Source organism: Phocoena phocoena, chromosome 11, assembly GCF_963924675.1.
Source record: "Phocoena phocoena chromosome 11, mPhoPho1.1, whole genome shotgun sequence".
In the NCBI taxonomy this organism is placed as follows: domain Eukaryota; kingdom Metazoa; phylum Chordata; class Mammalia; order Artiodactyla; family Phocoenidae; genus Phocoena; species Phocoena phocoena.
In genome coordinates this window covers 63159922-63230852 of record NC_089229.1, presented here as the reverse complement: position 1 = coordinate 63230852, position 70931 = coordinate 63159922, and the positions used below count along the sequence as shown (strand labels likewise).

Below are 70931 nucleotides of genomic sequence, written 5' to 3'. Positions count from 1 at the left end.
GAACATCGCCCTCTCCGGAAAGTTTCCCTTCCGGGGCCACGGAGTGTGCGCGAGGATGGCGCGAGGGGCGGGAGGGGGTGGGGTGGGGGTGGACAGAGTCGCGGCCGGACCCTTCGGCTTGAGTGAGGCGGGAGGGAGGGGAGGCCAGCGAGGTCCGGCAGGAAGCCGCGCCGCCCTCTCCGACCCAAGGCTGCCACGAGAGCCTTACCCTCCGTATCTCTCACCCCCAGCCCAGGCTTACAGACCCCCCCACTCGCCGCCCTTTAAATCGCAAGTGGGCCAAGAACTCACCGAAATCAGGTGTTGAGCTGGGCTAGGGCAGGCCGGATCCGCCAGGTCCATGGCCGCGGCTCGGGGGAGGGGGCAGAGAAAAAGGGGGGTGCTGGGGCCGCCTCTTGATGTCAAGGCTTTAAAGGGGCCAGTGAGCCCCGCCCCTCGCCCAGACCCCGCCTCCCCCTCCCGCGCAGCCAATCCACGTTCGCCCTGGATACGCGCCCCTCCCAGCCCCCTCCAGATGTTCCCAGGACGAGAGCTAGGTCCGCCCGGCCCGAGCGCTCCGCTTCCGCCCTGGAGGAAAGGACCTCCCCTCCCCCCTATAGCGAAACAGACTTCCCAGACCTGGCCGGGTCAGGCCCGGTAAACCTCCCCAGTTCCGGGGTAGGAGAAGCCGGGCTGGGCCGAGCGGGGGTGGAATGGGGGGCATCTATAGCAGAGAAAACTAAGTAGGTGCACGCGGACCCGTGGGCATGCGCGTCTGCTTCTGTAGGGCTGGGCGTGCACGTGTGTATGTGATTGTGAGCGTCGGTGTTTGTAATTTGCCTTCCTGCATACGTGTTGGGTGTAAATCTAATGGAAGAGGCTTGAGTGCCTGCTTGGCCTTAAATGCTCCCATCTCCCTTTTCTTCCTCCCAGATCGGGTCCTTCCAGCAATATGGAAACATGGGCGCTGGGAACAGGCTCTGCGCCTCTCAGAGCACTGCTGGCCTTTTCCTCACTGGTTAAGGAGGAGGGAAGGCTGACCAGAAAAAGGATACAATCTTGCTCTCAGCCACTTGCTGTCTCAGTGGGGGCGAGTTCCTTCCCTGCTGAACTAACTGCGTGCTTGAAGGAGGAAAAGCAAACAGCCCACCTAGGCCCCAGCGGGGCCTCAGAGCTCCCTTCGATATCATTCTCATTGGTCCTTGGTTAAACAATTATTTGCCCTTGTCTGGACACCATATAATCTTCACAATCTGGCCCCTTAGTGCAGGTTCTGAAGGGGGTTCTGCAGAGAAATACAAAGGGATCCCTAGCCACAGGCTCTGCCCATTTTATTAAAATTGCTTCTATTGCGGGTATACACAGGATGTATTAAAGCACCATATTATCCAATAAATGAACGTAAAAGCTCAGGGAACATAGAGTGCTCAAATTGTCTAGAATTGACCAAGAGTGCCTCTCTGAAGGAGGCTCCTTAATTTAAAATGGGATTTGAAGGGCAGAGAGAACTTGAATAGGATCCAGGTGAAGTAAGGACACAAGGAGATTCACGTAGGAAAGAGCAAATTATCTGCATGGGACAGTGAGCAGATAACGTTGGTAGGGTGGGAAGTGGGAGAAGTTAATGGAGGAAGTTTTGTATGGAGGAGATCAGAATAAGGATATGGATTTGACAGGACAGGTGATTTTAAAAAGTCATTTTGGATTCTTGAGTATAGAGGTAGCTTGATGAAGACTGCCTGAGGATAGTGATTATTGGAGCCTAGAAGATGTCGTGGAGGTTACTCCCACCAGCTCTCTCACCTTTGCTTTAAAACAATTTTTAAAATTGATTTATCTTTTTTTTGTTTGTTTGTTTGCAGTACGCGGGTCTCTCACTGTTGTGGCCTCTCCCGTCGCGGAGCACAGGCTCCAGACGCACAGGCTCAGCGGCCATGGCTCACGGGCCCAGCCGCTCCGCGGCATGTGGAATCTTCCCGGACCAGGGCATGAAGGCGGACTCCTAACCACTGCGCCACCAGGGAAGCCTGGTTTATCCTTAACATACACGAAAATGCACAGATCTTGGGTGTTTCGTTTGGTGAATTTCAACAATAATATATACACTTATGTAACCCTCCAAACAAGATACCGAACCATCACCCCAAAGAATTCCTTCATTCCCCTGTATAGTCAATTACCCTGCACCTACCAACACCCACCCTCTGCAACTTCCTGAATTTTATCACCATGGTTTTGTCTGTTCTTGAATTTCACATAAGTGGAATCATACAGTATGTACTCTTTTGTGTCTATATTCTTTAGCTTAGTAACGTTTTTGAGATTCAGCCATGTGTAGTCTATTCTTTTATATTGCTGAGTAATAGTCCATTGTATGAATATATTGTAATTTGTTTATCCATTCTCCAATTGATGGATATTTGGGTGTTTCCAGTTTGGAGCTATCATGAATAAGGCTGCTCTAAATATTCTTGTGCAAATCTTTTTGTGAATGTGTTTTAATTTTGAAAAAGCTCACCTTATTTTTTGATTATAGCTAGTGGCATCTTTGTAATCCTGCAGCACTGATTAATTCTATTCATTCAATCATCTAACATTTATTGAATAGGAATCCGTGTCCCAGTCCTGGGCTTACAACAAAAATTAGACACAATCGTTTCCTCCAAGGGCTTAAAAGTCCAGTAAAAGTCCACTAATCTGTTGCATTCCAAAACCATGGGGTAGAAAAACCTTAAGAGTCTGCCAGGCATTTCTAACTATTTTTGGATGTTTCCAAATAAATAAATTTTGGGAAGCAAACAAACCATGTAGATTATTTTTTACTTTACATTCAGACGTTCGCCCATGTTTAATAAACACAGCTGGAACATCTGCACGTGTCAGACAAGTACCTATTCTCCTTAATTTAAAGGCTCTTGCACACTTGAAAGTTTAGACATTCAGATTTGGGCAGATTCTCTATGCTTCACAGACCTTTATCTTCACTGACAGGAGCTGAAAGAAGTATAGCTACCATTGCTCCATGCTTTCTGTCTTTGATGAGGCCCAACACACTTTAATTACCACACTTAGTGGTATTATTCACTTACTAAAAATTACACTGAAGTTCCAATGTTGGTTTTCCACCTTGTTGTATACCACTAATCATAAATTGTTCTTTACTTGAGTTATCTATGTTACAAAACAAGCTAGGCCTTTTAGGTCGCTGGTTGCTGCAAGCTGTTGGTAACAAACCAGTTTGGTGGCATGGTCTAACGGTGCAGATAGGGCTGATGAATGACTGGTAGATGGCATCTCAGAGAACCATGCCCTCACTGCTCACATCAGTACTTTGAATGGGATCCTCTGCTTCAATACTACGTGTTCCTTCATTCAGTGTTGGAGCACCTTCATTCCTCAGTTTGGCATTGTAGCCATTTGGCTACTGTGTTACATTGGTTGATGAACTGACCCCAGTTTAGAATTCCTGACATCAGGAGATGGTCAGGTTGGTAATTGACCTCTCAAAAGATTTTAATAATCTGACTATTCTCCAGGTTGGATTGACTCTGAGGGCATTCTCTTTTTTTTTTGGCCGCACCAGCAGCGTGTGGGATCTTAGTTCCCCGACTAGGGAGTCTTAACCACTGAACCACCAGGGAAGTCCTTTGAGTGCATTCTTGATGTCTTTCCTGCTCACTAAGAGGAAGAAAGGAGCTGGGAAGAGGCTATTATTTGGTCCATTTGCTGAATAGGAATAGATCTTTGCTAGTGCTGCTTACTTCTACATAGGACAACATGTTCCTTGGGTTCTGACAGCATTGCCAGTATGTGCTTTGAAACCTCATACTTGGTACAGATATAATGGATCTGCTTAGGTCCTTGAACCCCTTTCTCCTCATTTTCATTATTCGAAAATTCTTATTGAGTCTTTACTGTATCCCAGGCACTGTGCATATAGTATTAGCTACCTAATAAAGAATTCATGTGGGGTATGATAAGCAATAAGATTGAAAAGATAAGTAGTGGGATGATCATACTTTATCCTAAAAGCAATGCAGAGCCTTTGAATGGTATTAAGCAAGGGGGTGTCATGATTAGAACTACATTTTAAAAAGATCGCTGTGGTTGCAGTGTGGAGAACAGATAAGAGAGAGCAAGATTTAAGTCAGGGAGACCAGACAGAAAGTTTTTGTAGTAATTGGGAAAAATGAGAAACGATGTGCTCTGGACTAGGAAAATGATAGTGATGAAGGAGAGGAGATGACTTCAAGAAATAAATAGTATTAAAGTCAGGAGGTCTTGGGGTTGGAAGTGGAGGGAAGCAGAGTGCTAAGCCAAGACCTCTGGGCCAATCACTGAAATATCAAACACCTGAAGAAGAGCAGGTTTGGGAGATGATATACTCTTCCAAACATGTTGACAATGAAATGCCTGGGAGACGTCCAAGTGGAAATGTCTATCCAAGAGGTCAGAGCTTCCCAACTGTTGTGCCTCAGGAAGAGGTTACAGATGTGCTGCATGTTGATCTTCTCAACCCTCAGAGCAGCACAAGTTCGCTCCCACAGACAGCAATCTCAGTAAGGTGGACTGCCACGAAAACACCATCATTTTCTATGCGTGCCATGATGTGGGAAATGTTGGGAAGTACTAATATATGATGATGTTGGATAAATAATTCTGAAGCTCAGAAGAGATATCTGGACTGACATTTGTGTCATCAGAACATCAGATCATAGGTGGTAACTAAAGCCAGGGAGTATGGGACTTCCCTGTTGGCATAGTGGTTATGAATCCACCTGCCAGTGCAGGGGACACAGGTTCGAGCCCTCGTCTGGGAAGATCCCATGTGCTGTGAAGCAACTAAGCCCGTGTGCCACAACTACTGAGCCTGAGCTCTGGAGCCCGCGAGCCAAAACTACTGAGCCCAAGAGCCACAATTACTGAAGCCTATGTGCCTAGAGTCCGTGTTCTGCAACAAGAGAAGCCACCGCAATGAGAAGCCCACGCACCGCAAGGAAGACCCAACGCAGCCAAAAAAAAGAAGAAAGATTAAACAAATTTTCAGGTGTTATCTGCCATTATCATTTTCTGTGAATGTCTTTTTTTTTTTTTTTTTTTTTTTTGCAGTACGCGGGCCTCTCACTGCTGTGGCCCCTCCCGCTGCGGAGCACAGGCTCCAGACGCACAGGCTCAGCGGCCCTGGCTCATGGGCCTAGCTGCTCCGCGGCATGTGGGATCCTCCCGGACCAGGGCACGAACCCGTGTCCCCTGCATGGGCAGGTGGACTCTCAAACACTGTGCCACCAGGGAAGCCCTGTGAATGTCTTTTTCTAATAGATATATAAGAGTTGGTTGTATTATAATGAAAATTGCCCTTTGTCACATGTATTGCCAATAGTGTTCCTAGTTGGGAGTTTGTCACGTGAGTTTATTGGAATTTTTTTTTTCCTTTGCCTTAGGTAGTCAAATTTATTGATCTTTTTTTTTATGGCTTTTGTTTTTTTGTGTGTTTAGGACATACTCCAATTTTTTAAATTACCTTTTTTCTCTAGTATGCTTATGGTTTTCTTTTTACTTTAAATATTACATCCAGCAGAAACATGGATGGACCTAGGGACTGTCATACAGAGTGAAGTACGTCAGAAAGAGAAAAACAAATACCGTATAATATCACTTATATGTGGAATCTAGAAAAATGATACAGATGAACTTATTTGCAAAGCAGTAATCAAGACACAGATGTAGAGAATGGACATATGGCTTACTGGTGGGGGAAAGGGGGTGGGATGAACTGGGAAATTGGGATTGACATATATACACTACTATATATAAAATAGATAACTGGACTTCCCTGGTGGTCCAGTGGGTAAGACTCTGCGCTCCCAATGCAGGGGGCCTGGGGTTCAATCCCTGATTGGGGAACTAGATCCTGCATGCCGCAACTAAGAGTTTGCATGACACAACTAAGACCTGGCACAGCCTAAATAAATAAATATTAAAAAAAAAAAAAAAGCACAAATGCCTAAACGGGAAGGGTTTCTCTTTAAAAAATAAATAAATAAAATAGATAATAAATGAGAACCTAACTGTATAGCACAGGGAACTCTACTCAATGCTCTGTGGTGACCTAAATGGGGAAGAAATCCAAAAAAGAGGGGATATATGTATATGTATAGCTGTATAGCAGAAACTAACACAACACTGTAAAGCAACTATACTCTTAATAAAAATTAATTTTAAGATATTTTAAAATAATAAATATTCCGTCCAGAATCTATTTAAATGGCGAAGACTATTGTTATTTCTCACTGCTGCTCAGAATGACATCTCCATTCTAGACCAGCCAGTCCTTTCTGTTTTCAATGTACAAAACACACATTCCTGTGCACCGCTGCTGAGAGGTTCCTCTCTACATGGCTCATAGGGCATACTCCTGTCCCTCTTGTTATCATTGCAAAAGCTATACAGCTGTTCCTTGGAAGCCATAGGCAACTGGTTCCAAGACCCCAATTGATACCAAAATCCATGGATGCTCAAGTTCCTCATATAAAATGTACTATTTGCATATAACCTATTCCCATCCTCCCTTATACTTTAAATCATCTCTAGATTACATATAATAACTAATATAATGTAAATGCTACATAAATAGTTGTAAGTACAATGTAAATGCTATGCTGGAGGTGCACAGCAAATTCAAGTTTTGCTTTTTGGAACTTTCTGGAATTTTTTTCCCCAAATAGTTTTGATCCATGGTTGGTTAAATCTGTGGATGCAGAACCTGCAGATATGACTTTCAGAGACAGCTCAAATCCCATACGCTCCAGAAATTCTTCCATGCGCACTGTAGTCCACAAAGATTTTTCCTTTTCTGAAGCTCACATGATCACATGCTACCATGTATGAGCCTCTCCTTTTCTCCTCAACTTTAACATAGTTGCTAAAAGAATCAAGTCTAACCTTTAGAAGTCCCGGTTTGTTTAACTGATTTTTCTTTACCCTCCACAGCAGCTAAAAGCATGCTGGGTATACGGAAGGAACTTGATAAATTACTTTTTGATTTGGCATAAATGTGTAGCATTAGCCACATGTGGCTAATAAGCATCTGAAATGTGGCCAGTCCAGATTGAGATGAGCTCTAAGCATAAAATACACACTAGTTTTTGAAGATGGTATTAAAAAAAAATACATCTCATTAATAATTTTTATATTGACTGCATGTTGAAATGCTAATTTTTTAATATACTGGATTACATATCTATATATTTAAAGTATATCCAGGACCATTCTTCATTCTTGTCCCTCAGTAAGTCTCTTGTCATGTTTGGTGTTGGTTCCCAAATTAGGCTGTTTTGAGGATAGATAAAGATGATCTTTTCTTGAAGCCAAAGATATTCTTACCATCTCCAACGGCCCTCCTAGGCCATTACACAATCATTACCTTCTTGGTACCGAGACCTCATTGTTATAAGCACTATTTACACATCTTTTTTGAAACTAACAGCTACAGACTTCAAATACAACAGTTCCTCCCAACAGATCAGGTAACTGCTCAGCCAACAGAAATGTTGGAGGGAAGAGGTCAGGTTCAGATGCTGAAGGATCTCCCGAAGCTTTTACTGATCGAAGATTCCTCAGTTACCCATGTAGATGGAGCCCAGCCTATTCCTGTGGTCACAGTGGCTGTTTTCTGCCATCAGGAGTTATTTGGGACTGGTGCTGCTTGGCTTGTAGCCTAGTCTCATTGTAGTCAAAGTCCCTGTGTTAGTTTCCTGTTCCTGCTGTAACAAATCATCACAAACTTAGTGGTTTAAAACAACACAAATTTATTCTCTTACAGATCAGAAGTCTAAAATCAAGGTATTGGCAGGGCTGCATTCCTTCTGGAGGCTTCTGGAGAGAATCCATTTCCTTGCCTTTTCTAACTGCATTTCTTGGCTTGTAGCCATTCCTTACATTACTCCAACCTCTTGCTTCTGTCGTGACATCTACTGTGGTCAAATCTCCCTTTGCCTTCCTCTTATAAGGACACTTGTGATTACATTTAGGGCCAACTGTGATAATCCAGATTAATCTCTTGATCTCAAAATCTTTAATCCTTAATCAAGATCCTTAATCTATACAACTGTACACATCTACAAAGTCCGTTTTGCTATCTAAGGTAGCGTTCACAGGTTCCAGGGATTAGGATGTGGACATTTTGGAGGACCAGTATTCAGCCTGCCACAGAACCATATATATTTCTTTGCACTGCCTTGGTGAAGGGAGAGAGCACCAGCAGGGTCACAAGGTTTCAAAGTGTTCTTAAATTAAGATCTACAGAGAAGTAGGTAAATTCACATCTATAATCACTGTTATCACTCTGCGACCATCATAAACCTCATTTCCATTAGCAATGATCACTCCCTCCCTCCCAGCACTGCTTCCTTTAAAATGCTCTGTAGGCTGAAGTTGAACTACTTATTACTCCCTCATCTTAAAAAACAAATTATTTGAAATAGTAAGATGCATGTTTTCTACAGAGATGAGGTGTTTTTCTCATAAGTCTTTGATCTAACAGGCATGGTTGTGGTCTGTAGCACGCTTAGAATGTAACAGCACTTTAACAATCCATATTCTGCAAATTACCATCATATCCTTTAGCACATTTGGGCACAGGAAAAGGAAGGTCTTGTTATTTCAGTTGTACAGATGAGTAAACTGAGGCTCAGAAAGGTTAAATGAATTGAATAGGGTGGTCATACAATGAGTTACTGGCAGATCCTGGTTCCAAACCTGATGTTCTTTTCACTGCTCTGTTCCCAGGCCAAACTCAATCCCAGAAGGCTGAGGATGATCTAACTGATCTTGGGATCTTAATACATCCTAGAGTTGGCCTTGAAATCCCTACCTCCTGAACATGAAACCCACTTTTTTTTTTTTTTTTTTTTTTTGCGGTACGTGGGCCTCTCACTGCTGTGGCCTCTGTTGCGGAGCACAGGCTCTGGACGCGCAGGCTCAGCGGCCATGGCTCACGGGCACAGCCGCTCCGCGGCATGTGGGATCTTCCCGACTGGGGCACGAATCCATGTCCCCTGCACCGGCAGGCGGACTCTCAACCACTGCGCCACCAGGGAAGCCCGAAACCCACTTTTTTGAGGTCCTACCCAGAAGTCAAAGCTAGGGGCAGATTGGGAATTCAGGGGAAGGTCAGGGTTGCTGGCAAGTCAAGGGTACAGTAAGAGGGTAGTTAGGACTTATGGAGACGTAAGAGTGTCTATGTTTGCTGTATGTGCCTATTTAACTGGTAGGCAGCAGCAGGGGTGCTACTACGTACTCAACATAGAATTAGGCCTGATTTCTGCGAGGGGAATTCTAAGAACATCAGGGATAGCTAAGAGTGGCCTGGCTGGGTCTCTTATTCCCAGGTCTGAACACATAATTTGAGGAAGCACAGTAACACCAAAGCCCATGCTCTTTTACACTGGCTCTCTGGAGTCTCTTCTCAGTCTTGATTTCCATGACATTTCAAGGCATAGTAGCCAAGGCCCAGTCTCTGCAGCCACACTGCCTAGGTAAGCCCAGCTCTGCCACTTAACAAGGTATGTGACCTTGGGAGAGTCACTTAACCTGTGTGTGCTTCAGTTCCAACAACTGCAAAATGAGGATGATAATAGTATCTACCCCAATAGGGTTAAGGATTTTAAAAGTTATGTTGGGGCTTCCCTGGTGGGGGGCTGCATTGGGTCTTCGTTGTTGCGCACGAGCTTTCTCTAGTTGTGGCGAGCGGGGGCTACTCTTTGTTGCAGTGCGCGGGCTTCTCAATGCAGTGGCTTCTCTTGTGGAGCACGGGCTCTAGGCACATGGGCTTCAGTAGTTGTGGTGCGGGGGCTCAGTAGTTGTGGCTCGCGGGCTCTAGAGCACAGGCTCAGTAGTTGTGCCACAAGGGCTTAGTTGCTCTGCAGCATGTAGGATCTTCCTGGACCAGGGCTTGAACCCTTGTCCCCTGCATTGACAGGCAGATTCTTAACCACTGTGCCCAGTATCCTGGGCAGTCTTTTGCCCAATCATATATCTCCCTTTTCTTCTCAGTACTTGAATTCGGGTGCATTTCTTTTTTGTTCACTCATATACTCATTCAACAAGTAATTCTCAGCTGCCTGCCATGTGTCAGACATTGAGCTAGGCTTAGGTATACAAAACTAAGTTGGGCTTGAGGAGCTCAGTCTCCTGGTGGTGGGGAAGAGGCACAGAAACAATTATAATATGATGAGGTAAACACTGTGATAGAGGCATCTACACAAAATCCTCACTAGAATATAGTAACAAATACAAACTGCTATAGGAGTTGGGGAAGATTTTTGAGAAAATGTAATATCTGAGCCACATTGCAAAGTGGGAGAGGTGGGGGAGAGAGAAGGGAAGGGAAGCAGGAGTTTGTGCTAAGAAGTTCAATGTGGCTGATGTGTAGAGGAAAGGCATGAAGACTAGCACTGTACCATACAACTTTCTGCAACAATGGACATTTCCTATATCTGTGCTGTCCAATAAGATAGTCACTAGTCACATAGGGCTACTGAACACCTGAAATGTGGCTAGTAGGACTGAGGAGCTGAATTTTAAATTTTATTTCATTTTCCTTAATTTAAATTTAAATAGCAAGCAGCTACCTTATTGAACAATATTGGTTTAGGCACTGGATAAAGGACAGGACTCTAGGCACTAGGAAACCACTGAGGGTTTTTAAGCATACTACTAGCATAGCTAAATATTTGAGAAAGGGAACACTAGCAGCAAGACAATGGATTGGAGGGTAGAGGACTTAATATAGAAACCTTTGGTAGGCATCAGCCACGTGGATGAAATAAGTGAAACTTACATGTTATTGGTAGAATTCACTGGACTTTGTGACTATTTCAATGTGGGAAGTAAAAATGAGGAGAATTAACTGAAGTTTGTAGCTTGAGCAATGGGTGGATGCCAACAATTGAGACAGGATTAGGTTTGGAATGAGGGTAATGAGTTTGCTTTTGGGGTACGTTGAATTTGAGGTGCCAAAGAACTATCTAGGGGAATATGACTACAAAACAGGAAAAATGTTAATCTGGAATTGTGAAGGTGGGGCTTATAACTATTGGAGGTTATTAGCATATAGGTAGTTGTTAAAGGTATGGGAGTGGAGGAACCCACCCCAGGAAAAATATGTAGAAGAGGACTGGATGGATGCTAAGGAACCCTAAGCATCAAAGTGTGGTCTGTTTCGACTTGCATCATAATCATATGGCACGCCTGTTAAAAAGATTCCTCATTGTGAATGTATTTAATGCCACAGAATATACGTTTAAAAACAGTTAAGGGCTTCCCTGGGGGCGCAGTGGTTGAGAGGCTGCCTGCCGATGCAGGGGACACGGGCTCGTGCCCCAGTCCGGGAAGATCCCACATGCCGCGGAGCAGCTGGGCCTGTGAGCCATGGCCGCTGAGCCTGCGCGTCCGGAGCCTGCGCTCCGCAACGGGAGAGGCCACAACAGTGAGAGGCCCGCGTACCACAAACAAACAAACAAAACAGTTAAAATTGTACATTTTATGTTACATATATTTTTCCTCAATAAAAATTGCAAAAAACCCCAAATCAAACCAAACCAGAATCCTGAGCCCCATTTCTGACCTGAATCACAGTTTCTAGAGATGAATCCAGGACTCCCCAGGTAATGCTTATGCAAATTAAAATGTGAACCAATTGCTTAAGGTGTAGAGAGAAACTAAAAGATTGGAAGAGAATAATGGCAGAGAATGGCAGAGAATTAAAGGGAGCGTGATTCAATAAGGAAGGAGTCAATAGTGTTGAATGGTTTCATGGCCCAGGAGGAAGACTGAAAAGAGGCCTCAAAATATGGCATTCAGGTGGCCACTGATGAATGGGAGATGAGGAAGCAGAGGTGGTGGCATGTATTCTTTCAAGGGCTTTGCTCATATATGGTGGTGAAGAGATGGAGATTGCATAAGGCTGAGAGGGAGATAGGACACAGGAAAAGTTGGTGGTTTTGAAGGTGAGAGAGAACTGAGCATGTTGGTAGGTGGACAGGAATGTTCAATGAGGCCAAGGAGACACCAAGGGGATCCTTAATAAAATACAGCTTGGGAGAGGTAGTAGAGGTTGGAATCTGGAACTTAGGCAGAGGTGATTTGGGTAAAAGCTCACTGGGTAAGTTTAGAAGTGAAAACAAGGGAAGATGAAGGGGTTCAAGACTGAGGGCAAGAAAAGACTTCCTGACACAGTAAACAAAAATGGCACTAGTTGGTGGTTAGGTCACCTGCTTAGATGAATGGAGAATGGAGCAGGAATAGAGTCAAGAGCCTGCCTGCAGAAGGGTAAAAGTCTGGAAGAGTCACTAGGATAAAAGTGATCAGGAGCAGCAATATAAAAAGACTGAGAAGTAGTATTAGAGCCTAATTGAGACTGGAAATGGCACCAACCATACAATTATCCTGCACAAAATAGAAAAATTGGTTTTCCTAAATGAAGGTTTTGGTTCCATCCTCCTATTATTTAGGAACTGCTCTGGCTTCTGCTCTCTCTGCATAAAGTTCAAATTCCTTAGTAGGAACTTTTACTAACTTCTTCAAAAAGTCCAACCTCTCATTGGTGGTTCAGACTCTCTTGTTCCCTGTTCTTCCTTCTATAACATCAACTCAGAAAATAATAGGATCTTAGAGATTGTGAAGCTCATCAATCCAATCTCCCTTCTTAGCTAGGTATGTTTTGTTTTTCCATCTTCTCTCCACCAAATCTTCTCTATCTTTCACTTTCCCTTGAAGTGGACTCATGGGTGTTTTAAAAATCAACACCTGCCAGACATCAGTGACACCTATCCCACAGCACTGACGCTGTAGGCATCCAATTGTAGGCTGCATTTTGTGTAGGCTTCTCTGCACGTATTCCCACCCCCAACTGGTGTATGCCCCCCACCTCCATACTGGTGTGCTTTGACAGAGGACACTGACAAAAAAAGTCCTGAATTAACTTACTCGCTGGCATGTTTTCTGTTTTGAGCTTGGGTGAGGTTCCTTTTCTTGAGTTGAAACCTCCATGGGTAGAGTGGTTAAAGGCAGAAATTTCTTTCCTACTCCAGATTCACAGGGCATTCTCAACCATACTCAAGTCACTTTTATTATATATAAAATATAATTGTATATATTCTATACAATCCCACTTCATTCATTTCATTTGTACTGGTTGGATTTTGAGTTCATAATTTAATCTTTTAAACATCTTTTAAATGCTAGTCGATGCATCTTGGTTAGTACTGTATCTGTAACTGCTGTGCTCAGCCTGGGCATGTTGGAAACTTGACCTGCTCTGGAAAGATGTTCTTCCTACCAAAGCTTCTCCTTTAGCCAGGCCAATGACTTTTCATTCCAGATTGTATTGTGAGGTTTTGTCTCATAGACAGGATGAGTAAGTCTAGAAGAAGCCTGAAGAAGGCAGATCAGATTTAAGGAGCCCAGGGAAGGGACATTCTAAGGCTAACCTGGTCTAAGTCTTCCTAAATAACCACCAAAAGCAGCCCCTTGCATATCCCAGAACCAGGGTCACTTTCTCTAGGTCATTCCAGATAGGACAGATCATTGCCTCACAGGTATATTCTCCTCAGGGATCATCCCCCCAAATGAGGAAGATACTGATTCTTTTAATTGCATGTCCTGGACATTTAAAAAGCTTCTGCCAAGTTTTAAAGCTGCCTAACTATCAGGAGTTAAGGAGAATGAACTTAATTCTTTGTATAAACCCCTTTCAATATCTCTATCCTCCCTCCCATCTCATTGTCTCCAGAATCTTATTCTGTTCCTTTCTTTCCCTTCTTCTATCAGTGATTCAGGGATCGGATGAGTCTCTGTGGCTTGCTTTGCCCTGAAGAGCAGAAGGCTTCGGTCCCAACTGGTGTTGCCGAAGCAGCATACTAATTCCATGCCGTGGTCCTGGGTCAAGATCTGCACAATCTGATTAGCCATATCACCTCGGATAGCTAGGGAGCGGAAGTGGTCAAAATCATGGAGGCCCAGCTTCCGGAGACGCCTTGCAGCTGCCCGATAACACTTCCAGGGCTGTGGTTCCACAAGGAGGTAGCAGCACAGGGAAGAAAGGTGGGCCAGGAACTCCCAAAGGCCTTGGTCCCCATGGTTCAGATGAATCCACATGGTTATCGACATGCAGAAGCCAATATCAAAAACTGAGCATCCAAACTGGCTTAAGAAAGAGCTCAAGAGAACTTTCCGGGTCCTGTGATTCATGAAGTCCAGGGTGATAAAGGTCAAGCCATCAGGAAAAGGGCATTCTTTTTCAGCTCGTTCCACCAGGACTGGATCTATGTCGCAGCAGAGGAGATGGAGCTCTCTTGAGGCATCTGAGCAGGTCTCCCCATCATGTAGGGAAAGGAAATGTTTGTATAGAGCCACACTCAGATCCTAGAGGAATCCAAAAGAGCTTTGTCATTGCAGCTCTCAACCAGGGAATGGAAGAGAAACCTATATCTCTTATCCTCCCATTGAGACTGCCACTTATTCCTGGCTTTATAGGATATAAGGTTGTTAAACTATAGCCTAAGCAGGGTGCCCCCCGAAAGTTTTCCACAAAGCAGGCTCTCAGCGCCCTCCAGGAGTCTCAGGCTGTAATGCATTATCTCCATACTTTCCTGACACTGATGGGCTGTGTGGTTGAAAGTTACAGCCCAATGGATGCAGCAAAGGAGTCCAGAGCAGTATTTTCCAGCTTAAGTAATACGCTGGTAAACTCACTATCTTTTTCTTTTTTTGAGTATCTCAGACCCCAGGGAGGAGGAAAAGATTTCAGGGGCATAACCAGTGCTCCTTGCCAGGAAGGTGAGGAACAGAGCAAGCACCACCTTATAAAAATCTACTTCTCAGACCTGCGGTTGGGAAAGTCTGCATTCCAAAGTCTTCATTCAGCCTTCACTCTACACCTTCAATTTTGCTACATGTGTTATGTTTCACCACCCCCTTCTGAGACTTATTCTGCTTTTACATCCATTACCTGCTGACCTCCTTCTAGCCAAATCCAATGACTTGTGATTTTCACCATCTTAGCACCTTTTTGACTCCTAAACAAGTCACTATTTCCTTTCTCTAACTTTGACTTCTATAACCATTATAACTAACTCAAATTCATGTTCTAATCTGTTTTTTTAAGGCATTTTTCTATTCACTACCTCATTTGCTCTGTGCAACAATCCTGTGAGGAAAATATTTATGCCCTTTGTGCAGGTGAAGAAAGTGTGGCTGGAAACAATCCAGATATCCAATAATAGTAGCATGGATTAAGATGGTATACCAGATAGCAATTAAAAAGGAAGGAATTCAGCTCAGTGCAGCAACATGGATGACTCACACAAATACATAATGCCGAGTAAAACAGCAAGACACAAAAGAAAATACATGGCAAGCTTCCATTTATATGAAGTTAGAAAATGGACAAAATTAAACTACACTGTTTACGGATACAAAAATAGCAAGCTATAAAGAAAAGAAAGGAAACAATAATAGTAAAAGTTGGGCTCTCTGGGTGGAGAGGGGCGTTTATGAGCAGGGAAAGGCATATGGGAGACTTCTTGGGGTGCTGACAATGTTTTATTCTTGATATAGACAGTAGTCATAAAGATGTCTGCTTTATAATAATTCATAAAGTGTGAATTTATGTTTTGTGCACTTTATGTGTGGCATAGTTCACAAAAAACCTGTATTTTAAAAATTATGGTTCAGAGGCTAGTGACTTGTCCAATGTCACATGGTTACTACATGGCAGGATTTAGGCAACATTAAGTTCTTTCCTCCATACCAGGCTTCTCATACTTCAATAGGCATACACATCACCTAGGGATCTTATTAAAATAAAGATGTTGATTTAGTAGATCTGGGTTGGGGGCAGAGATCTGTATTTCTAATAAACTTCCAAGTCATGCTGATGCTGTAGCTCAAGGACCACATTTTGAGTAGGAAGATTATGCTGCTTAAAAATTTCTCCCCATCTTTCTATTTATTTCTCTGCTGTCTTCCTCCTCCTATCTGATCTTGGGTGTGCCCCATGTTTGACCAGTCATTTCATCACATCAGTCCCTCCTCTACCACATCTCTTAATCCTCTCCATCCTCAATTCCCCAATCCTAGAGACCCCTGGAAGCTTAAAAAAGAAAACACAGACTCAAGGGCTCAATCCCCAAGATCCTGATTCAGTAGGTCTAGAATACAGCCTAGGAGTTTCTAAAATCTAAAATTCTAAAAACAAAGCACCCCCCAAATTATCACACATCTATATTACGAAGCTGCTAAAAAAGACTGTAGTGACGTGAGTGATCTCCAAATTATTAAATGAAAAGCAAGGTGCAAAAGAGTGTGCTATTATTTGTAAGGTGTATACTCAAGAAATTATAAACAGCAGTTGCCATCGTGTAGGAGAAGAGGATTTAGGGTCAGGAGTAGAGACTTGCTTTTTACTATATGCCCCTTTGGATTTTGAATTTTTTTTTTTTTTTTTTTTTTTTGGTCTTATCAAGTGCAAGCATCTTTTCTTAAGTGCAAAATAAAAAACTCCCTAAAGGTACAGCCAGGTTTGGGAACCACTGCCCTAGTTAACTGCAACTATGTCCTGGCCCCTAAGGTACACATATACTACTTTCAACTTTAAGATCTCCTGTAGTTTCCTAATGCCTTTCATGAAATCCCAAGTCTTAAACCAAGTCTCTTTACCCCTTTGATCTGCTATATCAACACAGTAGAGAAATGTTTGCAAGGGACAGCCAGACACCCACCCATCTGCTCATTCCAGTTTTTTAGCCTGTGTCCAAATGTCTCCCTCTCAGCCCTCAGCCCTCTACCAAATTCTCTTCTGCCTAAGGCCAGAAACACGATAAAATCTCCTCATCCCCTCCCACTCCTGGTCTGGAATGGAGTGAGGGTACTAACTTTTTGAAGCATTTGTAATCATGGGGTCAGAATGCCTGCTCCTCTAGGATATCCTAGTGGCTACGAATAGGTGTCAGAAAGACATTTCGCTATTTTGCTTGTGGTTTGACTATAATCATTCTTACGCCTAAAAATACTTCGTGGTAAGAAAATGTGGCAATGCCTTCCTCCCACAGAATACTTTATTTTTCTTTCTCGATCTTCTTCGCTGTACTCAGCCAACTGATTGCTTTTAAAATAAATATCCACTTGGCTCCAGAGTCCATTCTGCACCGTTTCACACTAATCTTAATTCCAGGCATGATTCTGTCACCCTTGGCTCCCAGTAAACCAATCCCAGCCCCACGCTCCCAAACTTGGGTCTCGGGAAGTCCCCTCTCCCCCAGCCAGGTCGCCAGCCACGCTGGACAGGAGGCAAGCGCTGGAAGCCCAGGCACAGTGGCCCTTCCCACCCGGCGTTCTGCCAGGAGGCCGCAAGCGCGGAGGCGGGGACGTAGGAATTCGGAACGTAGATGAAAACGATTCCTCCCCAAGATTCCTAAAAGAGATGGTGCTGGGACCCTAGAGGTGAGGTAGCAGCAGCACGGGGTCGAACACTACGCCTTTGAACTCATTTTGGGAAAGTTGTGAGGGGTCTGGTGCCACGCCCTGGCCGGAACCCCAGGGGATGTGGAGGCTGCCAACCTCTCGGCTCGACCGACGTCCGATCCCTCCCCCGTCACTCACCCCAGAGTTACACCCCACGTCGAGCCCCAGGATCGGCCTTGTCTCTGGACTCTGAGGGAAGAGCCGGCGAAGCAGCTCTGGAGGCAGGAGGCGGAGCCGTTGCTCTGGAGGGTGGAAGCGGGAATAATGAGGGAAATTTCCGAATGGGGCGGCCCCGGGTTCCAGAACTCGCGGTTCCTCTTCCGCCGCGGTCTCTTCAACGCCCCCGGTGGCTTGCTTCATGGACGCCGCCATTAGTCTCAGTCTGGCCTCGGGGTCGCCTCGGAACCGGAAGTCGGGAACCTGCAGGCTCGGCGAGCGCGGTCCGGGCTCCAGCGCGCCTGCGCTGCATGGCAAAGGCGAGTGACTATAAAGGAGGCCTACCCTGAGCCAGCGCAGAAGCTTGGGGTTTGCGTTGGCGTGAGGAGCCCACGCCATAACCTGGGAGGTGGTTAGTAATATTATCCCGTTTTCCTGGTGAAACAAGCTCAGAGAGGTTGAGTGACTTGCTTAAGCTGACATAGTTTCAACTTGGGCTACCCAGAACAAGGAGTTTGTTGGGATTTGGAAGTCACTTTTGGTCCACCGTCCTTCCTTTACAAATGCATGTGAGATCCAGAGAGTAGGAATTACTTGTCCAGGGTCACACGCGAATCTGTGACGCTGGAACTTCACCCGGTTCATCCTGTGATGCCAGGAACTATGGGTCCCTCGGGGTGCCAGAAGACCCAGATGGCCCTCTCTGCCACGTGGGTCAGGTGGACAGGGGCAACTGTAGAGTGTGAGCTCTTGAGAGGCAAGGACTATGCCTTAAGAGCCGGAGCTTAAGAGTGCTTACCAGGCACTAGACACCTTGCTAAGACCTTTACATGTATTTATTTAATTCGCACACCAACCCTGTGAGGAAAGAACAGTAACTAATATCCCTTTTATATAGATGAGGACATCGGGGCACAGCAAAGTTAGTAACTTGCCCAAGGTGTTGCAGTTAGAAATGATAGTACCAGGATTTGACCCAGGCACTTTGGCTCCAGAGGATGTACTTGCAACCATTATGTTATTCTCAGCCTGAATCCCTTATACCTGCCATAATGCCTGACCCAAAGATGCTTAATAAGTACATGCTGAATGAAAACTCAATATCTACAAATGGTATTGGGAAAACTGGTTATTCATATGCAAAAGAATGAAAGTAGACCCTTACAGAAAAATCAACTCAAAATGGATTAAATGTAAGACCTGAAACTGTATATCTGCTAGAAAAAAAACCATAGGGGAAAGGCTTCAAGACTGATCTTGGCAATGATTTCATGGATGTGATGCCAACAGCACAGACAACAAAAGCAAAAATAGACAAGTGGGACTACATCAAACTAAAAACCTCTACACAGCAACAGAAACCACTGACAGTAAAAAGGCAACCTATGGAATAGGTGAAAATATTTGCAAGCCATTTATCTGATAAGGGATTAATTTCCAAAATATGTAAGGAACTCCTACAACTCAAAAGCACAAAAACCAGTAACTTGATTTTTTTTTAATGGGCAAAGGACTTGAATAGACAGTTTTCCAAAGGAAGGCGTACAAATGACCAACAGGTATATGAAAAGATGTTCAGTGTCACTGATCATCAGGGAAATGCAAATCAAAACCACAATGAGATATCATCTCACACCTGTTAGGGTGGCTATCATGAAAACAAAAACAAAAGACAAGAGGTATTGGCAAGGATGTGGAGAAAGTGGAACGCTTGTGCGTTGTTGGTGGAAATGTAAAATGGTGCAGCCTCTATGACAAACAGTATGGATGTTCCTCAAAAAATTAAAAATAGAACTACTACATGATCCAGAGATCCCATTTCTGGGTATTTATCCAAAAGAATTGAAATCAGGATCTCGGAGAGATATTAGTGCTCACATGTTCATTGTGACATTGTTCACAATAGTCAACATGTGGAAATGACTTAAATGTCCATCTGCAGATGAATAGATAAAAGAAATGTGGTATATACATAAGTAGAATATTATTCATCTTAAAAAAGAAGGAAACCCTACCATATGTGGCAAAATGGATGAACCTTGAGGACATTATGCTAAGTGAAATAAGCCAGTTACAGAAGGACAATTACTGCATGATTCCACTTATATAAGGTATCTAAAATAGTCAAACTCACAGAAGCAAAGACTAGAATGGTAGTTACCAGTGGCTGGGGTGAGGGGAAGGGGGACTTGCTAGTCAACTGGTATAAAGTTTCAGTTATGCAAGATGAATACATTCTAGAGATCTGTTGTACAACATTGTGTCTATAGATAACAGTACTGTACTGTACACTTAAAAACTGGTTAAGGGCTTCCCTGCTGGCGCAGTGGTTGAGAGTCCGCCTGCCGATGCAGGGGACACGGGTTCGTGCCCCGGTCCGGGAAGATCCCACGTGCCGCGGAGCGGCTGGGCCCGCAACGGGAGAGGCCACAACAGTGAGAGGCCCATGTACCGCAAAAAAAAAACAAAAAAAAAACTGGTTAAGAGGGTAGATCTCATGTTAAGTATTCTTGTTGCAATGAAATAAAATTAAAAAAAAAAAACCCAAACTCCATACAGGATGCAAGTAGGCAACTAAAGCCAGGTCTGATTTGGGAAAACTGAAAAGGAAGAAAGAAGGGAACTGAACTGAAAGAGACCTGGTGGAATGGAACTAGGCAAAATGTGGGCTGAGCCAGAGATAAGAAAAAAAACTGAGCTGGTAAGAAACTGCGCCGAGGTGGCAGGATGGGGCATGGCATCGGCCTAGGTAGCAGGTTCAAGTCAGCAGCCAGGATGGGCCAGAATATCCAGCAGGGTCAGCCAGCGGTCTGCAGAGTTGTGCTGACCTCAGTCCACCTGGCCAGCCATCTTCAAGGGACCTCCAGCTTCATGAGGCCAGCGATTTGCTGAACTTCTTCCAAGGACTGAAGCATGACTCCTGCAGACAGTACCATCAGAAGTTAAAATAGGCCCTGTCCCTTTTCCTCCCAATTTTTACTTCATACTTTCATCTCTGTCTGATCTATCAGACGGAGAGGACATAAGTTAATGACCAAAAGTCACAGTGGGATTGAATTAACCACAATATTCTGCACAACTTCTAGAAAAAGGGGGGCAGGGGAGGGTGGGGGAACAGCAGCACCACCATTTCTCTCCCCAGTGTTTGACAGATTTTGGTGAGCTGAACTTACCCCGTTTTGTCACTAGATGATGCTAGCACAAACACTTGGCAACCCTTAATTTCCAAAGAGCAGGAATCACCTTGCTTTTGTAGGCAGTTTTTTCTTTGCCTGTTTAAACACAGTATATATATATTTGCCAGTAAAGAGTTTAATTTCATCAAGGACATGGGCATGGTTTTTGAGTTCTCAAAACACTGTTCACCAGGCAACAGTCCTAGGTGGTGAATGGCAGGTTCCTCCTGACCCCGGGAGCCTCAAGAAGTAAAGATAGGAGTGGGCCTGGTAATGTTACTGGGGACCTGAAATGCCTTAGAGGTGAGCCCATAAAGAGGCATTAGAGTTTGACTCACTCCGGGGACGTTTTGAACCTGTGCCCATTTTTCAGAGCCTGATCAGCCCAAGTGACCTGACAGTGCTCAGCTGGAGCCTGGGGCCTGAGTAACCAGCCCCAACACCTCAAATAGCTGTAGTAGCACCTAAGAGCATGCTCTGCACTGCAGTTGGCTAGATTTTGTGAAGCCTGATGCTTCTACAACTGTGCGGGTGGGCAGTGCTTTAAAGAAAAAAATTACAAAGAAAGATAGGTATGAAAGTGAATATTTACAATGAGAAAATAAATCACAACAAACTACGATTTTAAAAAAGCTGACAAATGCCACAAACATCACAAAAAATCCCATAATTGATGAATCAAATGCCAGTCGCATTTGAATATTACTATTTTCTTACATGTTTTGGCTGCATACGCTTTGATTGCTTCTTCACGTGGTAATGATTTGAAAATACCATTTTACTAAGAGGACTAGAAAGATGATTCAGTCTTAACAAATTTGTCTTTTTATCATTTGATCATTTAGAAAAGTTTCTTTCAGGTTCACAATTTGCTATTGGCAACGTCATGTAAATGTTTAGGTTTGTTATCAAATTGGGGAAAAACCTTGATCAAGTTTCTTTCATCTAGGAGCTATACAATCTCAGAGCATTTCAAATTTTCTTGTGCAGGGACTGTGCTCTTCAAATTGACTCATTTACTAGCCAATTTGTCTTTGAAAACCTCATTATAAATGGTGGATTATGAGTTTTTTATTATTTGCATTGATATCAGTAATTTGTGTCAAGTCATCAAAAGGTGTAAAGATAGGAGTTTTGATAATTTGTATTTTGAACAGTTCTTATCAAAAGAGAACAGAATGCATATATAATGATATTTGCTGTGTTATTGAGTATATTGCTGACGCAACAAAACTTGTTTTGACTGGATGTCAATAAGGACAGGATCCTCTGCTTATATTTTTGTACAGCTGACAAGTGGAAGAGTTTTCTTCAGACTAGCTTCTGGCCTCATACATTTGTTTTCTTTCTTTTTTTTTTTTTAAAGAAAATGTGTTTATTTTTTCAATATATATTCTTTTTTTAAAATTAATTTTTATTGGAGTATAGCTGATTTACAGCGTTAGTTTCAGGTGTACAGCAAAGTGAATCAGTTATACAAATACATATATCCACTCTTTTTAGAGTCTATTCCCATATAGGTCATTACAGAGTACTGAGTAGAGTTCCCTGTGCTATACAGTAGGTTCTTATTAGTTATCTATTATATATATAGTAGTGTGTATATGTTAATCCCAATCTCCCAATTTATCCCTCCCCCCGCCTTTCCCTCTTGGTAACCATAAATTTGTTTGTTTTCTACATCTGTGACTCTATTTCTGTTTTGTTTAGGTTCATTTGTACCATTTTTGTAGATTCCACATATAAGCGATATATGATATTTGCCTTTCTCTGTCTGACTTCGGCTTCATATATTTTCAAAACTTGATTTTCTTCTACTCCCACACACTTCTGGTGCCAGGTGCAGAAGGACACATTTAGACCTTGATTTGAACTCTGGCCTTGCACCTTCAGGTCACAACTTCAGGTGAGTCAGCCCGGTGGGCAGATAAGACATTCCTGGAGCTAGTCCTTCACCTGGGCGTCAGGTAATAGCTGTAATAGGTCAACTATGCATGGAAGTGACTGTAAACCATGTGAATAGATCCCAAACAGAGCGTATCCCCAAGTAAACTTCCCCTTAGCTGGATTCCAAGAATGCCTATGGCCATTCCAGTGCCATCTAACACAAGGGGAAATGTGAAGGAGGGTAAGTCAAAGTGGAAACAGCAGTCTTTTTTTTTTTTTTTTTTTCCCGGTACGCGGGCCTCTCACTGTTGTGGCTTCTCCCGTTGCGGAGCACAGGCTCCGGACGCGCAGGCTCAGCGGCCATGGCTCACGGGCCCAGCTGCTCCGCGGCACGTGGGATCTTCCCGGACCGGGGCACGAACCCACGTCCCCTGCATCGGCAGGCGGACTCTCAACCCCTGCGCCACCAGGGAAGCCCAGGAAACAGCAGTGTTAATCAACTGCAATTAAAATATCTTAACTTTTTCAAATTTTGTAAAATCAAATGACCTTGTAAACACTTAGAAAAATTTCTAAGGCCTTGGAAGGGTCCTGGGTATGAGTGAGGACCCTGAAGGTTGACTTTCATTAGCTCCATGGTAAATCCATTTCTGTCCTGCACAGAACACGTATCCAAGCACAGTTAAAATGAAGAAGTATATGTAGAATTTGAAATAACCAAGTTAGGAACTATTCACATGCATAATGGCGTCTACGGCCTCCCAAGGAACCTTGCACAGCTGACATCCTGGCCCATGGTGCAGCCCATCCTACCCTCCCATCCTGTCCCTCTCTAATCACACCCCAGAGCCTCTGCTCAATTCCTGCTCTCCCACCTCACTCACTACCTCCAGCTGGGGTTTGGGGGGGCCTCAGAACTGATGGTTAAGCAGGAATCTATGCATATTTTAAAATCTCTTTTCTCCCAGAAACAGTGTTCCAATAAGGGACTCATACCTGGACTTTTGGAACACAAACCATCTATAAATGGAGAATTTACTTTTTATTATGGTTGAGAAACTCTGCAATTAATCCTTGTAGATTTTTAAACCACTTGGAAATAATATTCATACAATTTATAAATGTATGGATATGTAAACCTCTCATTTTCAGATGAGGAAACTGAGACCCAGGAGGTAAAGGCAATTTCTCCAAAGCTGGAACCGAATTAGTGAGGGTAGTTTAAGTGCTGTAACAAACAACCCCCAAATCTCAGTGGCTTACCACAATAAAGGTTTATTTCTCCCTCATGTCTCAATTCAATGTGAGTCAAGGGTAGGGTGGAGGCGGCCTCTGCTTCTCAGAGACTTCATGGACCCATCTAGAAGCTTTAAAAAACATCTGGAAACATTAAAAAACATCTGGAAACATTTCACTGGAGGCAAATAAACACATGAAGAGTTGTTAAACATCACTAGCCATTAAGAAAATGCAAACTAAAGCCACCATGAGTTATCCCTATATATCTATTAGAACAGTGAAAATAAAAACATATTGACAACACCAAATGCTTGAATTCTTGGATGCAGAGAAATTAGATCTGTCATGTATTGTCGGTGAGAATGTCAAATGGCACAGGCATTCTGGAAAATAGTTTGGCAGATTCTTAAAAACAAACAGACAACAACTGGAATTGGGAGGAATGAGGATCAACTGTTCATGGATATAGAGTTTCTTTTGGGGGGACAAAATGTTCTAAAATTAGATTGTGGTGATGGTTTATTCATACTTCTAAATATACGAAAAAAAATTAAATTGTACCCTTTATTTATTTATGTTTAAATATTTAAATATTTATTTATTGGCTGCGTCGGGTCTTAGTTGTGGTGCACCGGCTCCAGAGCATGTGGGCTCAGTAGTTGCGGCATGTGAGATCTTAGTTCCCCGACCAGGGGTTGGCTGGTGTCCCCTGCGTTGCAAGATGGACTCTTAACCACTGGACCACCAGGGAAGTCCCTAAATTGTACACTTTGCATAGGTGAATTATATGGTATGTGAATTATATCTCAATAAATCTGTTCTTTAAAAAATGAACATACACTTACCATATGACCCAGCAATCACACTCCTGGGCATTTATCCTAGAGAAATGAAAACTTATATCCACACAAAACCTTTATGAGACTGTTCATAGTGGCTTTATTTGTAGTAGCTAAAAATTGGAAAGAACCAATATGTCCTTCAGTAAGTGAATGGTTAAACAAACTGTGGTACATCTATAGCATGGACTATTACTCAGTGATAATATGGAATGAACTACTGATACCTGCAACAATTTGGATGGATGTTAAAGCATTATGCTGAGTGAAAAAAAATCTCAAAAAGTACAAACTATATGGTTCCATTTATATAACACTTTCAAAATGAAAAAATCATAGAAAATGGAAAACAGATCAGTGGTTTGCTAGGGTTAGGGGGGTGGATGTGACCATAACATCGTGGCTTAATAGAGATGTTTGTGGTGGTGGAATGGTTCTGTATCTTGATTATAGCGGTGGCTACATGAGTCTATGTGATAAAATGTCACAGAACTATTTACACACGTTGTACCAATGTTAATTTCCCAGTTTAGGTAGTGTGGTATAATTATATAAGATGTAATCATTGAGGGAAACAGTGAAGGGTACAGGGGACCTCACCATACCTTTTTGTGACTTCCTGTACATCTATAATTGTTTCAAAATAAACAGTTAAAAAAATAAGAGGAATTATTAGAGAATCAATATAGGAAGCAGTTACACCCTCACCCTCTCCACCACCCAATGTAGCCATCTATGCCCCCGCCTGCCTCTAACCCTGGCAGCAAAGTGGACAGGGTAAAATAGAGAATCTCTGGTCTGGCGGACACCAGCCCACTGGAGGAAAGGATAACCTGCTGCAGGCTTAAGTGAAAGTTTACACAGTGAATGTTGAAAACCTCAGATTTCTCGCCCTACCACTTTCCAGATAACTGGTAGCCAGGGTTACACCCTTCAAGTGGGAGGTCTGGAGGGCCTGCTTGGGGAAACTTTTTTTTTTTTAATTTATTTATTTTTTGGCTGCGTTGGGTCTTTGTTGCTGCATGCGGCTTTCTCTAGTTTTGGGGAGCGGGGGCTCCTCTTCATTGAGGTGCGTGGGCTTCTCATTGCGGTGGCTTCTCTTGTTGTGGAGCACGGGCTCTAGGAGCACGGGCTTCAGTAGTTGTGGCGTACGGGCTCAGTAGTTGTGGCTCGTGGGCTCTAGAGCACAGGCTCAGTAGTTGTGGCACAAGGGCTTAGTTGCTCTGCAGCATGTGGGATCTTCCTGGACCAGGGCTTGAACCCTTGTCCCCTGCATTGACAGGCAGATTCTTAACCACTGTGCCACCAGGGAAGCCCTGCTTGGGGAAACTTACTGACATCTGGGGTTTCTCTAGGGAAACGGCCCAGCCAGAACTAGTGAAGCTCACAGAGACAACCCCACCACCAGCTCAGAGCTTTTTAGTGCCCCAGTCATTTTTTTAAAAAATATTTATTTATTTATTTATCTATTTATTTGGCTGTGTTGGGTCTTACTTGTGGCACATGGGATCTTCATTTAAGCATGCGGGACCTTTCACTGCGGTGCGCAGGCTTCTCTCTAGTTGTGGTGTGTGGGTTTTTCTCTCTCTAATTGTGGCGCACGGGCTCCAGAGCGCATGGGCTCTGTAGTTTGCATCTCACGGGCTCTCTTGTTGAGGCGCATGAGCTCAGTAGTTGTGGTGTGCGGACTCAGTAGTTGTAGCGCGTGGGCTTAGTTGCCCCGTGGCATGTGGGATCCTAGTTCTCTGACCAGGGATCAAACCCCCATTCCCTGCATTGGAAGGCAGATTCTTTACCACTGGACCACCAGGGAAGTCCCCATTCTTTTTTAAATAGATTCCAAGTGTATGTGAAAGTAGAGAGAATGGTATGATTTCCATGTACCTGCTACTCAGCTCCAACAATTATCAAACATACAGCCAATCTTATTTCTTCCATACCTGTATACTTTCAATCTGTTGGTGCCCACCCTCTTTAAAAAATAAAACAAAACAAAACAAAAATAAAAACCTTACAGCTTATTTGTTGAAGAAATTAGATATTTCGTCCTGTAGCATTTCCCATATTCTGGATTGTAGAAGTCATGTAATAATTTTCTCAACTTTTGTATTCTATATAAACTCTTGGTTAGCTCTAGAATCTTGTTCAGACTGAGATTTGATTTTGGCAGGAAAACTACTAGGTGGGGGCCCACTCTTAAAGTAGAACAGATGACCCTAGATCATCAGACATTTGAGGAAAGTCTCTAACATGAAAAATAGAATTCAAATAGCCTGGAAACAAGTAAGTCAGAGGAGCAAAGACCATGCAGGGAGAAGAAAAATATCCCCCAAATCCTAAAATACTAACATTCTCTACGAATTAAGAGAGATATTACATCCATGAAACAAGCTAGAAAAAGAACATTGAATCCAAGTGATGGTTATGTTTACCATAAAATTCTTTCAACTCTTCTATATGTTTGGAAACTTCTCACAGCAAAATATTGGGGAAAAAGAACATTTAAAGAACAAACAGAAGCGTTGGGAATTAAAAATATGATAGCAGAAATGAAATACTCCATAGAGTAGTTGGAAGACAAAATTGAGGCAATCTTCTACAAAGTGGAGCAAAAAAGGCAAAGATGGAAAATAGAAGACAAAAGATATAGTCTGGCTTAGGTGGTCTGATATCCAAATAATAAGAGTTCCAGAAAGAGAAAGCTGAGGGAACTATCAAACTATCTGTCAAAGAATTAGCAAATAAATCAAAGAACTAGCAAAGAAATAATTCAAGAAAATTGCCCAGAACTGAAAGGCCTATCAGTTGTATAATGGATAAAAATAGTTTCCTTTCCATCCTCCCTCCCTTTCTCCTTTTTTCCTCTTATCATCCTTCTCTCCTTCCTTCCTTTTTTTCTCTATTTATTTTTTTTAACTTCCCTTTGCAGTATATTTTATTACACAATTATGTAATTTTTGGTATAGAAAAATTAGTAAATCCAGATAAAACAAATAATAAACAAATACAGGGACTTCCCTGGTGGTCCAGTGGCTAAGAATCCTCCTTCTAATGCAGGGGACGCAGGTTCAATCCCTGGTTGGGGAACTAAGATCCCACATGCTGCAGGGCAACTAAGCCTGCACACTCTAGAGCCCACGCGCCACAACTAGAGAGAAGCCCGTGTGCCACAACAAAAGATCCTGCATGCCACAACGAAGATCCCCCGTGCTGCAACTAAGACCCGACACAGCCCAATAAATAAATGAATATTAAAAGAAAACAAATACAGTAAAGTGACAGGGCACAGAGATCTGTTGTGTCTCTATACACTGACAGTGAGCTAGTAGAAACAGAAATTGAGAAAACAATTTCATTTACAATTGCAACAAAAAGAACAAAATAGCTAGGAATAAACTTAACCTAGGAGGTGAAAGACCTGTACACTGAAAACTGTAAGACGTTGAAAGAAGTTGAAGAAGACACAAACAAATGGAATGGAATTCATGTTTATGGACTGGAAGAATTAGCATTGTTAAAATGTCCATATTAGGCTTCCCTGGTGGCACAGTGGTTGAGGGTCTGCCTGCTGATGCAGGGGACACGGGTTCGTGCCCTGGTCTGGGAGGATCCCACATGCCGCGGAGCGGCTGGGCCCGTGAGCCATGGCTGCTGAGCCTGCACATCCGGAGCCTGTGCTCCGCAACAGGAGAGGCCACAACAGTGAGAGGCCCGTGTACAGCAAAAAAAAAAAAAAGTCCATATTACCTAAAGCAATCTACCTATTCAATGCAATCCCTATCAAAATCCCAAGGACATTTTCCACAGAAATAGAACAAAAAAATTCTAAAATTTATATGGAACCACAAAAGGCCCTGAATAGCAAAAGCAATCTTGAGAAAAAAGAACAAGCCTGGAGGTATAACACACCCTGATTTCAAACTATATTACAAAGCCACAGTAATGAAAACAGCATGGTATTGGCAGAAAAACAGATACATAGATCAATGTAAGAGAATTGAGAGCCCAGAAATAAACCCATGCATGTGTTTACGGACAATTAATTTATGACAAAGGAGCAAAGACCATAAAATGGAGAAAGGATAATCTCTTCAACAAATAGGGTTGGGAAAACTGGGCAGCTTAAACATGAAACTAGACTACTACCTCACACCATACACAAAAATCAACTCAAAGTAGATTTAAAGACTTGAATGTAAAACCTGAAACCATAAAACTCTTAGAAGAAAACATGTATGTTTTCTGTATTTGCCCCTGTATTTGTTTATTATTTGTTTTATCTAGATTTACTAATTTTTCTATACCAAAAATTACATAAATTGTGTAAGAAGGCAGTATGTTCTTTGACATCAGTCTTAACAATATCTTCCTATATATGTCTCCTCAGGCAAAGGAAACAAATGCAAAAATAAACAAATGGGACTACATAAAACTAAAAACTTCTGCACCCTCAACAAAACAAAAAGACAACCTATCAAATGGGAGAAGATATTTGCAAATGATACATCCATTAAGGGGTTGATATCCAAAATATATAAAGAGCTCATACAACTCAGCAACAAAAAAACAAACAACCTGATTAAAAAACGGGCAGAGGAGCTAAACAGACATTTTTTCAAAGAAGACATACAGATGGCCAACAGGCACATGAAAAGATGCTCATTATCACTAACTATTTGAGAAACGCAAATCAAAACCACAATGGATATCACTTCATGCCTGTTAGAATAAATAACAAGGCAAGAAATAAGCGTTGGCAAGGAGGAGAAAAGGAAGCCCTTGGGCACTGTTGGTGGGAATGTAAATTGGTGCAGCCACCATGGAAAACAGTATGGCAGTTCCTCAAAATATTAAAACTAGAAATGATCCAGCAATCCCACTTTTGGGTGTTTATCCAAAGAATAAGAAAATGCTAACTTGAAAAGACATAAGCACCCCTATGTTCATCACAGCATTATTTACAATAGCCAAGATATGGAAACAACATAAGTGCCCACCAGTGGATGAATGGATAAAGATTCCCAGAGTGGAATACTACTCAGCTATAAAAGGATGAAATCTTGCCATTTGTGACAACATGGATGGACCTTGAGTGTGCTATGCTAAGTGAAATAAATCAGATGGAAAAAGAGAACTACCACATGATTTCACTCATATGTGGAATATAAAAAACAAGCAAACTGTTGGTGGGAATGTAAATTGATACAGCCACTATGGAGAACAGTATGGAGGTTCCTTAAAAAACTAAAAATAGAATTACCATATGACCCATCAATCCTGGGCATATACCCTGAGAAAACCATAATTCGAAAAGAGTCATGTACCACAATGTTCATTGCAGCACTATTTACAATAGCCAGGACATGGAAGCAAGCTAAGTGTCCATCAACAGATGAATGGATAAAGAAGATGTGGCACATATATACAATGTGCAGGCCTTGGTCATGCTTCCCAGAATCCACTTGTCAAAGCCCTCCTCTTCCTAGGACAGTTTATGCAGAAGTTGGGGATTGAGAAGCTTGAGAACGAATACAATATTCCTTCTTTAGGTTTTCTCTCACCATCTGTTTCTTGTGATAAAAAGCCAAAACAAGCCAACTGACCCTTTCAGCGTTCTACCTGGAAATCATCTTAGCCAGATGCATCAGTTCATTAGGTATTTTTTTCTATTTTTCACATGAGTGTAGATAAAAGTTTTGCTATACTTTCTACCATGACATAACAAGGGTCTGTGTCCCTCCGGGTTTCAATTCTATTTTCCTCAATTTCCTTTGAACCTTCATATACAGTCTCCTGGAAGCCCTTCAAGCTTTCCTTAACGGTCTCATTGAGACTTGTCAGGCATCTCCTACCACCTGGTCCCCAAATCAATGCTGTGTGTTTGAAGTTTTGTTATGGCAGTGCCTCACTTCCAGGGAACAGATTCTGTTCCAGTTATCTGTTGCTGCATAGCAAACTACTTCAAACTTAGTGTCATAACACAACAACAATTTTGTTGTCCTCACAGATTCTGTAGATTAGGATTTGAACAGGGGACATAGGGGATGGTTTGTCTCTGCTCTATGATGTCTTGGGCCTCAATTGGGAAGACTCAAATGTCTGGGGGCTGGAGTGAGAGAATCTACTTCCAAATTGGCTTCCTCCCTCACATGGCTGCCACCTGGTGAGCATGGCTGGAAGACCGGGCTCAGCCTGGTCTCTTGGCTAGAGCACCCACACATGCCTCCCTAGCGTGGTGGAAAAAGGAGCTAACAAAGGGGCACAGAGCACCTACTGTGTACAAAGCACTTCCATAGCTGGCAGAAGATAGGAGAGGGAGAAATCACCAGGAGTGTTGTAGAAGAGAGACCATACCCAACAGCTCCAGACCATTTAGCTGAGAGTCCCAAGTGAATGTGCTTTAAAGTGGCCCCAGCAGGAAAGCAAGCGCTGAGGAGCTGTGGAGCTGTGGGAAGGGGAGGCCTCTGAGAGGGGTGGGGCCTCTGAATCATTTTCTCAGCTTGCTTCCTGTCCACAGAAGTTCAGGAGTCCAAAGTCCTCTTCGTTTTGAGACAGGGTGAGGTTCGCTCCTTTTGGCAGAGTTTTCCCAGAAAAGAAAACAGAGACCCCAGGAGGGGTTGGGGAGGGTGGGCTGGGGAGAGAGGATCTTAGCCGCCTATGTGTGGGGATGCGGGTAAGGGACAATCAGTGAGCGGGCAAACACAGGTTCGCTGAGAGTCGCCAGACTTGAGTGAAGAAGATGGCAGGTGTAAGCCAGTTCAGGTCAGCTCAGCCCTGAGTTCCTCAGAGGAACTTGCTAACGTAATCATCACCCCATGTGCCTTGTAATCCCACCCCCGGTCACTCACTCGTGTATAAACTTGGACAAGTCACTGCACCCTCTGCTCCAGAGTTTCCTCTTAGGTAAAATAAAAGGGTTGGAGGGGGTTCATTCATTCATTCCTCCATTCATTCAAAGGCTGTGTATTGACGCCATTTGCCATAAGACCTATGAATTCAAGGGGGAACAAGACACAGTTCATGCCTTCAAGCAGCTCAGGTCTTATACTAGGAGACAGAAGGAGAGGTTAAAACGCAGCTAGACTGGTACAGAGCAGGAGGGGTCCAAGGAGGGCACCTGGGGGAAGGATTGAGAAAGGCTTCATAGGAGAGGCAACTCTAAAAGCCGCTGTTCTTGGAGATCCTTCCAGGTACAACATAGGCTTTCCTTCTAGGGAACCAGATTTTGGGTCAAAATAAGGAAGAATCTTCTAACAGAACTGCACACAAAAGAACAGCCTTCCATGGAAGGCTTCCTGTTGGGAGGAGCCTCTGTCAGGGCTGTCACAGGTGCAAGGATCCAAAGGGCCTCCACCAAGGGTCTACATATATTGACAGGAGGGCCAGTGTGGAACGTGGAGATTTAATTCTCACTAAGCTACACTAGGAGCAGCAGCTCTGGCGTGAACCCCTCACACTGCCACACACACACACACACACACACACACACACACACACACACACACACACACACACTCATACTCCCTGAGCCATCCGAGGGGACGAGCAAAAGGCAGGCAAAGGAGAAGGTTCGGGTGTCATTATTACTTTTATTCTTATCTCCTGTCAGTCATGGACCAGGAAGGTGAGGCCAGGGAAAGGAACAGCGCAGATCCCAGGAAACTTGGAGGAGCTGAGGCCTGAAGGGCTTGTTTCTGGGGGTGTGTCTCTGCCCTCGGACACTCCAGAGAAAGCTCTGGGCCTGGGTGGCACAGGGGTGTTTCCAACAGACAGGTAAACAGTGTCTGAGATACGACAGTGGCTGGACTAAAGGGAACAGCAGGAGGCTGAGGCAGAGAGTGGTCTGGGGTGATCCGAGAAGAGCAGGGAATGAAGGCCAGTGACCAGATCCAGCCTGCAAACCTCAGGCCACACATCTTTCTGCTTCTCGCCTGCAGAACCAGGCCCTGCTTTTCCTCAGGCAGCCACTGAGGGGCAGCAAAGTGCTTGAGTGAAATCCCAGGTGGGCCAGGGAGGCGAGAGGCGGAGCCTTTTGGAACAAGGGTGTCTGTCTGATCCTGATGCCCCCAGGAGCAAAAGATGAGGATGGCAGAACCAAGATTCCAGGGGCTTCCCCAGGCGATACAGGAGCCACACCTGAGCCCGGGAATCGGTGCTAGAGGCCAGGGACCTGTGTGTACCTCCCTGGCCCCCGCATCTACAATCCCCAGAAGAGGATCTTTTGCTCTGTTTTCCCCTCAGTAAGAGACCTCTGACCTGCATCACAGATGGTCAGATTCTCGGCTGCCTGCAGTTTTATAAAATCCAACCCACCCCTTCCTGGGCAGGGAAGCAGGCTCCTCTCCTCCTCGGCAGCTTGTGCCACCTGCCCAGCTTCGGTTTCTCTGTTTCTTGTAATCCTGCATTCCTGTTCCCCACCCTTCCTCCTTCCAAGGCCCATCCAGGTGTCCCTGGGGTGCCTCATGGCTTCAGTGCAGGTGGAACACAGGAGCCTCAGCCCTGGCTCTGCTGCCAGCTCAGCATGTCCTGGACCCCCCCCCCCCCACCCACAGGACCCAGAATAGGAGACTCCACAGCATACTCTGCTGTGCGATGGCCCTGAGTTGCCGTCACATTGTCTATTGCTGAGTGCTTGCCTTCCCCTTCACGCTTTTGGAGCTCAGCCTTGGAAAAGCTGCATAAACCCCGAATTCTTCATAAACTGTCCTAGGAAGAGGAGGGCTTTGACAGGTGGATTCTGGGAAGCATGACCAAGGCCCAGGCTGAGAATTATAGGGCAATGGGTGGGGGAAGTAACCCCTCTAGCACTGGAACTGGATATTAGGAGAGGAATCGAGGGGACCTCGGAGGAGAGGTGGCAACTGGATAAGGAAGTCAGTGCAAATAAATGTTCTGGTGCCTGTCTCTGCGGCACTCTGGCCACGGTCTTCCATCTTGCTGACAGAAAAACTGAATCACAGTCAGTAAGAAACACTTGCTTAATAAATACCACGAGCCCGTTGGCAATGAGGCTGGAAATCAGACACCAGAATCCTGCTTCCCAGCTTGTGTTTAGAAGGTGGAAACTACAGAGTACAAAATCTGGTGGTGGTAACTGGGGTGGGGAGGGGAGGGAAGGCCAGGGGTGGTAATGAGGACAATGAATCCCCCGAGCTGTCAGGGCCTGACCATCCAGTCTCATTCCAGCCCCCATCCAGTCTGTTAGCTGTATGACCTTGGACCAAGCCTCTCCATCACCTCAGCTTTCTTCTCTGCAATGTGGATGCGCTGAGTACTACCTTCGTAGGGTTGCCGTAATGGATTACTTTAGACCAGCACGCAGGGCGCATCCCACTTGTGCTCCCAGTTGCCTTTATCTCACACACCAACGCTGCCATCCATTCTTGGTTCCCTCTCTCCTCATACCCAAGATGGAACAAAACTTCAAATGCTTTTGCAATATTTCTTACAAGTTGGAAATAGGAAGGGTGGAGAGGGAGGGATCAGGAACACATAGATAACATCCCTAGTTATCCCCCCACCCCCAGGGGCAAACAGAGCCACCGGCATACGGGGAGAGAAGCAACCCTGGAGGGAGAGGCCAAGGAAGGGTCCAGGTATCCACTCTGAACCTCCCTGACTCCACACAGTAACTTTCCACTGGCCCAGTTAGCTGCTAGCAAGGGCAGGCTGCACGCTTCCCCCAGGTATGGCCCCCTGGTCCACTCCCCAGCAGACTTGCAGGGGGCTGGGTGGCTGACGCACACCCTGCCTGAGATCTCAGCCGCCCAGAGGCTGATAAGGAGACCCGACCCCATCACATGGGGACCAGCTGGAGGGACTTGCCCTGGTTGTTAAAATCAGCTGGATGGCTTCCAAATTGGAGAGATGAGGAGATAAGGAGTGAAACGGCGACATGGGCACTGCCAATGGAGGCCTCAGGAGGCCTGACTGGGGATAAGCCAGCAACTGGCAGAGGATGGGGGGAGGTTTTAGGAAGTGAGATGGGCAAAAGGACCATGGGGAAGGGCTGGAGGCAGGGCTGCACTCCCTCCTGATGGGGCTGGCTCAGTTGCTAGATAAGCCTCCCTTCCCTAGAACACCCAGTCCTCCAGGGCCCAAGCCCTCACTCAGCCTCAGGTCTGTGGGAGCAGCCTGGGAGTTGAAGAGAAGAGGTGAGCAGATGTTGGTTTCAGTCCTGCCACGCCTCCCAGGAGGATGCAGGTCTGGGTGAGTTAGCGGTGCTGCAGAGCCCAGGCCTCCCCGTTGGTTGGCTGCCTGCTCCCACCTCCCTTGGAGCCTCAGGACAGGTTCCCCACTCAGTAGCAGGGCCCCTGCCCCCACCTCCTGCCCCAACAGCACTGTGTCATGACCCAGGAGGGTAAACCAAGGCAAGCACAGATGGCACTGGCTTCCTGCCCCTCTCTCTGCTGCAGGGCTCTGGTGCCTAGAACAAGCCGCTGGTCCCAGAGTTGAGAGAAGATAGGCAGCCTGGAACAGCCATCCTGTTCACCCACTATCCCCATCCCCCCACTGCAGAGCACCCACATCTTGTCTCCCAGTTGTCCTCTCCACCCCTTTCTTACCGAATGTCAAAACCTAACCTGGAAGGAGGGAGAGGAGGCAGGGGGTGGGCACAGGACAGTGTGCCCCATAGTCCTACAGCTGTGGCAACTTCAGGAGGAATCACGGTGGGGCTGCAGGCCTCGGCCAGGCTTCCTGGGATCTTTTTCCCACCTCTGAAATCCTGCTGGGCTTCTCCTACTCATCCCTTGGGTCCTCAAACCCAGAGGAACCTCCAGCCTCGACTGTCTCAGTTTGGGAGATATAACTGGGGGGAAGGGGTGGCACAAGGGATGGTGTGACCTGGGTACCACAGGGCCCCTGATGGCATGGGTACAAGCTGCAGAGGGTGAGGATGAGGGCTGGCTGAGGGAAGTGAGCAGGCTGGCCAAAGGCTGGGCTGGCAACTAGCTTTATATCTGGGCTGGCAGGAGCACAGGGCGGGGTCAGAGGACCAGCAAGGGGGCATTCTCTGAAGGAAGTGGGGGTGGGAAGGGCTCCTCATTCCCGGTTGGTGCCAAAAAGCTGCAGGAAGAAGGTGAAGATATAGATGATGTCTAGGTAAATGTTGAGGGCTCCAAAAATATACTCCTCAGGGCTCAGCGAGTGGCGTCGGCTACCCATCAGCAACTGGGTGTCAAATGCCAGGAACTGAGAGAAGGGGGAAGAGAGAGAGAGGTCAGAAGGTCTGGTCACTGTGACACTGACCAAGGGAGCCCAGTGTCCCAGCCCAGGCCCACCCCCAATTTTGTTATCACGGGCTACCTGGCTGCTCAGTGACCCTCCTCTGACAGTCCAGAATATGGCACTTTCCCAACACCTTCCATCCCTAATTCAACACTTATTTACTGAGCACCTACTATGTGCCAGCCACCAATGCAGCAAAGAACAAGACAGACAAGATCCCCAACTTCGTAGAGCTTAGAGTCTAGCAGAAAAGTAACTGTTAGTATGGTGAGTAACAAAGAGAAACACAAAGTGCCACAGGGGGCTGATAACGGGAACCTGACCAATGTGAGTGTGTCAGCGGTCAGGGAAGGCTTCCTGGAGGAGGGGACCTTCAAGCGGAGGCATAGTCTTCTTGCATTCCCTCAGGGCCCTACTCAGAGGATGAACGAATGCTCCATGTAACAGTGAGCAGGGAGCAGGCATTTGTTAGGTGCTTTACAGACATTAGCCTACTTTGTCCTAATAACGTCCCTATTGAGTAGGGATTCTACCTTTCTTAGAGGAAACCAAGGCCCAGAGATGTTCAGTACTTAACCAAGGTTACAGGGCTGGGAAGTGGCAAAGCCAGGATCTGCACCCAAGCAGGCTGGCTCCAGAGCCCCCTCATTTAGCCATTTTGCTCTGCAGCTTATGGGCAGCACCCAGGGTTAATGTGTTTCCCACCAGGAAACAGGCTCCCCCAAGAGCCCCAGTGACTTGCTCAGAGCTGCAGAGACAACGAGGAACACCACGCCATGCCTGCTTTCGGGGGCTCATCACTTAGTGGGGGACACTTACAGATTATTACAATAAAACCTGGTAAATGCCATAATTAGGGCTGATTGGGCAGGAGGAAGGTAGCCCGGGAGAGGTGACACTTTCCCTGGGGCTTGAAGTACGAGTAGGAGTTTGCTAGACTAAGCAGGCCTGGGGAAGCCCTGGAGGTGAGGGCGGTGGTGTGCAGAATGAGGAATTCATTGTGGCAGGAGCAGTGGGGCAAAGGGATGGATGGACAGAGGCTGGAGCCCAGGGGCCAGAGGCTCCAACAGGGAGCAGCTCCAGCATGTGGGACATCAAGGCATCTCACCCTTGAGGGCAGGGAGGTGGGCATGATTACAAGTATGGGCTTGAAAGTCAGACTGACTTGGATTCCAGTCTCAGCTCTGCTACTCACTAGCTCTGGGATCCTGGGCCAGGTTATTTAGTCGTTCTGAGCCCGTGAATCCACCTTGGCAGAAAGGAGATGAGGGTGCTTGCCTCCTGAGGATGTTGTGAGAGTGAGCTAATGCATGCAAGGTGCCTGGCAAGGTGCCTGACACACGGTAAGCACTTAATGAATGGTGGCTATTGGTGCAGTTTTATTGTTATATCTGCAGAAGGAGAGGTGCCCTCTTGAGAACCTGTGTGCGCTGCTGCTGAGACTCAGGTCTCCTGCCACTCAGCAAGGAGGCGGAAATGTCACTAGGGAAGCTGTGTAGCCTTAACAGCAGGCAAATGGAGAACCAGAGCCAGGGCTGAGGGGGCCCTGCTCAGGGCATGAGAACACAGGACCAGAGCCGGAACGCCTGGGTTTGGGCTTCTATAGCTTGGAGCCATCATGCACTTGACCTCAGTGTCCTCACCTGCAAAATGGGACAGTAATGACAACCACACCACGGTGTGGTTTTGAGGGTAAATGTATCACAGCATATGTGTCATCAACTATAGTTATTCTTTAGTGTCGTTTTACTCCACTCTACTCTGTTCCTTCTCAGTTTGATTTGGATTGCCAGGTAAAGTTTCCTTCTGTAGCCAAGAACAGGTAAGGAGAGGGGCTGACTCAATGCTACCGGCTGCTGTCACGGCTGCCAGCGTAAGTTAATAAACTGCTGATCTGGCTTACCAATCAGTCACTTGCTTGGTTGATTTCCCAGAGCCCGGTCACCCCTGGGTGAGCTAATGAAATTGAATCTCTCAACTAGAAGGCTTGGACCTGACCCGGTCTGGGGGTGGCCTCTCCAAGGAGCCTCCTAGAACAGCCAGCTGGCTTTTCTCTTGGAGAAAAGAGGAATGAAATGGTTTCTGCCCCGTCCTTGGCCAATGGCCATGGATGCTTATCTACATGGGCTATCTGCGAGAGCCTGCCACAAATTTCAACCCCACTGCCCAGTAACACCCATCACTGCAACCTCATGCCTGTAAGCCAGCTGAAGGCTTTCCATTCATTTATTCCCAGCAGCATTTGTTGAGCATCTACTATGTTGTAGGGAACATGAAAGCAAAAGACATGATCAGAGATTACATTACGAGCATGCACTCACATAGGGGAAAGTAACTTGATAATCTCCCTGGGTGATGAGCGCTGTTCCCTAACATGTTGGCTGAGAGCAGATATCTTGGTCATAGTTAACATTGTAGTTGGCAGCTAAGATCTCAGTTGACAGCCAACAACCAGATTGACCACTGACACCTAAAAGGACAGCAGGGGACTTCCCTGGTGGCACAGTGGTTAAGAATCCGCCTGCCAATGCAGGGGACATGGGTTCGAGCCCTGGTCCGGGAAGATCCCACATGCCAAGGAGCAACTAAGTCCGTGCGCCACAACTACTGAGCCCGCACGCCTACAGCCCGTGCTCTGCAACAAGAGAAGCCACCATGATGAGAGGCCCGTGCACCGCAACCAAGAGTAGCCCCCGGTCGCCGCAACTAGAGAAAGCCCGCGCGCAGCAATGAAGACCCAATGTAGCCAAAAATAAATAAGTAAAATAAATAAATTTATTAAAAAAAAATTCCCCAATCCTGCCAAAGTCATAAAAAAAAAAAAGAGGACAGCAGGTGCTTGAGTTGCGAGGCAACTGGATACAAGACCCTGAAGGAGGGGCATGTGGGTCAGGGGCAAGAGGGGAGCTGGACGAGGATGCTACTAACTTACATCTGAACCGTCTTTTCACACGCTAGTCCTTTATCTCACTTGCCCAATTCACTCTAGGAGGTGGATATTCACCCTTATTATTTTAAATATGAGGAAAGGAGTCTCAGAGCAGGTGAGTGACTTGCTGATGGTCATTTATCTAGCTGGAACCAGATTACCTGTCTCCTACATTCCAACAGAGAAGCGGGGAGGGCGGGCTTGAAGGGAGGGAGGAAGCACGTACAGAGGGCAGAGGAGACAAAGGCAAACTTTCCTGGTTCACCTTATTGGCCAGGGCTGCACCCGGTCAGGGTCCCACGGCCATATACTCGGCCTGACCCTGCCTCGTCCAGGCTTATGTCTGCTGTCCTCCCAGAGATGAGGCTGAGAGGCTCTGGGGGAGCCATGCCATGGAAAGGGCAGCTCAGAGCCACCAACAAACAAGCACTGAATACAAAAAGCTGGGGTTGCAATGTGTTGAATCAGCATAAAAAATATACGTGGACCATGTCCATGCTACAGAAATGCCAGCATAAGGGCTCAAAGCAGCACACCCAAGGCTGTTCACGGCAGCTTAGGTTCTAACAGTGAAACCCTGGAAACAAACCCAACCTCTATCAACCAGGGGATTGTTAAGTAAACTGTGGGCAGCAGTGCTGAAGCAGAAACATCTCTGATATACACTCTTATGAGAAAAGCACAACTTGCAGAAAAATCCAAATCATGTGAGCCCCTTTATGTAACAAAAAAACCTCACAAAACTATATGTTATAGGGGTCTACATAGCATATATCTATAAAATGCATACAGAGAGGTCTGGAAGGAGAGACAACTGACCACAGCTGTTACACAGCCAAATGACATTTGCTTTATCTATATCATTTAAGATTAAAAAAAATGAAATATATGAATAAGTGTATTCATACATTATATTAGAAAAAACTAAGAGAAGGGTTAAAGTAACACAAAAGAAGAGTTTGTGAACGCTTTCATTTAACTGTCCCCATAATCCCGTGGGACAGATATTGCATGATCATCTCCATCATGGAGCTGAGACTGAGGCCCAGAGAGTATAAATGACTCGCCCACTTCACACAGCCGAGAGGACAGACAATCCCATTCTGTTTCCACCATGTGACTGACACTGCTTTGGGGTGGTGTGTGTGTGTGTGTGTGTGTGTGTGTGTGTGTGTGTGTGTGTGTGTGTGTCTGTGCGACACGCAGGTTCAGCGGCCATGGCTCACGGGCCCAGCCGCTCTGCGGCATGTGGGATCTTCCCGGACCGGGGCACGAACCCGTGTCCCCTGCATCGGCAGGTGGACTCTCAACCACTGCGCCACCAGGGAAGCCCTAAGCATGGGCTTTGAGGATTCCAGAGAAAAGAGACTACCAGCTTTAAGCCCTTGTGCCCTCGGTTGGGTGCAGGACAAGGAGAGGGGAGCTGAGTGGAGACTCGTCTGGGGCCCATAGAAGATACTTCTCTTGTCTTCAGCAACCTGGGTGTCAAAGGTTGAAATGGCACAGATGACCTCTGCATGCAGCCCTGGGTCCTGGGGAGCACTCCCAGGTGGGTCACCACCACCAAAGGAACAGGGTCTGGCAGCCGTGTGAGCCAGAAAGTCTGGCCCAAGATAAAAGGGGAGCAGTGTGAAAAGGTATGTGAAAGAGGAAGGGCATGCGTGTGATACAGTGCTTAAGAGCACGGACTGGGAAGTCGCATAGACCTGGGTTCAAAGCTTGCCTATGACCTTAGGCAACTGACTACTACTAACAGGTAATATTACTGATCACTGATGACATGCCAGGCACTTTCTGACTGCTTTGCATATATTAATTCACTGAAAAGTCACAACCTACGAGGTGGGTACTATTATTATCTGCATTTTACGGATAAGGAAACAGAAGCACAGAGAGGTAACATGACTTGATCAGTCCACACAGCTCGAATGTGGCAGAGAATGGATTTGAACCCAGCTACTGTGCTCCAAAATCTGGTGTTCTGAATTATAAGGTTAACATTTACAATAAGGGGGAAAGCTACCATGGTAGTTGAGAGACTACCATGTTCCAGGTGCTAGGCTGTTTTCTTTTTTCTGTTCATATATTATCTTGTAAAGCATTACCACAGCCTTGTGAGATAGTTAATATTAGCCTCATTTTAAGATGTGGCACAGAGAGATCAAGTAACTTGCCCGAAGGTCACAGTGGTAAGATGAGCTAGGCCTTGACTGTGGTTTGGGTGGGGTGCACGTGGCCACCTGAAGAGCCCCCCTGGCCCTCCTGATAGCACCTTTCCCGGCTCTGCCCCTGTATGCCTGTGTAGATGCTCCCCTGCCCTGCTCCCTACAGGGACTCTGAATCACCCCTCCCTCAGTCTAACAGCACTGGGGCTGGGGGGCTTCTTTCAACTTCTCCAGGTCAGGGTGTTGGTTTGAAAGGCTTGGTTTGAGCAGGGCACTGGTTTCGGAGGATTAATGTCTCAGGAACTGAGACTGAGGTGAGGTCCAGGAGGGGGACACGAGTGCACTTTCCCCCCGAAGGAGCAATTACTGGTCAATCCACCCTCCCTCCTGCCACCCTCAGAGGAATCCACTCAATCTCGAGTGGGTTCAGATGAGGCCTCGGGTGGGCATCAGGGCTGTTGTGGTGGCAGAGGGTGGGCGGCAGGACCGAGAAGGTTCTCACTGGATCTTTCAGGCTCATGTAAACCACGGAGGCAAAAGAGTCTCTAAACTCTGAATGAAATAAAGATGAGTCTAAAATAAAGTGATACCCCTGCCTTGGGTTTGTGTAGCCGTTTTTACTTTTCAAAGTGCTTCTCTAACTTTGAAGAAGGCAGGGCATCTATCACAGCCCCCACTAGAAAAGCAGGGTGAGGGGTGGGGTGGGGGCAGACTGGAGTCTCTTCCCCTAATCCCTCACATGCTGTGGGAAGATTCACAAGACACACAGATTCCCTGTTGGGGCTGAATGGAAGTAATGGCCCAAAGCCTAGCCTCAGGGTGACAGAGGCTGAGAAGGCCTCTCTTGGCCCTCCTGCTGTGGGGGGACCTCTCTAGGCCTCTATCTTTCCATCTGTGAAATGGACAGGGAGACAGAGTAGAAAGAATGCTGGGCTGAGAGTCAGGAAAATGGGGCTTTCATCCAGCTTGGCGGCCAACAGTGCATGCATGTGTGTGGGGTGTGGTGTGTATGTGTGACGTGTGTATGGTCTGTATGGTGTGTGTGGTGTGTGTGAGTGTGTATGTGTGTGTGGTGTGTATGTGTGACGTGTGTATGGCGTGTGTGTGGTGTGTGTGTGTATGGTGTCTGTGTGTGCTGTGTGTGCGTGGTGTGTATGTATGATGTGTGTGTGGCGTGGTGTGTATGTGTGATGTGTGTATGGTGTCTGTGTGTGGTGTATGTATGATGTGTGTGGTGTGTGTGTGTGTGATGTGTATGGCATGTGTGTGGGGTGTGTGTGTGGTATGCATGTGTGTGGTGTGTACACGTGTGTAATATGTATGTGTGTGGTGTGTATGTGTGACATGTGTATGCCATGTGTGGTGTGTGACGTGACGTGTGTATGGTATGCATGTGTGTGTGTGTAGTATGTATGTGTGGTGTGTGTGTGGTGTGTATGGTGTCTGTGTATGTGTGTGGTGTGTATGTGTGACATGTGGGTGGTGTGTGTGTGTGTAGTATATATGTGTGTGTGGTGTGTGTGATGTGTGTATGTGTGTGTGGTGTATATGTGTGATGTGTGTATGGTATGTGTGTGTGTGTGAGTGTGTAGTATGTATGTGTGTGTGGTGTGTGTGTCTGGGTGTGCTCTCTCAGCACAGGGAGGTCCCTGTCACTCTGAGGGCTCACAGTCTCAGTGTTCCTTTTCTTCTAGGAACTGAGAGCAGACGGCTGTGTGTGTCCCCTCAATGGTCAGAAGTCAATACCCAGCACTGGAGGCCCAGCACCTCTACAAACAAAGCATCTTCCTATCCAAGCTTCACTCATCCAAACACCATCAGGCCCTGACGCATCCAGTACTGACCACACAGGCTCTCCGTGCCACCCCATCCCTGACTCTAGGACACTGCAGTGGCCTCCTAACTAATCATCTCTCAGCCTCTCTCCTATGCACTAATCTGGCTTCTCACTAATCTTCCTTAAAGCATAGAGACTGATGCTTCCTGAGGTTCTCAAACTGGCCAGATGGGGCAGGCAGGAGAGAGTTCTGTTCCCACTGGGCCCATCACCTAATTTCTAAAGTCCTATTCCTGGTTTCTTCCCTAGGTATCCAGGCTTGGCTTCCTGATTTAATTGGCTGGGAGGCTTAGCTTCCCCAAAGAAGGACCAACTCTGAGGCAGAGCAACCTGCCCAGAGTCATGTAGGCAAAGAGGCTCAGTCCCTGCAGGAAAGCAGCTGGCCAGGCCCTGGGCGCCACCTGTGCTCCCTCGCTCGCTCGCTCTCTCTCCCCCTCTCCCTGCCTCAACCCTCCTGCTCTGTCCAAACCCCTCCACCTTGCCTCATCACCCAGCCCAGCCCTCATGTTCCTCTGCCTCACTTTCCATGGGCTCCTACAGAAAAGCACTCCAGGAGAGGGCACTAGACGGGAGAGGAGGATGGGGCCAGCCTGAGGCCAGTACCTTTCGGCTGACTCACCCACTTCTGTTGGCATCTGAGTCTAGTGCCTAGAGGGGGGGTTACGTGGTAGGGTGAGGGAGAAAACCCAAGCTTCTTGAGAACATGCCAAGGCCAGTCGGGGTGAGGCCGAGGAGGGGCCCGTTCCTGCAGGCAGGACCACAGCCCTAAGAGGACTTGGCTCCCCACCTCCCGAGTCTCAGACTAGTCCATCTGGGTGGCCCTGCTCTCAAAGATGGCAGGGTCCTTCAGGGGAGGGGCTGAGGTCTCTAGGAGACAATCTTTTGCTGCTCACAGCCCTTCCAAGGCCCAGGCTGCTGGGGGTTGGGGTGGGTCTCACTGGGATCTGGGCCCTCCTCTGACACTTCTCTTCCCCCTTCTTTCACACATCCTCCTCAAGGCAGCAAGGAGGATAGGGATGCCTGAGTGACATTCTTGCCTAGCTGCAGTGCGGGAACAGCCCCTCATGGGGCTGAGAATTCTCCATCGGCTAGGGTAGGAGATGCCAGATGGGCAGATGGAGAGACCAGGGGTGCTGGGCACTGGTTCTGGGGATGGGTTGAAGCTACAGGACCAGATTCCAAAGGACAGAAGTGATGCTGGAAGCAGGATCAGATTGAGGTCAAGGACCTTCTGACTTGAGCTCAACGGGGAGGAATGGGGACCTTAGTTCTCATGGGGCTGGGCCTCTGTGGGTCTCCATCCACCTGACACTGAGACGAGGGAGTGGAATGAGTCTAGCAGCCCCTCCTCAACTCTCCCCAGGCCATGGGACCCAGGGGACGGGCTGCAGGTCGTCCCTCCTTTGAGCCAGGTGGCAGAGGGCAGGAGATGGGACTGGGGCATTGACTCCACGTGCTCCTAACCATTGTTTACATAAACTGCAGGATGAGCCCTGAACTGTCGGAGCGTTGCTCCCCTAATGAGACATTAACAGGTAATTAGGCGCAGTGGTTCCTCCCCCGCCCCCGTGACTCACAGAAGACTGACGCTTAAGTCAGTGATGCACCCATGCTTTCTTTGCCTCACTCTGACAGCGCCTCAGCCGGACCTGGCCTCTCAGGCGTCTGTTCTTTCTGCAAACATCCAGGGGCGCCTGCTGTGCGCCATGCACTGTTCTAGGCACCAAGGATGCAGCGATGAGCAAGCCAGACCCAAATCCCTGCCTTCAAGGAACTCAAATTCTGCTGGACGGGGACAAACAATAAATAAACCAGAAAAATATGTAGTATGTCAGAGGATGAGACGTGCTATGGAGAAACGGGGGTGTAGGGAGCAACGTGTGTGCATGCCTGCATGTGCGTGCGTACATGCTCAGCACAAGAGATTGTAAATAAAGCAAACACTTGAAGGAGGGGAGAGAGGGAGCTGTGAGCAGATGGGAAGGAACAGACAGAGGCAACCTCGGGTGCAGGGGCCCCGGGCTGGGAGTGAGCCTGCCGTCCTCAGGAGCAGCAAGGATGCCAGCGTGGCTGCAGTAGAGTGGGCAACGGGAGGCCGTGAGGTCAGGGGGGGCCTGCAGGCAGTGGAGAGCGATTGCTGGAGGCCAAGCGGAGGAATGACCTGACCTCACCAATGTTTAACAGGATCACTCTAGCTGCTGTGGTGTGGGACACAGACTGTAGGGGCAGCACCCGTGCGAGGCCATTTCAAGAATCCAGGTGGAAGGTGATGGTGACATGGACCAGGAAGTAGCCATGAAGGTGTAGAGAAGCAATCAGATTCCAGATAGAAGGTGAGGCCAACCGGATTTGCTGCTGGGCCAGTTGTGGGGTGTGGGGAGAGTGAGGAGTCGAGGTGTCATCAAGGCATTTGGCCTGAGTGACTGAAAGGATGGAGCTGCCACTTACAGCAACAAGGAAGGCTGTGGGAGGAGCAGGGGTTCAGGGGAAGAGCAGGAGCTCAACTCCATGCACATTAAGTTTGAGGTGCCCATTAGATTTCCAAGTGTGGACACGGAGTAGGCAATTGGCAAGTCTAGTGTGGGATTCCAGGCTAGCGATGTAAAATTTAGGGTCATCATCATAAAAGATGGTATTCAAAGTCTTGAGACAGTCTGAGATCCCCTAGGGAGTGCGTGTGGACGGTCCATGGCCCCAGAGCCCTCCAGTGCGACCCGGGAAGCAGGAGGAAAACCAGGAGAGCTGGTGCCTAGATACCAAGTGAAGAAGATGCTTCTGGGGGGAGAGAATGAGCAATTGTATCAAATGCTGCTGAGAGTCGAGCAAGATAAGGACTGAGAAATGACAGCTGGATTCAGTCACAGGGTGGCCATTGTGGACCTCGGAGAGAGCGTTTTTAAGAGGGTAAGAGAGAATGGGAGAAGGACTGAGTAGAGAGAAGGGAGGAAGGGAGGAGAGGAATTGGAGAGAGTGTAGATTCCATTTTAAGGAGCTTTGCTCTAATTGGGCGGGCTAGAGGGAGATGTGGGTTAAGAGTGTTTTGTGTGTTGCTGTTTTTTCAGTTGGGAGAAATTACAGCCTGTTTCTACGCAGATGGAGATAATCCAGTAGCGAGGGCAACACTGATGGTGCGAGAGAGGGAGGGGGAACATTGCTGGAGAGATCACCCCAGCCTCTCCCCACTTCAAGCCAACAGAAGTTGTCCTCTTTGAGGGGGACGATGGGGGTTCTGGCAATGGCACCAGGCTGGGCACAGGACACCTGCATCCTGTCCTAAATCTGCCCCTTACTGGAGGTGGGACCCTGTGCCGGCTCCTTAACACCCGGGACTTTGGATGTGGAAAGCGGGTCTTCACATGTAGAAAGCAGGTCTAACAGCAGCACTACCTCCCTCCCTGGGTTGTGATGGAGATCCAGTGAGGTAATAGGTGTGAAAGTGCTTTGTAAAATGTAAAGGGTGGCACAGACGGTTGGGATTATTTTTATTATTCTAATAATGCAAGGGGTTATTAAAGAAATTTAAAGGATTACTGTTCATCCAACCCGACTTGTACACACAGCCTCCCCGTATAGCTGACACACGTGCTGTGTCCTGATCAGCGCGAAGCCAAGTAAACTCCCTGACCCTCCATCAGCGCTCGCCCTCCTCCCACTCTGCCCGGCACGGACCCCTCTTCTTCCATTTGTCCCTGGCAAACGCTGTCCTCTGAGGCCTCCCCAGTCTCCCTCCCCTCAGTCTGACCCTCCTTCCTTTCCTCCTAGCCGACACACCCCCACCCCAACCTGTTCATCAAAATTTGTCTTTAGCAGGTACTGCGTGCAGGAAAGAGTGCTGATCAGGAGCCAGAGAAGTTAGTGAAGCAGGGTGATCGACCATCCTGGTTTGCCCAACCTTGGAGTTCCTAGGGGGTTCCCCCAAGAAGTGAGACTTTCAGTGCTAAAACCGGGAAAGTTCTGGGTAAACTGGGATAAGTTGGTCACCCTAGTCTTGACCAAGGCCAATCACACTTAGTTGATTTACCATTATCTTGCAGGGAAACCTTAGAAAAATCACTTAACTTCTTCGGGGTTAAGTTTTCTCATCTCTAAAATGAGAGGCTTGAAGTTTCACTAGACCCCTTCTTCAGTCCTGTCCAGCCCTCAGCTTCTGAGCCTGGAGGCCATTTACTCCATAGGTATTTACTGAGTGCCACTATGTGCCATGCACTGTGCCCTTCCTGCTGACTGTGGCATCCTGGGCACCCAGCACACACCTCACACTTAGTAGGTGCTCAATAAAGACCTGTGGAAATGAATGAATGAATCTACCACACCTCCATTCCTGGCTCGATCCCTATCCACACCCCCAAAGTTCCCCCCATCTCTGCTCCCCCACTCTGTCAGCCATAAGCCTCTGGAACCTGTGATTAAGCCCAGAACTCTGACCAGACTGAGTTGAGCTGAAAACACCAGTGAGGGAGAGGAGAGTCTGGTCACTGCTCCCACTGGCAGTGGATGTTTACCTTGGATGTCACCCCACCGCGTAAGAAGATGTCACCAACACAGGCTTGTCCTGGAGCACCATCACATTCAGGTGCTGGGAGCCCACTGAGCAAAGGGCCTGTGTTGGGCTGCTCTAGGCAGACATCTGCCCCTGGTCACCTTCATCTCCTGGGCATCTGCCTCCAGCCACCCCACTCCCTTCCCCACCTAGCCTCAGACCCTGAGTGGGGCTCTGGAGCCATCTGTGCAGATCCCCAGTCTAACCCTCCACTTCCAGGATGCTGTCTGCTGCCTGCAAGTCATTTAAAGTCTCTGAGCTTCAGGCTCCTCATCTTAATCTGAGAACAGCAGAACCTAGTTTATAGAGTTATGGTGAGGATTCAGTATGTGTGCAGAGCTTGCTGTGGGAGAAGCAAGTGCTCAATAAATACCAGCTATCATTGTTATCATAACCATAATCATCATCATTAACACTCTCAGTCTGGTGAGGACAGCCACGGACAAGCTCAATCTAAGTGCATCTGTCACAGGGTACCTGGAATCTCCCTTCCTCCAAGAAGCCTTCCCAGATTACTCCCAGCAGAGCAAGGACTAACTTGGTCCATGCGGCTGGGACACCCTCACTCTCCCACCCCCACAAGCAGCACTGAACCTCCCCAGGAGTCAGGGGTACCTCTTCCCAGCTCTGTCTAAAGCGTCAATCCTGTTGTTACGACCTTCCTTGCCCCTCTGCCCAGGTCAGCTGGTCTGTCTTAGAGACCTGACAGCACTGAGCCCCTCTGCACCCACTGGTACTTCACAAGGGTTCAAAGAAGAGGACTATGAGGAAGATGGGGATGGTGGAGGGACCTGAGGAGATGGTGGGAGGCTGAGAAGCCAGGGCCCCCGGGAGGCCACACTCACCAACGTAAACACGCCTGCTCCCAGCACGGCGTACACTGCATGGAGCCAGGGCACCTGCAGGGCAGACAAAACACGGGCTCAAGGATGGCGAGATGGGCAGTGCGGCAGAGGGGCAGGGAGAAGGGATCAGTCCGAGAATGGAGGGTGTGGCACAGACCTCCCCAGTGGGGGCCCTCTCTCACCCCCCCAACCCTGCCCCAGACTGAGAGGTCCTTAATCCCCTGCATGCTCACGGTGGGTGGGGGAGCCCCAGGGTAACAGTGATCCTGGAGGGCTGGCAGGGGAGGTCCAGATGGGCCAGCACTTCTTTCCTCCACACACAGCCCCAGGCTCAGGCTGGCCCAGGGTGACTCATCCTATGGGGTCCCTGCCATCCTCCCAGCCTGGGTCTGGTCTGAGGCTGTGCCCTTCTCCCAGTGTGGACTCATCCCTGTGCCGTCTGTCCCCATGTCGGGAGCTTCCTGGCTCTGCCTGTGTGGGTAAAGGGGCTCAGGTAGAAGGGGACAAAGACTTAGGCCCAGGGGTTGGGGGGGCATCTGGCATCCCTGCCAGCTGTGCTTGCTGGGATTCCCTGCAGAGGCTGGAACAGCACCCCTTCCCAACCTCTGCTCTCCCCAGGCCTCAGGGGCACCCAGCTGAGTGCGGAAACCTTGCAAGAGGTGCCAAACGAGCCGTGCCCTCTGAAGAGCCTTCCCCCAGAAGACTCCTGGAAACACAGGCATTCCATCAGCCTGACCCGGGTCGATAAAGTGTTCTTGGAAGCTCTGGGGCCCCTTCCTGTACCCCTCCCCCCCAACCTAGATACACAGAGGGCCCCCAGGCAGGCTCCGGCTCCTCCCTTTGTCAACAGGATCCTGGGAAGAGCCAAGGAAATGCCTGAACCAATCCCGACGTTCTGGACTGGGAAGCAATAACCTGGGGCTGGGCAGGATGGGGTAGGGAGGGGGAGTGAGGAATACTGCTCTCAGCCCGGCAGAAAAGGGGCAGTGGGGGACCCCCGTACTAGAGGTAGCTAAGAGGAGCCCGTGGCAGGTACAAGCCCTGAGCCCTCAGCACGGGTCCAACAGCTGCTCTCTTGGGTTCCCAGGGTTCAAACCCCCTCCTGTGATGCCCTCAGTCTGCCCCTTCTCCACCTGCAGCAGCCTGAGTGCCTGGAATGGGTCACTGAGCCCTGAGCAGTCTTAGTGGGATTTCCCAGGCAGGCCGGACACTTCTTAAAGAGCTGAGATTCAGCTGTCCCCATGGACACCCTCATGGGGCAGGGGTATGCTCGGAGCCCCACTGTCCCATTTCCCGTCTGCCTGGACAGCCAGATCCTGCCTCTCTGCACTTGACTGATCCCCCAAGAGGCCCAGGAAGCCCTTCCTCGGGGCCCCTCTGGGCCTGGTGGCCCCATGGAGCTCCGGAGCCCCCTCCCCGGCCTAGGGTTTAAATGATCTGAGCCCTCCCCCTCGGCCTCACCTCCCCGCTAGTGGAGAAGATGGGGAAGGTGACGCGGATGTGGCTTGTGGAGTGGGCAGGTGCCCAGACCTGTCAAGAAAAGCCTCGCTTCGCTGTTTGCTTACACTGCCAAGCAGCCCAGGGCAGGTGCCAGGAGGGGCAGGACAGGATGGCAGGCTGTGAGCCCTTGGCTCGCGGCCTTCCCTGGAGGGTGTAGGAGGAAACAGCACCCTCGGGCCGGCAGGCCCACCCCCGCCATCCCCACGGGGCCGGCTGGGAGACCTGGAGACTCACATATTGGAAGGGCAGGAGGATGGCCAGGATGAGTCCACTGAAGAAGAGAGTCATGAGCAGCACGAAGAGCACACCTTGGCAGGACGTGAAGTCAAACTGCAGGGGTGGGACAGGCGTCAGCTGCCGGGGCCCTCAGGCCTGCACAGGGCGGCCCGGCGTTCCTGGGGGCCCCGGCTGGGCAGTGTGCTGGCCAGAAGGCCGAGGCTTCGGCAGCAGGCCACCTTCCCGTGCTCACCCCAGGACCCGCTGTTCCTCCCCCTGCCATCCCAGGCGGCCTCCCCAGACACTACGCGTGCCTTTTACCTCCCCCAGCTGGGGAATCCAAGCTTGCAGCCCACCGCCCCCGCCCCCCACCAACCTTCCCCAGCCCGAAGGCCCCAGGGCTGACCTTGGTCTGGAAGCTAAACACGGTGACCGAGAGGCAGACGAGGGCCGTGATGCCCAGGCACAGCAGCACGGATGTGGTGTTGTAGTAGCTGCAGGACGGGCAGGCCAGGGCGTCGGCTTCAGGGCAGGGCTTCTGGTCTCCCCTTGCCCTCCTCCCAGGTCCTCCCCTTCTGCCAGGACCTGATCCCACGACCTCTGGCTCCCAGCCTCTCCCCTTTCCCAGGATCCCCCTTCTCTCTGCCTCCTCATCCTTTCTACTGGGGCCCACCCTCCCCAACATGCTCACACTCAAAATCCTGTTAGAAGGATCTCGAAGAGGTGGGAATGGGGGTGGGGAGGGGTTGTGCTGGTGCCTGGAGGTGGCTTATAGGGAGCTGTGTGATCATGAACCTGGGGTCTTTTCAGCTGCAGCTTGAGAGGTGTCACCTTGCTCTCCTCCGTCTCCCACCCCCACCCACCAGCCTGGCCAGGTCCTGGAGGCCGAGTGCGGGAGAAGCGCGCTCTAAGCCCACGTCTCCTGCCTGCCTGAATGCCCACCGCCCCCCCGGCCCCGTCGAAACGCTCCCCGGAAGGACTGTGCTTGGGGCAGCTCCCCTCGGGGTGTGGCCAGCCCCCTTCCGCCTGGCCCCTTTACCTGGACAACATCCCAGTGAGGTAGGCCATGGACAGGGTCTGAAAGGAGAAGCAGGATGAGGGAATGCTGGGGGCCCAGACACCTTCAAGGGCCAGCCTGGGTCTCCACCCCTTGTGTGTACCCCTCAACTCTGAGTCTGCTTTGCTCACACACACATTTACCTCCAGGATTTCTCCCGGTGAAGGAGGTCCCAGCTGTCCCTTTCTTTTTTCTGCAGCCCTGCTCGTCCCCCTTTCTAAGATTCACACCCTCCCCCCACCCCCAGCTCTTGTTATCCATAGCTCTAGGAGTCCCCATACAAACCTCTTAAAAACAAAATCATAACGGAAAGTGGGAGTGGATGGAGTGGGGAGAGAAAGGCTATTTGGAAAGAGAGGGTGGGGTGTCTTTGCAGAAGAAGTGGGGCGAAAATACCCCTGCCACCCCCAGTGACCTCACATGAGCTACCTCCAACTCCTAGCCCTCGAAGCTCACCCTTCAACTCTCCTCCCCCATCCCCACTCAGTATCTGTCCCCACATCACTTACAAAGATGGTCAGGAGGATCAGGTTCCAGGGGAAATGCCTCCTGTAAGGCAAGCCACCGAGTTCAGAGGAGAGAGGGGGCGTGCCTGCAGCACAGGCTGGGTCATGCTGTAGGAGGGCTCTCCGACAAACTCATCCCCACTCCTCGGAGCTTCTTCCTTCAGCCACATCCCCATGTGCCCCCATCTGTGCCTTCACCCTCCCCCCCGCCCCGAGGTGCCAAGTAAAGGAGGGAGGGGCAGGCCTGCTTGATGGAGCCCAGAGAAGGATGGGGCCGTCTTAGGGGTGCACTGGCGGCAAGCAGGACTGGGGCCAGGACTTCCAAGGTCCTGCTCACGTTCCCACAGCCATGCTGCTCCTCAAGCCGTCATCATACCTTGGTCCAGAACAGCAGGCCAGGGTCAGGTAGGTCGCGAAGAAGACGGCGCTGTGAGAGACAGACGGATGCGAGAGCTGGCCGCCCCTGAAGGCCCTCCACCCAGGCCCCTGCTCGTCCCACTCTCTGCCACCCCTGCCCACAGGGCACCAAGCAGGCTGCCACGGGCCAGGGACAGGGGTTGGTTAAGCTCACGATCATCTCAGAACCTTGCAATGGGCAGGGTGATGGTGTAATTCCAAAAGAAAGGAAGGGGAGTAAGATGAGCCTGCTTCTAGAAATACTGAATCTTGGGTGCCATGTGGTAGCTGACCCCCCAGTGCAAAGTGGTTCCCCCCAGACAATATCTTATTACTTATATATATTTTGAAAAGCTCATATACAGTGTTCTCTATATGCCAGGCAGAGGGCTACATGCTTTATGAGGATTAGCGAATATAACCCTCGTATCTTCTCTAGGAAGCACGTTCTTCACTTTATAACTGAGGCACGGTGAGGCCAGGTGAGCTGTCCAAGGTCATAGAGCTACCACATGGCAGAGGCAGGGCTAGGACACAGGCATTCTCCTCCAGAGTCCTAGCTTATAACCACTACCCCATACTGCCTCCTTTAGGCCCTTCCCTGGCCCTGTCACTACCTACAATGATCTTGTCTGTCCTGCCAGCACCTGGCACAGCAAGAAGTACCTGTGGCATGAATTTTTGGATCAGGTGGCCTTATCCATTGGGAGACTGGCAGGAAGCTCAGGTGAAACCCAGAGACAGGGGTCGAGGATTAAGGATTTTCTGGAGAGCAGTGGAGGTGGAGGCCAGTCCAGGAGGTGGGACATGAGGGCTGAAGACCCAAGGCTGGGGCATGCTCATGTCTACCTAGATTGGTACCAACACCAATGCATGGTCTCCAGCTCTCAGTGTGCCCTCAACACATGGCACCTGTCATCCTTCCCCATCTCCCTCCTCGGTTCTCTCACCCATCCCCTACAGCAACAATGCCAACCATCCTCCTTCATCTGCAAACCTCCCAGGCTGCCTCACTCTCCCGCCTGGTCTGGCCTGATGTGTCCCAGAAAGATTCGAGATGAGGTGGGGGGCTCCACTGGCTCCCTGCCTGCCGCCTGCAAACATCGCGTCATGCATCTATGTGTCCTTCCTCCTGTCCCTCCTCCCATCCCAGGTGAATCCCCCCAAGCCTCTGGGTCCCACACCCTCAACCGCCCTGCCATCGACTGCTACATCTTCTCCCTCACAAACCTCCTCAGCTGTTCTCCATCTTTAACCAACACCTTTCCCGGCTCCAGCTACTGCCACTTTATCCACCCTCACAGCCAAGCTTCTTGAAAAAGTTGTCTCCACTCACGGCACCTTCTCCAACTCACAATTACTCCTCAACTTAACAAACCAGCCCCTGTCCCACTTAATGAGAGCTGGCTTTGCCACATCACTATGACTTTGTTGAGTCCCACTGACACTTGTCCATCCTTATCTGACCTGGACATGCTGACATCTGATCTCTCTCGTTGTTTCCCTGGTCCCACAATGACACAGCCTTGGGTCCCCTCCTACCTCCCTGGTCACGCCTTCTCCATCTCCTTCAGCACAGGGTCTCTGCTATCAGACCGTCTCCCTTCATGATCCTCTTGGGGGGCCTCACTCATTCCTAGGACTCCCTTTATCAGGCAGATGCTCATGACTCACACACCATATTTCTGATCTAGAATTTCCTTCTCAACCTCAGACCTGAATAACCAACTGCCTACTGGGCAACCACGGCTGTTAGGCAGCAGGTTAGAGCTGAACCTGCCCTCTTCCTTGCTCCTCCTCCGGCATCCCCTATTGCAGAGGATGTCATGCAGCCTCCGAGTCACCCAACCAGCGACCTCAGTCAGCCTTGACTCTCACCCTGCCACGCCCAGCTAATCACTTGGACCTGCTGATCCTCTACCCAGGCAGTTCTCAAATCTGTCCCATTCTCTCCATCCCCACGACCACCCTTTTAGGTCGGGTCATCTCTGTTTATCTGGTCCTTCTGCCTCCAGTCCTGCCTTCCACTCTCCAAGCTATAGGTAGATCCTATCATGTGACTCTCCTGTTTAAAATTCCAAAGACCTGGTGATGCCCTGCCTGATCCGCCCCCCGGCCTACCTCTCCAGCCCATCCGGCACCGCACTCCGCCCCTCCATCTACCCTCATTGCCCTCTGCACCCTCACAGTGTGCCCACCGCTCTCTGCCCCCACTGGAAAGGACCGACTGGCGAGGATGCCTGGGGCTGAGGCTGGAGGGGTTTCCTCTGTGCACCACGGGCATAACTCAACCAAAGCCTGCACCCCACACCCCATGGGTCTGCTCATCTGATCCCCACCCAGATGTAACACCTGGAACAACCTATTGTCCAACCCAGGGCCTGGCACGGCTTAGGCAATCTTTAAATATTTCTGGGTGAAATGTGAAAGCACAGGGAATGTAGGGGTTGAGACGAGCCTATTGGATTTGGTAAATAGGAGCCCTCCATCTTCACCCTCTCCTATTCTTCAGTGGTTCTCAAATGATGCATCACTGCTGTCACAGTGATGGAGGGGTTCTCAGTGCCAGGGCCAGGGCTGCAGGCCATCCTGTTCCATGAGGAACAGTGGAGTCGTCCTGCCCCAGTTGTTAAGAAATACCCCAGCATCTGCTCTCTTTCGGTCTCCCTTGGGTCACCAGTCACTTCGACAATAATAATAATAATACCCTTATCTATGTGTATCCTGGTTGTGGGGCCTGTCTCCCTGGCCAGACTGGAAGCTTCCTGAGGGCAGGGCCCAGCCTCCTTTTCTCTCTGGTCCAGAGCTCCTCAACCCTCAAGACGAGTGGTCGGGAGGAAGGGCAGAGGGACGGACGACCTGGAGCGTATGGGCCAGTTTGGGAGCCTGACCCTCATTTCACATCCCAGCTCTGCCACCACCATTGTGTGACCTTGAACAGCTACTTAACTGCAGAGCTCCAGCCTCCTGCTTTGTAAAACGGGAATGCTGGTACCAACTCACTGGGTTGTAGCGAGGACTGAATGAGAGCATGCAGTCCAGCCTTGAGCACAGAGCCTGGCACTGGGTAGGGACCTGAAGATGGGAGTTGTTATTATTATAACTAGAACCTGGCTAACTGACAGCTTCCTGGAGAGGCTCGGACCCACCTCCCCCAAGTCTGGTCTCACACTTTTCCTCCTCTGTCCGGTCCCCCCACCTCCACCCCACAGCCCTTACTCCTCCCCCGCACGGTAGGGAGGCCGGCAGTTCCCGCTGCCAAGGCTCAGAGGGAGCATCAGACAGTAAGGCGAGAGCCCACTGAGGAGATGATTGGGGCCTGGAGAAAGAGTGGGCGGGGGCAGGGGGTGGTGCTGGAAGGCTGCCATCCCAGGAAGCGAAGAATAAATCACAGAAGAAGTGAAAGACAGACTTGCTTGTCAGAGCCTGGGCCTCAGGGCCTGAGCTAGAGCCGTGGTCTGTTTACAGAATGTCAAGACCAAGGCAGAGGCTCAGGTGGAGGCCAGGGTCCAAACCCAGTGTCCTCCCCCAACTTATGAGGCTCCAGGACCAGTCCCAGGCTGTGGGGAAGCAGCAGAGCATGGAGGGGAAGTGCATGAGCTTCTCAATCAGAAAGACAGGGTTCAATCCTGGCTCTGCTGCTCAGGAAGCAACATCTTCTCTCTGAGCCTCAATTTTCTCATGTATAAAATGGGGATAATAAGGCTTCCCTGGTGGCGCAGTGGTTGAGAATCTGCCTGCTAATGCAAGGGACACGGGTTCGAGTCCTGGTCTGGGAGGATCCCACATGCCGCGGAGCAACTAGGCCCGTGAGCCACAACTACTGAGCCTGCGTGTCTGGAGCCTGTGCTCTGCAACAAGAGAGGCCGCGATAGTGAGAGGCCCGCGCACTGGGATGAAGAGTGGCCCCCGCTTGCCACAACTAGAGAAAGCCCTCGCACAGAAACGAAGACCCAACACAGCAAAAATAAAATAAATAAATTAATAAACTCCTACCCCCAACATCTTCTTTAAAAAAAAAAAGGGGGGGATAATAACTGTATCTGTCTCGTAGGGCTGTTGTTAAGGATCAAATGAAGAATATCTGCAAATCACATGGCACAGTGCTACATACATAGAAAAAGACCTGTTTTATTCTTACTGCTATTAAGGGCTTGGTATTTGGAGGATGTGAGACCCACTAGGTCTCACACCCAGAGGCAGACTCAGGACTGGATAGTGATATGGGGAGGGGGCACGATGGGGCAGAGCAACAGGCTGGCTTTCTAGAGAACAGGGCAGCATCTTGGTGGTGAATTCCCAAGCACCTTTAAGGCTTTGCGACGCTCCATGGAAAGCACACGGTCCATGCCCACTTCCGACTTCTCTCCACACCCACCCACCCCTGAGTCTGGGACAGCATCTGTTTTCTGCCTGGAGATGCTGAGGAGGAAGGACCTCTCACCATTCAGAGGTCAAATTCTCACACCATTCTCAGTGGGGTGGACTCTGCCCTCAATTCTAGAGCCTGCTTATTCTTGGACTGTCCCCCTGCCACCATCTGCTTAGGGCACAGAGTCCCAAAGACCCTCCCGCAGGAGGCCTGACGAGGGGCCTGGGGACCGCATTCCCGAGGTGGCAGGGCGCAGAGGCTGCCAGGCGATGCTGATGTGCCGGGAGCCATGCCGACCCGCCACGGGGGCTGGCTGGGGTGGCAGTCCCTGGGACCTCATCAGTTTTAGCCTGCAGTGCCCCCCGTCCCCCCAAATGCCCGCCTCCCTGCCTGGTCTGCAGACAGGCCCTCTGTCCTGTGCCCTAAGAAGGGCTCTGGGTGTGAATGTCTCCTCCCCTGGGATCCCCAACTTGGCTGAGCTTCTCCTCCACTCCTCCAGGGAGCCCCAGAGGCCAGGATGTCTCCTTCCTGTCAGGCTTTGGCTGGCTTTTGTTAACTTGAGGCCCACTCTGGGACTGTTCTGGGCTCGGGTGGTCCAGGAGGCTCTGGGCTGAGCCTACGTTCCCACCAGACCCCCATCCAGGAAAAAGCCTGGGACAGCTGTAGTGTGCAAGCTCCTTGGGTGGACATTCAGAGCCTCCACCCCGGAAGGCCTTGCTTCTCTCTGGGATATCCCGATTCCCCTCACAGAGCCTTGCAGTGCTCCGCCAGACTGGTCCCTAATTTACCCAATGTACCACGTGCACTCCCACTCCCAAGCTTCTGCTTAAGTTATCCCAGTCCCCAGGCCCCTTGGCTCATCCTTTGAGGCGCACCCGCTGACATGGACTGAGGGCTCCCCCTCCTCTGAATGCTGCTCTTTCACAGGCTGCCTTGTATGCCCACCACCTTCCCCTGCAGAGCCCTCGTCTCCACCAGCCCCAGTTCTGGCCTGGGCTCACAGTGGGTGCTGAAGGAGACTTTGCTGACAGTAGCTCTGCTTTGAACAGGGTGGTCCGGCCTGGCAGTATCCAGAATGACTCCTTAATTGCCCGCATAGGGGGGTCAGAATAACCTCTCAAGTTACCCGCCATGCTCCTTAAAGAGTAGAGTATATAAGCAGAAGCCAACTGCTCGAGGGGAAGGGAGTCTGCTAAGTAGAGGGATTAAGAGTACAAGCCTCAACCTGAATCTTGGGTTTGAATCCCAGCTCTACCACTGCCTACCTGTGTGACCTTGGGCAAATTACTCAACCTCTCTGAGACTTAATTTTCTGAGGAGTGAATGCAACACTGCATATCAAGCACGTGGAACAATGCCCAGCCCTTATTAGGCATTTATAAGTGGTATCTCTTATGATTAATAATTCACAAGCATTAATAACAACTATGTTAATACTGAGTAGCAACATTATCATTAGTGTGGGCCGAGGTGTCCCAGCCCCCCTTCTCCTCCAGGCCAAGGTCTGGGTCTCCCTAGCCATGACCCCAGTTCCACCCTTCCCTCCTTGCGCAGGCACCAGAACCAACGCCCATCTCCTCCCCTCCCCCTCAGCTCTACACACCCCAGAAGGCCCCTTCTGGCCATGCCCTTATGAGGCAGTTCCTATGGGATGGGGAGAGGTCATGGGCTGGGATTCTGTCAGCGGAGATTTCCCACCTTGGCTGTGGAGGGTGTTCTGGGAAGGGGCCTGGGTATACTTACTAGGATGCCCAGTACCAGCCTGGGTTTGCCTGGACATAGTCCTTAACGGGGTCACTGCAGAGAAGGGAGGGAGAGAGAATCAGAATTTACCCTCTGTCTCCATTTCTAGTTCAACATCTGCACCTGCCCCCGCCACCCCCGCCACCCCACCCCCACCCCCTGCCCCACCCGCCAGTTCACAGGACTCCGAGAGGAAGAAAGGAGAGACCACACCCCTGGTGGGGGAAGGAGCTCCAGCCACAGTCTCCCAGTCTCAGGCTGAGACTTGGATGCGCCCAGGTGTAGGGCTGCTGCATCTGAGAGGAACGACTGCTTCACAGACACCTGCAGGCCCAGAAAGCACGGGGCCACCCCCTGCTGGACAGAGGACCCCTCCCTGTGCACGGTCTAAGGTTCTTCCCAGCATGAGGTGGGCCGCTGCCCTGCACCATCATCTTCAGGCAGACGGTTCTAAGAACAATCTGACTCTGGACCCTCCTCCCCAGGTCGAGACCTGGCGCCACCACCCGTGGAACGTGCTGGTCCACACAACCAACTCACCAGAAGGTAAAGAGAGCCACGACACCCAAGGTCACCAGCAGCTGGATCAGCAGAATGGTATAGACCTGAGGGTGGGAGGGGGTTCCGCTCAGCTTGGGGGGCCCTGTTGGGGGCCAGAGAGGCTCAGGCCCCCAGCAAGGCTTAGGGAGACCCCAACTTCCTGGCGACTCCATCTACCCTCCAGACCCGCATCCTGGGCCTTCCACCCTCCTTCTTAGGGGGCATCGGAATGAATCCAGGACAAGGCGAAAGGACGGCAAAGACGCTCCAGAGCCCACACCCATGGCATCTGGAGAGAAGAGACCACGTGTTCAGCCGCAGCAGGGGGCAGTGGGCACCCCAACTTCCCAGTAGGTGCCGTCAGTTGGCATCACAAGGATGGGGAGAGGGATGGCCTCTGGGCAGGAGACTGGGCCAGCGGCTTCTCAAGAGGCTCCCCCCACCCAGCTTCCCAGTCTGGGAGAGTTGGGGGAGGCAGTTACCTTTCTGATGAAGACTCTGCGAACGTTCTGGTCATCCCAACTGAAGGTGGTGAAGAGCTCATGGTCTCCAGTGGGGAAACCACTCTCATAGCTAGAGCTGCTGCCTGGATGGGCAGGGGGAGGGCCGTGAGCGCTCCCACACAAATAAACACCACCCCCAACGGCTCAGAGCTACCTTTTGTCAGACTGGCTTTCTGGACCAGGCAACGCCCTTCTCTCCAGCCCCATTCTCAAACCTCCTCCTGCCCCACCCCATCCCATCCCACAGAGATCCCAGATCTCTCCCAGGTTGCCCCTCACCTTTCCTGTTCTGAGTGTGAGAAGGAACAGTCATCCCCCCTTCCCACCCCAAGTGGGGGCTCCCTGGGGCCCAAGCTCTGCCATACAAATGTGGCCCTTCCCTCTTGTGCCCCCCCATCCCCCTTCCTGGACATTCTGGCTCCCTTGTGGCTGAGAATCAGAGAAGGACAGCCACTCCCCCAGGGCTACCTCACACATCCGAGTCAAAGGTCCTACCCCGGCTTGCTCTGAGGTCCCGGGGGTGGGAACTGGGGACTCGTAGGTGGGGTGGACCTGCTGGTGCTCCAGCTGGGAACCAGAGCTGGGGGAGGCTGGAGGGGAAACAGAGCCAGGACAAGGGCAAGAAGTGGCATGTGGGTGTGGGTGAAGTTTGGGGGCCTGGTCCCAGAACTCAGGCTTTTGGAAGAGCATGGGCTCTGTAAGCAAACACGTGGATCCCTCCCCAAGACTGACTAGCTGTGTGGCCTTAAGCAAGTCACCAGCCTTCTTTGTCTCTTCCGTGATATGGGTTGGTGATACCCACCTCACGGGGATGAAACGGATAAAAGTGAAAGCTCTGTGCCTGATGCTGACGACACCACCCTCTCTCTTTCACCCCTCGTCTGGGTCATTCCTAAGGCCTCAAATGTGTCCACTCTGCTCTCCACCATCCCTGCAAGTTCTCCATGACCTTCCCCTCCACAGCAAGAGCCTGTCTTGGCCTTTCAAATCTGACCTCGGCACTGTCCCGCTTTAAATTCTTTGATGGCTCCTCACTGCCTTTTACTCAAGTTCAAGTTCCTTAACAAAGCCTCCTCCGCCTCCCACGAGTCCTCCAGCCCCACTGCATACTACTCCCTTCTACTTTTCTCCAGCCTGACTATATTTTTTTCAGCAATGTGCTCTCTTGCCTCTGGGCCCCCGCACATTCTTTCTTTCAGCCTTGGACACTCATTTTCCTACCTCTTCACCAAGCTAATACATGCCATCCTTCAGGACTCCCCTCATGGATACCCCTTCCTCCAGGAAGTCTTCCCTGACTGTCAGGCGGGTTAGCTGAACTGCCAAGGCCTCCATCACTGCCTTTCGCCATGTGGTAATCATCCATTTACTTGTCTACACTGTCAGCTCTGTGAGGGAAGGGCTTGCAAATCAATGCATCCCCAGAAATTAGCTCAGTGCCAGACACGGTGCCTGGTGCACGCTTAGTAAATGTTTGTCACGTGCTGACTGAAATGAGCTGCCTTCCTCTGCCCTGACAGTTCATTGGAAAACATTCCTTAAGGCAGCCAGTCCTGGCAACCAGGATACGGGAAATGAGGAAGGGGGAGGGAGGTGGACCCACTGCCAACCTGGGGCTTGGAGACCCTAAAGCTCTTATCCTTCACTCCTTCATGTTCTGTCCACGTCCCCCACCAAAGCCCAAACGGCCAGGCCACAGAGGGGGAGAAAAGGAGAGAAAAAGCAGTCTTGTGGGTGTCAGCGGCAGGAGGAAGGGCTCCCATGAACACCAGACCTTCAAAGGTCCTCCAGTGGATCACGGTGGGGTGGGTCTGCTTGGGTCTGGGCTGAGGGGCTTTGTGGTGGGAGGTGTGGACCATGGTGGCCGCTCCTCCTGAGTAGAGACTGTCTGAGGCATTGTCCCCAGGATCCCTTCTAGAATTCTGCTGGGGGTGGGGGTGGGGTGACAAGGTGGGGGAGGGGGTCGAGGGGGCCGAGGAAGACTTCCTTGCAGCTTGCGGGAGCTGTACATTCCCAGCCCTGAGGCAAAGCTCCCACAGGCTGCCGAACAGAGGGCCCCCTACCAGCCCGATTCTTAGTCTGCAAGGAGCTGGCGTCAGCCCGGGTGGGTCGGCCTAGGAATTGTGCCTGGCCCTGAGGGATGCTAAGGCTGGCATCCACACACCTTCCCCACATCCTGCTCTCCCGCCCCCAGTTAAGGCCTTGGGGGAGGGTAGAGAGACAAGGAGAGTGATGGGTGAAGTGGATCCTCAGGCCCCTGCCCTAAACAACCCTGGGGCCTCCACGGGGACTGGTTTCAGATCAGCCAGCATGTCAGCAAACTGCACCCACGCTCACAGGGAGCCAGCCCCAGCTGAGGCCACAGTTAGCTGTAGCCTCGTACTGCTCCTTCCTGTGTCCACTCTGACCTCTCTCACTCCCTCTCTGCATCCTTTTCTTCTAGGACAGCCCCTGGTTCTTCTCCCCCATCTGTCCCCTCTTTTTGCCCTAGCTTGGTGACTTGAAAAAGCCCCTCTTCCCCATCCAAGGGAACTATGGCTGCAGAAACTGTATCAGTCCTTCTTCATGGAGTTCTCCTTGACCTACCCTCAGAAAAGTCCTCCAAATCCCAAACCTTTGACATCAGAGCCTCATACAACCACCACACAGTGTGTCTATTTCTGGGCAACTTCTTCCTATGCAGGTTTTCCATCTGGGCCCACCACTCCCCCTGATGCTCCAGCCTCCAGGAACTGAGAGACTTACTAGGGTCCACATAGGCCCAGCTGGGGTGGAGAGGCACAGCCGAGGGGGCTGGCGGGAAGACTCCTGCCTTCAGCCCCTCCCCAGAGGTGGCCTCCTCATAGGAGGGTGGGGCCGAAGGCACTGCTGGAGCCTCCTTCTTCTCACCATTCGCCTGCTGCTGCCCCTCTGTCCCGGGGGCCTTGTTAGCCACAGAGAGCTGTGGAGTAGAGGCAGAGAGAGACAGTCACCAGGGAGAGGGCACCTTCTAAGTCCTCTTCCCCAGCCCCTCAATTTCTGGAACTTCCATGGGTACTTTCTCACCTGCACTAGGAATGGCAGTGGTGCAGACAAGAACCTCCCTATTTTATGTGGGGTATATATACGGTGGAATATTATTCAGCCTTAAAAAAGAAGGAATTCCTGTCATTTGCAACAACATGGGTGAACCTGGAGGACATCATGCTAAGTGAAATAAGCCAGACACAGAAAGACAAAAACTGCAGGATCTCACTTATATGTGGAATCTAAAATTGTCGAAATCGTAGAAGCACAGAGTAGAATGGTGATTGCCAGGGTCTGGGGGGTGGGGGGAATGGGGAGATACTGGTCAAAGGGCACAAAGTCTCAGTTATGCACGATGAAAAAGTTCTGGAGATCTAATTGCAGCCTGGTGACTACAGTTAACAATACCGTATTGTGTACTTGAAATTTGCTGAGAGGGTAGATCATAAGTGTTCTTGCCACACACACACACACACACACACACACACACACAGAAGGTAACTACGTGAAGTGATGGATGTGTTAACTAGCTTGATTGTGGTAATCATTCTGCAAGTTATATGTATATCAAAATATCACACACCTTAGGTATATACAATTTCTATTTGTCAATTATACCCCAATAAATCTGGGAAAAAAAAGAATCTCCCTATTTTACAGATGGGAGAACTGAGCTCCAGGGGGGGTCAGGGCTGGCCAGGGGCACACACTGGAGCTGGGATAAGAACTGAGGAAGGAGAAAATTCTTAGGAGAGCCCACCATTGGTGGTCACCGTCCCCCGGGGCAGGGACTGGCGCTACATGGTTCCACCATTTCCCTGGGGTCCAGGGAAGGGCCTGGTACAGAATAGCAGGCCCTTAAAAGTATTACTGAATGAAAGGTCCTCTCATTGAATCTCCCTGCTACCTTGCTCGTTGTATTTTGATCCCTGTTTTTAAATGAAGGAACTGAGGATCAGAGAGAAAGAATGACTCAGAGCCACACATGGCCCACTGGGCTGCAGAGCCCAGGTACCGTCCACTGGGGCTGGCCTCCTTCTGCTGGGCTGGAGATGACCAAGGAGGGTGGGGATGGAAGAGCAGGGAAACAGAAAGGGGAGAGGAGAGGGAAAAAAAGAGGAAGAGGGGGACTTCCCTGGCAGTCCAGTGGTGAAGACTCCATGCTTCTACTGCAGGGGGCACGGGTTCAATCCCTGGTCAGGGAACTAAGATCCCGCATGCTGTGGGCAGTGCAGACAAAGAAAAAAAAAAAAGAGGAAGAGGAATGGGGGCTGCAGGGGAGCGGAGGGGCAAGAGGCCCCTGGCTAAGAGTCCATTTTGGCCTCATGCTGTCGGAACCTCAGCCTCTCCCTCAAACCAGAACAGAATCTGACTGTCACTGATGGAAGGGAAAGCACCTCCTCATTCAGCCCCTTCCTTCATCTTACAGATGAGGAAACTGAGGCCCAGTGGGAAATATCCCATGGCAGGTTGAAAATTCAAGTCTATTTACACTCAGATATGGCCCCGGTTCCACAATGTGCAAGTTTAGCTTTGGTGAGAAGATAGGGGCTGGGAGGGCCCGAATGATGCCGCCAGGGAAGGGAAGATTGGGGATGCAGGGATGGTATGAAAACTGAAACGTCACCAAAAGGACTGAACCTCAGAAAACAAACGGGATTGAAGTCTGGTTCCAAAAAGAATGAGTTAAACCTGCAGGGCCACTGAGGAAGGCTGCAAAGTTCCTTCTCTGCGGGCAGCGTCTAGCTGAGGCAGCCCAGAGATGAGCAAGCACCGGAACATTTCTTCTTCCATCCAGCCCTGAGGATGACTGAACTGGAGGGGTCTTTTCCATCATCAGAAAGCCTGGGAGCAAGCTGGGGGTGAGGGGCAGAGGAGGCAGGGGCAATACATTCACCTCAGGACAGGAAGCAGCGTCAGCAAAGTGACTGGTGGAGGTGGAGGTGGGAAATGGAGGGAGAGAATCCGCAGAGCAGGGAGCTCTTCATTTTCACCATGGTGAACCCCACCCCTGCGTCCTTAGGGAAGGGCCTCAAAACCCAGGCCTGTGGGAGTAGGGCCCGGGCTCATCCCTCCCACTCCCCAGCCCCCTTCATCACCCAGATCAGAAGGGTCATGCCCAGGAGAATCCATTTCAGCCCACCGGAACCAAGGTTCTCTGAGCCCAGACCCAGGGCTTGTGCCTGGGAAAAGGATTATCACCTCTGACCTCAGCCCGGTCCAGATTCATCCTCCTCACCAACAACCACCCTGCTGACCCTAGGCCCTGGACCCCCAACATCCAGCATTACCAAGTGAAGTCTGTCCAAATGGCACGAGGTGGTATCACCCAATGACATCATTTTGAGGCCTGATGAGCTTAAAAAACAGTGAAAGGAGGGTCTGAGAGCCCAGGAAAGATGCCATTGGCTCTGAGGCTCATCTCTGAGAAAAGAAGGGGAGTGGAAGGGAGGCCCTTCTTCTGTTTTCTCTGCCCAATCCTTAGCACCCCCAAGCAGAGGGCCAGAGGACCCTCCTTCTTTGCCCCAGGCCCTGGTGGTTGTGTAATTCCACAGGCTATTGGTGTTACATAACCCTACTAGGCCAGCCAAGTCTCTGCCCCAACCCCTCCCCTACACTTCAGGCCTAAAACAGGAATAAAAAGAGAAGATGTTTTATCCTATCCCATTCAGTCCTATGTCTGGCCAAAGCGAAAACAAAAATTAGAACATCCGGAAGCAGGGTTGCCATAGGAACCCCCCAACCACAGGGGCTGTATCCAGATATGGAATAATGACAGGGAGTTTGGTGGTGGTGGTGGTGGGGTTCTGTGGAGGGTGTAAAAGATGAATATATGGTTGGGGTTGGGATTGGACAGAGTGGGGGTGCCCTATAGGGACTGCCCCTCAGGGCTCACCCTGGGGATGCGTACACACACACACACACACACACACACACACACACACACACCAGACGCCTAAGCTGACTCCTTAAGGGGACATGGGCGTCTGTGAAGGCTCCTGTTTTGCCAAAGCAATTGATGGAATGTAGATGGGAGGAGAGGTGAGCCTGGTGGGCAGGAAGAGGCCACAACCCATTCCTTGAAACAGGCCTTGTGGGCCTCTGACTTCGGCAAGGACCACGCAGGACCTTCGCATAAGAGCCGAGGGAGGATGCTTACAGTGGTCCTGAGAGTTTGCTTAGGATGACAGGGAGACGGGGGAACCAGAGGATGGAGGATGATGCAGGTGGGGGAGATGCCGATACCTTTCCCTGTGTCATGGTGCCGTCTCTCCGGGAAGGGGTCCCTGAGGCACGGGCGGCCGCTTGGGTCACCGCAGCCTGCCTGCGTCTCTTCCTTCCTCCGCGTGGGTTCTAGCAACATCCACTGCAGCCGGGCCAGGAGGACCGGAGCGTACCATCCAGACGCGGGGAGGTGGGGCGGGAGATGGGGGGAGGAGGGGGCCAGGGCGGGCCTGTAGGCTGCGGCGGAGGCCTCTGCGGATTTGCAAGCGGAAGTGGAGGAGGCGGCGCACAGCCCTTTCCTCCCGCCCCCTCCTTCCTGGTATCCTCACCGCTCAGGGACCAGGCAGCCCTGCGCTGCGGAACTGCCCAAGTGGATGGGTCCAAGCGGGCGGGAGGAGGGGCCAGGAGTCCGTGACACCCGACCAGCTGATGCTGCCTGCCTGTAACTGGAGCTGGGTATCAGGGCCTTATCTCTCCACCATCTTTGCCGCTGACAGGCTCCGTTGTACCTCTGCCTGTTTCCTCTCCCTCTTTGGATGCGGCCCTGCTTTCTCCATCACCACCTCCCCTCTCATCATCTCTATTTCGTCATTCACGCTGGAGTGGGAAAAGTCTCCGATGTCTTGTCTACCCTACCGGCTTCTAAAAGGCCCCCTGGGCCCTGAGTTCCTGTGGGCCTTTGGGCAAGCCATGTGGGCACCTCTCCTTGCGTCCCTTTTCTCACCTGTGAAATGGGAGCAAGAGGCCCTCCCTGCCTTGTCACAGAGACATGGGGCTGGGAGGATGCAGCTTGTATTTTCTTCAACCCTGCTGGCACATTTTACCAGATCTTTCTGGAGAGGCCTCTAGGTCTGTCTCAAAACCTCTCCAACCCCCTACACTGCTCCCTTTTTGCCTCCATTCTCAGCCTCCACCACTCCTGTATCTGTCATCCTCCCCATTCCAGAGCCTGTCCCACCCCCTTTCCCAGTCTTATCCTTGGGACTCGACCATCACCGGGCCTTGTTTTCTGCAGTTGCTGCAGTGTTGCCGTGGGATTTGCAATTTCAAGAGCTGGGCTCGAGTCCCAACTTAGTCACCCGCTGGCCGTGTGACTTTGACAAAGCCTTAACCTCTCTGAGCCGCAGCATCTCCTATGGAAAGGAGGATAACAGCGGAGCTCTGTCCATCCTAGATTTACTGTGAGACACAGGGGTTGTGATGGTGGAAGCACACTGAAGACCACAAAGGGTTGTGAGCATTTGAGTTATTATTATTTGAGGAATCTCCTGGAGCTGCCCCAGGGTGAGGACACAGAGATCTGCCTCAGAGAAGGGTCTGAACCTTGTAGGATGGGCTGAGAAACCAAGATCTGGTGCAGGTGGGGGTGGCCCCCTACCTTCTGCTTCCCTGTCATCTCCCAGGTGGACCCACCTAATGGCCGGTGAGATAGCAGGGTTCTGGGCCAGCAGGTAAATTGCTGAAGTCTTTTTATCACCTCTACTCACCTGGTATCTCCCACTCCATAACCACCAACTTCCAACACACTTGCTTAAACTTGGGCCTCCCTGTGCAGATGCTCTGTCAGTCCCCACACACCCAAGCCCCTCCCCATCCCATCACTTTCCTCCCCAAGCCCTTCTCCTTGACCCCTTCCTCCCACAAGCTGCTCCCTGGCCCTGGCACTGCTGCTGAAGCTCTGCCCAGCATTCCAGGTTCTGGCCTTCCCCTCCCTCTCTGCATCTGTGTTCTGGAGCATTTTCCTTCTCCTGCTTGGCAGCTCAAGTGCCGTCTCCTCCAGGAAGCCTCCTTGGTCCCTAGTGTGGGTTAGATGCGCTCTTCTGTACTTTCATAGCGCCCTGACATAGCACCTGTCACGTGGCACTGTGGAGTTTCTCTGTTTCCCCGTTACGCTCTAAGAGATCCTGTCTGTAGCCGTTTTTGTGTTGGCAGGACTGAGGACAGTGCCAGGCATGTGGAATGAATGAATCCTGTTACTGTTACCCAGACGTGCAGTGTTACACAGAGCCTGAATTTATGTAGGCCTTGGCGTTTTCCTGTGTTTGTGACTCTTGCTTACTCCTCTCCCCATTCCCTCTGCTCCAGCCACGCAGGCTTCTTGGCTGTTCCTAGACTGGGCCAAGCATAGCTCAAGGCCTTTGCACTTGCTGGTCCTCTGCCTGAGATATCTACACGTCGCTGCATGGCTCACTCCCCCACTTACTTCACTGCTCTGCTCAGACTTCACCTTATTGGGGGCGGGGCGGGGCCTTCCTGATCCTATACAAGTAGCAGTGCCACCAATGTAACCCCACCCAGCTCACTGGACAGTCCCTTTTTCCTGACTCAGCTTTATTTTTTTCCATGGCAATTGTCACCTCTGACATATAATTTTTTTTTAACATCTTTATTGGAGTATAATTGCTTTACAATGGTGTGTTAGTTTCTGCTTTATAACAGACTGAATCAGCTATACATATACATATATCCCCGTATCTCCTCCCTGTTGCGTCTCCCTCCCACCCTCCCTATCCCACCCGTCTAGGTGGTCACAAAGCACCGAGCTGATCTCCCTGTGCTATGCGGCTGCTTCCCACTAGCTATCTATTTTACATTTGGTAGTGTATAAATCTGACATATAATTTTTGTTTAGTTTTTTGGTCTCTCTCTCTCTGTCTCCCCCCACCAACTATATGAGAGGATGCATTTTTGCACTACACCCTTGGGTTAAAATGATGCCTGGCATGGATGTAGTGGGTGCTTGGTAAATGTTTGGCTGAGCAAAGGGCAACATTATCTACAATCCTTATATTCCTCAGATATTTTGACATTGTCAGTGCTATGATGTTTCTCAGATATTGGACTCTATGACCTTGACATCACTTACATGTCCCGTTATGTGGTCTTGAGACAGCACCCAGATGTTGGAATGTCTGTCTATCACTTTGCTGGCCTCTGGAGTCAGTGAGGTCTGGTGATCAAGAGCACAGACTTAAGAGTCAGGTAGCCTCAGTTCTGATTCCAGTTTCTCTACTTGAAGGCTGTATGACTCTGGACAAGTTAGTTTCCCTCTCAGAGCCTCAGTTTCCTCATTTATAAAACGGGGGATAGTGATAATACTGACTTCACAAGGCTGCAGAGAGGTTTAAATGATAATATATGTGAAGGGCTTCACACAGTGACCAGCACATAATAAGCTCTCAGCATAAGTGAGCTATTAGTCTTAGGGATTCCACAAATGTTGTTTAATGAAATAATTAATTTCCACCCTCATAAAGCAGCTTGGCTCCACTGTTATTCATTCATCACGTGTGTCGTGCCTATCTCTGTGCGACACACTGTGGTAGACGCTCTGGTGGTTCAAAGAGGAATCAGACCTGCAGACTTTCCTCAAGGAAGAACGATCCATCACACATTCAGAACTCACCCCCGTGCAGTGCCGGGGTCGGAACCGGTGCCGTCAGGGAGGTTAGAAGACAGGGTGCCTGAGGGGAGCCAGGAACAGTGAGGGACTCCCCAGGGGAGTTGGGAGCTTGTTGGGGTCACATCCTTGAATCCTTAGCCCAGGGAATGGGCTTTATTCTGTGAGCATGAAGTAGGGAAATGGGGCTGGGGGAGAAGGGGCCGGTTTCAATGTTTTTTGAGCAGGGCATGCTCCAGAAAGACCACACTGCTGGAGTCATTTTTGTCATTAAAGCATTTTCTTTTTTTTTTTTTTTTTTTTTTGCGGTACGCGGGCCTCTCACTGCTGTGGCCTCTCCCGTTGCGGAGCACAGGCTCCGGACGCGCAGGCTCAGCGGCCATGGCTCACGGGCCCAGCCGCCCTGCGGCATGTGAGATCTTCCCAGACCGGGGCACGAACCCGTGTCCCCTGCATCAGCAGGTGGACTCTCAACCACTGCACCACCAGGGAAGCCCTAAAGCATTTTCTTAATCGAGAAGGGCAGAAGGATGCATCTGTGAGCAACACGTGGGAGGGACTGAATGAGGAAGAGACTGGAGGTGCAGCGACAAGCAAGGAGACTTCGGGAGAGGTCCCGTGAGGGGTGCTCAGAGCCCAGACTTGAGAGCCGGCTGCCTGGGCTCAAGTCCAGCCGCTGGGTAAAATGCTTCACTTCTCTGTGCCTCAGTTTCCTCTTCTGTGAAATGAAAGTTATGAGTTAGTATTGGTAAAGCACTCAGAACAGGACTAGGCATATAACAAGTGCTCCATATGTGTTTGGTGATTTTAAAGTGAGACAAAAAATCCAGGGGCAGAAAAAATGGAGAGAGGCTTGGGGCAGGATTGACAGGACTTGAGAAGAGGCTGGACATAGATAAGGGGTGAAGGGACACCAGAAGAGATGGGGGCTTGGGGGCTGAGTCTCTGGGCGAATGGTGCCGTTATGAGAAGGGAGGAAGGTGCTGATGTGCTCAGATGGGGTCAGGTTGAGTTTGTGGTGCCCGTGTGACATCCAGGTGGAGAAGTCCCGTAGGCAGTTGGCAAGACGTCCAGGCAGGGCCTTACACAGCTCAGGGGGCGGCATGCACTGGATTCTGGGGGGACACCACTGCCCCTTCTGCCCAGGAGCCCAGCCCTGGGGCCTCACGGAGTTGAGCAATGTGGGTGCCGGGGACTGAGAGGCCACTGGCCATTATTAGAATGTGGGCAGTGGCTGAATCACAGAGTATGTGAGGACATCCCTGGAGAGCGAGGCCAAGGAGGGAAGGGGGGTCGAGCCGGCCTGGAGCAGCACCTGGGGGATGGGGGAGATGGAAGGAAGTTCTTTCCTGCCTCCAGAATCCCCATCACCGTCTTCAACCACCAAGCTGAGGTGGGAGTGGAGAGATTCGAAGACCATGCCTGAGTGTCTTCAGGGCTGCTCCTCGGGCAGGGGAGCATGTGGGCTCCAGCTCACACTGTGGCGGCCCATCCCAATCTTTGCTCTGCTGTGGTTGCCAGCTAGCTGCGTTTGGGGCAGGTGCCAGGGGAGGAGGCCGATGGTGTGGACAGAGGCATCACTTCTCATTTTACAGCCGTAGAAGCAAAAGGCTAAAGAGGGTGAGTGACTAACCCAAAGTTACATGACATGTTGGGGGCCAAGCCAAGGTAAGAGGAATGAACGTACCCCAGCAGGGCACCATCAGCCCAAGAGTGATTCAGTGGCAGCACTTAGACTGCGTGAAGGGGAGGAGTTGGGCGTTCCCAGGCTTCCTAGGTGGGCAGAATCAGAGCTAGCCAGTCACCTCTCCCCAGATCCTCCCCCGTGTCCCCCATACACTCAAGCCTGCACACCCAGCTTGCAGCAGCGCCTGTGCCCGAGGGTGAAGAGAGAACCGCAGAGGCAGGGTCTAGAGCCCGGTGGCTCGCAGTAGGCAGATTTCAGGCTGGGCTGCAAGAGGTGGTGGTCTGGGCCAGCTCTGGCATATCAGTGCACCCCCTGTGTATACCTGGGCCTCAGCCGTGGTTGCCTCCCACAGATTTCGAAGCCTGTCACTGCCCTGCAGGTCCCTGGCCCCCTACCCCTCTCATTGCTATCCTTACAGGCCCTTTCTACCTCCCCT

At 49.5% G+C, this 70931-nt stretch overlaps 2 protein-coding genes across 2 annotated transcripts; both read right to left on the bottom strand.

Annotated features, from left to right (window-relative positions):
• Positions 1-13090: 13090 nt before the first annotated feature.
• Positions 13091-17874, bottom strand: BCDIN3D (BCDIN3 domain containing RNA methyltransferase). The gene is made up of 2 exons (XM_065888265.1): positions 17641-17874; positions 13091-14403 (listed from the first exon to the last, which is right to left on the bottom strand). The coding sequence occupies exons 1-2, from the start codon at positions 17872-17874 to the stop codon at positions 13759-13761; spliced, it is 879 nt and encodes a 292-aa protein (XP_065744337.1). The 3' UTR covers positions 13091-13758.
• Positions 17875-35737: 17863 nt separating this feature from the next.
• On the bottom strand, positions 35738-65533 carry FAIM2 (Fas apoptotic inhibitory molecule 2). Its single transcript, XM_065887506.1, has 12 exons — positions 65430-65533; positions 61923-62118; positions 59157-59260; positions 58675-58739; positions 58135-58188; positions 52000-52050; positions 51627-51666; positions 51100-51137; positions 50467-50554; positions 50079-50174; positions 48345-48398; positions 35738-35992 (listed from the first exon to the last, which is right to left on the bottom strand). Exons 1-12 carry the CDS (start codon positions 65442-65444, stop codon positions 35843-35845), a joined length of 951 nt encoding a protein of 316 aa, XP_065743578.1. The 5' UTR covers positions 65445-65533; the 3' UTR covers positions 35738-35842.
• Between the last annotated feature and the right edge of the window lie 5398 nt (positions 65534-70931).

Bases quoted from the DNA above. Each gene is read 5' to 3' on its own strand.
- FAIM2 (XM_065887506.1), bottom strand. The intron at 58,740-59,156 runs GTAACTGCCTCC...TCCCACCCTCAG, and splicing joins GCAGAGTCTTCATCAGAAAG to GTCTATACCATTCTGCTGAT. The intron at 58,189-58,674 runs GTGAGTTGGTTG...CCTTCTCTGCAG, and splicing joins GTGGCTCTCTTTACCTTCTG to TGACCCCGTTAAGGACTATG.
- BCDIN3D (XM_065888265.1), bottom strand. From the start codon at position 17,874: ATGGCGGCGTCCATGAAGCAAGCCACCGGGGGCGTTGAAGAGACCGCG. The intron at 14,404-17,640 runs GTGAGTGACGGG...GGATTCCTCTAG, and splicing joins ACGTGGGGTGTAACTCTGGG to GATCTGAGTGTGGCTCTATA.